This window comes from Lynx canadensis, chromosome X (assembly GCF_007474595.2).
Source record: "Lynx canadensis isolate LIC74 chromosome X, mLynCan4.pri.v2, whole genome shotgun sequence".
NCBI classification, from domain to species: domain Eukaryota; kingdom Metazoa; phylum Chordata; class Mammalia; order Carnivora; family Felidae; genus Lynx; species Lynx canadensis.
The window spans coordinates 92,448,991-92,520,480 of NC_044321.2; the positions used below are offsets into that span (position 1 = coordinate 92,448,991).

Below are 71,490 nucleotides of genomic sequence, written 5' to 3' on the forward strand. Positions count from 1 at the left end.
TTGATTATGGCGATCATTTCTCAGGTGTAACATATGCTGATTTTATACATTGTACACTCTATTTTTTTAAGTTTATTTTATTTTGAGAGGGAGAGAGCTGTCCCACATAAGCGGGGGAGGGGCAGAGAGAGGGAGAGAGAGAATCCTGACGTTGGGCTCAATCTCACGAACCATGAGATCATGACCTGAGCTGAAATCAAGAGTTGGACGCTCAACCAACTGAGCCACCCATAAACTGTACGCCTTAAATGGGGCAGTTTATGTTCTGTCAGTTATATTTCTATTAATAAAGCTTTTTTAAGAAACCCAAAAGTTGTGTGTTTGAGGCAAAGCAATCAGGGAAAAATGTGGTTAAGTAATCAGGGCAAAAAGTATCCCGATCTTGTGTTTTGCTGGCCATCCTTAGAAATTATTATTATGCTAATTCAAATTATGCCTATATGATTTGAATGATGGAAGATACTAGAATCACAGATGAGCAAAATTGGAAGAGACATGGAGCTCCCTAAGTCCAGGTGCTCTTAAGAATGATTTCAAAGTTTTCCTGAAATTTCCTGAAAGATCTGCTAATTTGTGTATGTATGTGCACATTGTGTGTTTAAATTTTTTTACTGAAGTGTAATTGACATATGATATTATATTAGTTTCTGGCACCCAACATATTGGTTGGACAGTTCTATACATTACTCACAGCTCACCATTATAAGTATAGCCACTGTCACTATACAATATTATCGACTACATTTTCTATGCTGTGCTTTATATCTCCATGACTTATTTACTTAGTGACTGGAAGTTTTTTTTTTTAAGTTTATTTATTTTGAGAAAGAGTACCTGCACAGGAGGGGCAGAGAGGGAGAGAGAGAGAATCGCAATTAGGTTCTGCACTTTCAGCCGGGAGCCTGATGAGGGGCTTGAACGCACAAACCGTCAGATTATGACCTAAGCTGAAACCAAGAGTCGAAACTTAACTGACTGAGTCATCCAGGAACCCTTAGTAACTGGAAGGTTTTGCCTTTTCATCCTCTTTATCTTTTTGCCTATCCCTTCACCCACCTCCACTCTAGCAATTGATAGTTTGTTCTCTGTATTTAAGAGTCTATTTTATTGTTTATTCATTTGTTTTTTAGATTCCTTGGGGGTGCCTAGGTGCCTCAGTTGGTTAAGCCTCCAACTCTTGATTTCAGCTCAGTTCATGATCTCATGGTTCATGAGATCGAGCCTGATGTAGGGCTCTGTGCTGACAGCGTGGAGCCTGCTTGGGATTTTCTCTCTCCTCTGTCCCTAGCTCACTCATGTATGTGCGTGCTCTCTCTCTCTCTCTCTCTCAAAATAAATGAATAAACATTTTTAAAAAATCGGGGCACCTGGGTGGCTCAGTCGGTTAAGCGTCCGACTTCAACTCAGGTCATGATCTCGCGGTCCGCGAGTTCGAGCCCCACATCGGGCATCTGGGCTGATGACGGCTCAGAGCCTGGAGCCTGCTTTCGATTCTGTGTCTCCCTCTCTCTCTGCCCCTCCCCTGTTCATGCTCTGTCTCTCTCTGTCTCAAAAATAAATAAACGTTAAAAAAAATTTTTTTAAATAAAAAAAAATAAAAAAATAAAAAATGATTCCACATATAAGTGAAATCCTATGGTATTTGTCTTTCTCTGACTTACTTCACTTAGCATGATACCCTCTAGGTCCATCCATGTTGTTGCAAATGCCAAGATTTCGTTCTTTTTTTATGGCTGAGTAACATTCCAGTGTGTGTGTGTGTGTGTGTGTGTGTGTGTGTGTGTGTGTATACCACATATTCTTTATCTATTCATCCACTGATGGACACTTAGGTTGCTTCCATATCTTAGCTATTGTAAATAATCCTGCAGTAAACATAGAGATGTATATATCTTTTTGAATTAGGGTTTTCATTTTCTTTGGGAATGACTGGATCTTATGGTAGTTGTATTTTTAACTTTTTGAGGACCCTCTATATTGTTTTCCATAGTGGTTGTATCTATTTGCATTTCCAAGTGTACAAGGGTTCCCTTTTCTCCACATCCTTGCCAATACTTGCTATTTGTTGTCTTTTTTATTTTAGCCATTCTGACAGGCATGAGGAGATATTTCATTGTGGTTTTGATTTGCATTTTCCTGATGATTAGTGATGTGGTATAACAAAATAAAAAGCTTTCCTACAGCAAAGAAAATCATCAACAAAACAAAAAGGCAGCCTATTGAATGGGAGAAGATGTTTACAAATAATATGACCAATAAGGGGTAAAACCCAAAATATATAAAGAACTTATACAACTCAACACAGAAAAAATGAATAATCTGATTGAAAATTGGGTAGAGGACCTGAATGGACATTTTTCCAAAGAAGACATACAGATGGCCAAGGGACACATAAAAAGATGCGTAACATGCATGTTTTCTAAATTTAATTTCCACGCTATTCTTCAGCTTCTCCGAAAGGTCCTTGGCCATACGTTTTTAAGACCTTTTCATTTAATTGACCCACATATTAGCTGAAGATCAAAACCCGGAGAAGTAAAGAGATTTGTTCAAAATCAGAGACGGCAGGTTGATGGGATCACAGGGGTTGTTCGGTGCTGCCTATCCTCTCTCCCCACGTGCCCTCCTCTCTCCCCACTCCCACTGCTGACTCACAGAACTTTGGAGCTGACACGGGGCACAGAAAGCCAACGTCTGCTGAACCCTGACCCACTCACCCATGTCAGCAGGAGAGAGAGCGCCAAGGGCATGGCCCAGAAGAGGTCATAAGCCACGACCACCATCAGAAAACGGTCTCTTAGGGCTCCATCATCAAACGTGTATAACGTTCTAAACCACCTACATGTGTATTACTATTAAACTCACAAAAGAATACATCGTGATAATAAGCTAGTCATCTTTCACTATTACTCGGAGCCTGCCCTGTGCTACAGACCAAAAGAACAGCACAGAATTGGCATCCGACAGGTAGAGTTTTCTTCTTCTAAAGAAATGACAAGTGAGTTTATGGTCGATCCTCCCCAACAGAGATTCTGATTATGTATAAATAAAACTGCTGACTAGAAGGCCCCAGAGCAGACTACATTTCACAAGAGAAGTTCCAATGGCATCCTCTAGATCCGGTACAGTACAGGACAGGAGGGTCCTCCTTTCCTTCGCGCTCTAGGGAGACAAACAGGATCGCCTGACATCTTTGCTGGTGCTAGAGGTAATAAATATATCAGGCTACCCTGACAGCTTGAAAAGGTCTCAAGTTACTGAAGTTAACTGCCTTTCTTTGCTCAACCTCGGGCACTAAGCACATAGCTATAATACTCATTGAAACCTAACGTACACAGGATTTCTACAAAACCTCTGTGGCACCGGTATAAGCTGGATGAAAACATTTCAGAAAGTCATGCTTGCAAACATCAAGGAGATAAAACACAAGGCACAACTTATATTCCATCCCTACCACATGCACAACATCAACGCTAGTCAAATAATGGCTTTTGCTGGGCTTTGAGTTTGGAACTCACCAGGTACGTTACTATTTCTAGTTCCCCAGGCAGAACCCTCATAATCATCATCATTATCGCATTATTATCGCTATTACTGACCTTCTTACACCATGTCGGAAGGAGCATCTGTTTCTGAACTACAGTCGTCTGTAACAAACTGTAGAAAATGAAATCATTGATAAAGGGGGGATCACTGTATTTAAAATCACCTGGGGGCACCTGGTTGATTCAGTCAGTGGGGCGTGCAACTCTTGATCTCCGGGTTGTGATCTCCATATGTGGTGTGGAGTTTACTTAAAATTTAAAAAAAAACCTTTTTTTAAAATCATCTGTCTTCAGTCTTAACCGGAAATACAATGAATCACAGATCTGTAAATATAACCATAATCAACTCTTTCAGTTTGGTATTTTATCCATATATCTCAATAACATACGCAAAATATGATTATTTTATCAGTTTTGGTTGGCATAGTTGTTTTGTAGGTCTTGTTAGCTCTGTAACATGGATCAATTCAAACAAAGCAGATGTAACATAACAAAAATTCTGGTTACCAACCAGCTTCAACAAGGACTAATATTTTCCCAATTATTTTTATTTATTTAATTTTTTGCTGGCACATGTCAAAGCATATTCCAGATTTCGTACATCTTCATGCATAAATTCAAGGAAGGTATTTCCTCCACTACTCAACTGTACCATAAACTCTAACAAATAGTTTTTTTATTTTAAATTTTTTCTTAATGTTTATTTTTGAGAAAGAGAGAGAGTTAGAACACGAGCAGGGGAGGGGCAGAGAGAGAGGGAGACACAGAATCCGAAGCAGGCTCCAGGCCCTGTGCTGTCAGCACAGGGCTCCAACACACGAACTGCGGGATCATCACCTGAGCCGAAGTTGGATTCTTAACCAAGTGAGCCACCCAGATGCCCCAAATAGGGCTTTTAAAAACCGTAGCCAAAATACCACCATTACATCTAACAAAAATTACAATTACTCAATCGCTTCTCGGCCTTTTGGCTAAGATCAAGTGTAAAAATTACAATTACTCCCTGATGCCACATGAAAACATCCATGTGCAATGAACCTGTTGGGCCTGAATGTGTGTCTTAAATTTGATTTGTTCTTACTGGTATGCCAACAAGGATCATACACAGCACTGACTGAACTATGACTTTTTATAGTGGACACTTTGCACTCCTATCACACTATATCAGAATGCACATGATATCTGTTGCTCACATTTTTGGTGATGTAAACATTGATCAGTGGATTGCAGAATTCTTACTTTGATTCACCCATACCGCAAAATTTTCCATCAATCTTTTACCTAAATTTTATTACATTGATGTGCTGGCTTACATTTTTTTTTTTTTGGAATGATAGACCATTTACATAGCATGTAACTCACCACATTAAAATGTACCAGTCACTGTTTTTTAGTATACACAGAAAATTGTCCAGCAGTCATCGTAATACATTTTTGACATTGTCATCGCCCCGAAAAGAAAGTCCATACTTACTATCAGTCATTCCCCATTCTCTTGATGGGACTGGTAACCCAACTGAATGGTATAAAGATAGCTTCAAAGTGAAAACATCTGAGATACAAGAGAGCCAGAAGTCTTGTCTGAATTTCTCTTATCGAACTAAAGCAGAGTTTTATAAGCGACAGCTGCCACGACCGGGGTCTCTAATCAGCAGGCCTGATCTTGAGCATCAGAACATTTCAAAAGATTGTGAAAGCAAATCTCATAAGAACTTTCCATCCTTTGAAGTCCGCCCCCCACCTGCCCACCTTGTGAAGTTGGTATATAACTCCTATCTCAAGCTGTTTAGGGAGCCTCTTCATCTAAAAGCTCTCACACAGTAAAGGAAATTTTCTCTTGTTAGTTTTCTGTTACTTAATTCACAGGCCCCCAGGCCCTGAACTAAGATGGTAAAATTTTTCCCCCAACATCTCCTGCCCATGAGCCCTTGGCAACCACTAATGACTTTCCAGCTCTGTAGATTTGCCTGTTCTAGTCATTTCTTGTGAATGAGATCTTACAGTGTGTGTTCTTTGGTGTCTATTTTCTTCGTGTATCATGTTTTCAAGTTTCGTCCATGTTTTAGCATGTGTCAGTACTTTGTTCCACATTATGCCTAAATAATAATCCATGGTATGGATATAGCACCTTGTGTTTAAACATTCGTCAATTGATGGCATTTGGGTGGTTTCCCCCTTTGGGGTTTATGAATAATGTTGCCATAAATATTTATGTACAGTTTTTGTTTGAATATCTATTTTCACTTCTCTGTTACAAATAACTAGGAGTGGAATTGGTGATCATGTGGTCACTCTATGTTTAACTTTCGGTGGAAGTGCTTTCCACAGTCCCTGTACAATTTTATATTCTCACCAGCAGTGTATGAGGGTCTCAATTTCTTCACATCCTTATCACACTTGTTACTTTCCGTTTTTTCATTCTAGCTCTCCTGGTAGGTGAGAAGTGGTGTCTCCTGTGATTTTGATTTTCCCGAATGATGTGGAGAATCTTTTTCGTGTGCTTATTGGCCATTTGCAAGGAGAGAGCAATGGATTTTGCAACTTGCGAGCCCCGTGTGCATGGTTGACAGTAAGAGAGTCATTTAGACCTCGGTTTCCTGGTACAATGAGTAGTTAGTAGTTACTGAATCTGTGTCTGTCCAAGGAATGGGGACAGAAAAAAAAAGGCTTTGACTTGCACATCAGCCTGAGGAAATGACCCTTACTCCCTAATGTGAAGGGAGGAATCCAGAGGCGCAGCCGAGACCCAGAGCCCAGGGGCTGGTCAGGTAATCCCACCAGGGGAGGAGGTGGAAACGCTTTCATTTACCACCCTGCCAGGTGGGGAGAGTGAGGCAGGGAATGAACCCCTCCCTTCACCCCTGGGAGTGGAAGGCAGCTGGGTTTTGTGAGATTTCCGGTGTTGACCTGAAATGCAAAAAGGCCGCCGCCCGGCCAGGACAAAGCCCCTCGGGGTCTTCTTTGTCCTCCTTCCTTCCGCCCTAGAAATTCCCACCCACTTCTACCCAAATAACCTAGGGAATGGGTGAGAAAAAGGGGCTGTGAGTCCCAGCTTGAACCAGGCTGGGAGAGGCGGGACAGCAGGTGGTCTTGAGGGTGGTGGGCAGGTGTGGGCAGGGGTGACTTCAGTTCTCTCTTGAAACAGGTCTGTATTCCCGTATTTGTGAAGATTTTCTTCTTTAAAAATAAGAAAGGATTGCGTTTGTCAATGGAGAGAAAAAGTACACAAACGTATCTTCACAGATATAGATTACAACCTGCTGGGAGGATACACACACCAAATTAACACCCCTCATCTCTTGACTAGTCGCATCACCTGTTAGGTTCCTTCTTCTCTCGTAATCTACACGTGTCTTCCGTTGATGGTAACATTATTTTGCAAGAGGAACGTGGTCCCTTCTCAATAGTTAGGAAAAAATAAATCAAGACACCACTCAGAAGAAACCTGCCAGTCGCTGTGAGATTCCTTCTGACCCAGCACATCCCCATCCACCTGGGCGGTGTGGACACCACCTGCAGCAGCCCCGGAAAGGCCACACAGGGACGCTGGCTTCCTAGCAGGTCCTGGGCAAAGAGCGGGAGGTGATGGGGCGCAAAGAGCGCCTGCTCTTCCGATCCCGACTCTCACCCGGGGAGGGAGCAATTAAAGTTTCCATTACCTCAGGCGTATGAATGATGCAAACGTGTAACCTCGTCTGAAAGTGTACGTATTGAAACTTCTTTCCCCCTAAATAGTTTTGCTACTGCGGAACGGTACATTTTCGGCTTTATTGGATCATTTACTTTCTCGCCGGCAGGGACCCTACGAAGGAGAAGTTGGTTCTCCTTTGCAAATGGCAGTAGGTGGGTTTCCCCTCAGACTTGCTCCCGCCCGCCTCGCCCCGCCCCTTCTTGCACCTGGGATCTTCTGAGGACGTCCCACCCCTCCCTTGGGCGGGGCTGGCAGTTGAGATACTAGATTTCTCCTACTCCTTTGGCTGCCAGATTTCAACCCTCAACCCAGTCTCTGGAACGATGAAGTGAAGCGCAGGTTTGAGGGCAAGTGGTGGCTGCCTATTCCGGATCAGAGGTGCGGCGGCCCCGAGGTGGCCCAAGACTGCACCACGGCGCGCGGCCTCCGCCAGGTGGGTCCCTCGGCTTTCGTCCCTTTGCCGTTCCTTTCCCTTCTCGGGCGCGAGGGGACCGGGGGGCGGGGGGCCGGGCTTGAGCGGCCCTTCCGGGCCCAAGGACCTTCCCTGTCCTCCAGAACGTGGACAGCCTGTTCCCGGCGTGCGACGTAGGCCAGTGGTGGCTGCTGCCCGACCGGCTTGGAGGCACAGGAGGGGACTGGCCGAGGCGGGGCGAGCGCGGGCTCCGGGATTGTACCAGTACCGCCGTCTAAGTTCTGTGCCCAGGCGCGTGTAGGGGGGGGCTCCCAGGAGCGCCTTCTCGGGGCTCCCTGGTCGGTGGGCCTGGGAGTGTTTCCCCAGCGGTGGCTGCGGGGTGGGGGTGGGGGGGCGCGGATTCCTTGTCCCCAATCCCTACTCTGGCCCCTCGCCTTCTTCCCCATTTACGTGGCCCCAAGAGGTTCTGCTCGGTCGGTTTGGATGGAGGGCTCCTCGGAAAGTATCCCTAGAGAAGTGACATTTCCTGTAATGAATTTTTGACCTAAAATAAATTACAGCTCCATTTCCACGTGTGCATTTAACCACGTTGGGGGAAAAGCCCCTAGATTTTCAGGGGGTTCTCCTCAACTGATGGAAGTGCTGGTAGTTCACTGTTTTCATCTAGTTACAGTTTTGTAAAGTTAGAGGAGTTATCTGCAAGGAGGATGCCTTCTATTAATGAAAGAAACAGTGAAGCTTTTTAAAGAAATAGTTTCAGGTTAGTAAAGATAATAAAATTTAATGGTTATACAAACCACGAGTAAGGCGAACAAATTATATGTGCATTTAAAAAGTCCAAAAGTAAAACAACCTAGTTACTTTCAGGCCCCATTGTTAAGGCGGGTGGGGGCGGGGCAGGGTGTGCGTGCGCGCACGCGAGCTGCACGCACATGTGTTTCCGGTTGCGGAGAGTGAGGGGGAAGGAATTTTGGCCATATTTCCAAAATTTAAAAATTCAAATTGTGATGGCAAGAGAGGCCTATCGAGATAGAAAGGTCAGAGATTTTCGTATAAAGGACAGTACTTTGTTTACAGTGGGATTGTTATTTCCTGGGTAAAGGGGACTTTGGGGCCACTTGTAACAATTCAGATCCAAGAGAGGTCCGGGAAATGGCAGATCGGGCAGGACTTGGTTGGGAACTTATTATATGTAAGAAGTTATACGGAAGTTAGGTTTTGTTTGTGTTTCTCTTATATGAGTGTCTGAGGAGTCTTTTTGTGTATTTAAGAGCATTTTATGTTTCTGTTTCCGTGAACTGTTAATATCTTTTTCTATTTGCTAGTTGCTAATCTTTCTCTTAAATGATAGTTGGAAGCTCGCCCTACGTATTAGAAAGACTACTAATGTGAATTGAAATTTTTTTCCTTTTTATCAATGCTTTTCTAACTTTGATTACGGTTTTTCTTCCTTAATATGGCGAATTTTACATGGTCACAATTGTCCATTTTAAAGATTTTTTTAATGTTTATTTTTGAGAGAGAGAGACAGAGTGCAAACGGGGGAGGGACAGAGAGAGAGAGGGAGACAGAATCCGAAGCAGGCTCCAGGCTGTGAGCTGTCAGCACAGAGCCCGCCCCAGGGCCTGACCTCACCAACTGGGGGATTATGACTGAGCCACCCAGGCGCCCTTACCCATTTTTTTTTTTTTTAAAGGATCTTTGACTCAAAAGGCTTTTCCTTCTCCAGGGTTATAAAGGAATCTGCCCATTATTTCTTAAAGGAGTTCTACAGCTTATAGTTCTTTACTCCATGTAGAGTTTATACTGTTTTATTGTAAGGTTTGTGAAACTAAGAGCCTATTATACATGACTACCCCTTTGTCCCAAGGCAGACCACTATTACTGATTTGGGAGGCTGCCTCATTGTGTATGAAATTCTTGTATGACTTCAGGTCTGTTCTTGGATTTTGTGTTCTATATATTTGCACATGTGGTAAGACTACTTCTCACACAACATGGCTGTTAATTGTCACAACTCTCCAAGATATTCCTGCCTATTTATTTTCCTTTGCAAACACTGGAACATAACAAAGCATTCAAAAGTCTTGGATTTTCCTTAGTATTAGAATAGATTGATGAATTAACTGATGCAGAATGGAAATGTTCATGAGGTTAAGTGTCTTTACTGAATAATACAGTATATCCTTACTCTTGTTAAAGTCTACTAGCATTTAGGAATTTTAAAGTTGTCCTTGAGTACATATTCATGTAACTTTTATGCCTAAGCATGTAATATTTGATTATTGGTACCTTAAAATCTTGTATTTTATTTTATTTTTTTAAGTTTCTTGATTTAATTTGAGAGAGACAGAAAGCACAAGAAGGGGAGGGGCAGAGAGGGAGAGAGAATCCCAAGCAGGCTCCATACTGTCAGTGCAGAGCCCAATGTGGGGCTCGAACTCAGGAACTCTGATATCATGACCTGAGCTAAAGTCAGACACTTAATGGACTGAGCCACCAGGGGTCCCTTTTATTTTTAACTGGATGTTGATTGATGAAATTGGCTTCTAAAAATTGGTAATGCCCCTGATTACCAAGAAACTGGTTAACATTTTCAGTATTGGTGAATAGTATATTCTCTATAATCTAACCACCCCTTCGAGAGGTTAAAATGTGTTCACATATCCCTCTGAGTATGGGATTTTTGAGCATTGGCTAGGTAACGTTCTGGGAAAAATAAGTTATAAATCAATGTCTTTCAAATGTTTTGCCTCCTAATACACATTGTTGCATAGTTGAAATATTACTACAGTTTGGGACACCTGGGTGGCTCAGTCCCTTGAGCGTGCAACTCTTGATTTCGGCTCAGGTCTTGGGATTGAGCCTCATGTTAGCCTATGTGCTAAGCATGGAATCTGTTTAAGATTGTCTCTTTGTCCCCATATGCTCCCTCCCCTGCTTGCTGGTGCTCTCTCTCTAAAATAAAAAGAATTAAAATATCACCACATTTTTAAACACCTCATTGGAGGTGTACTGAAAACTTTGAATCTCTCATTTTTCATACCCATCTATGACTGTAAAATTTTGAAAGTTAGGGGCAGTTAAGTGGCTTAGTCGGTTAAGATTCCCAATTCAGCCCAGGTCATGACTTTGAGTTTCAGCCCTGAATCGAGATCTGCCCTGACATTGCAGAACCTGCTTGGGATTCTGTCTCTCTCTCATCCTTTCCTTCTGTCTACCCCTTCCCCAATTGCGCATAAGTGCTCTCTCACAAAATAAATACATAAACTTAAAAAAAAATGTTTTGAATGTTAATATTAAGTGGGAATGATGTTGAGACCTTATTTATTAAGCTAGTGACGAGTTCATCAACCAATTGAACTTGTGGTCCATACCCAGCGCTGTGGCTAGATGTTCTCAAGTGTGTACTTTTCACCAAAATTAACAACAGGGTATTATGAAGATACAGACAGTAGACTACATGCCTGAGGTTCCCAGGTAAATTTCTAAACAGGAGGAAATTGAAATAGACTGGAACCAACGAAATAGGAGCTAAACAAGCCGTTTCGGAAAAGAAAGGTGTTCAACAGACTTTGATTTAAGGACTCCAGAATTGGATTACATAAATTCATAGTGAAAGACAGTACATACTTTTATTAATACCTAACGATGAATTTTAGAACTGTAAACTATGGCCCAGACTGTATTCAAGAGGATCACCAAAAAACAAACTTTAATACACTTCTAACACTGTTCCTTTTCATAACCTAATTAATTATAGAGAGATATTTTCTACTGAAAAAACTTAATCAGTAAAAAACATTCTCTTGTTCATTGTTTTCAAGTAGTATTATTGGCTTTATTGTAAACACGTCACTGGTAAGAGAAAATGTTTACGATTTTTTTCTTTTTTAAGAAACAGATTCTTTTGCCTAAAGAGTAGGGTGTTTTACAGGGAGTAAGAAGTATTTATATTAAATTCCAGAAATAAGTTAAAAAGACAGAGCCTCTCAGCCCATACTGGTCACCTTTGTGTCTATGATAATCTGAACCAGATGATCCCTGAGAGACCACTGTAAACACTTCAAAAGCACACCCATGGACCTACAATGCTCTCCTGAGACGACACACTATCAGAAGGCTTCTGGAGATGACTCCATTATTACCTTACCTATGGCGTGTCTTCCTGGGTCTGAAGACCTTCACGGGACTTGACGGAGACCCAGTTGGGTTGGAAGTGATTTACCAGAGAAAGAACACCGGCCCTGTGCGTTGGCCTTGTTACCGCCGTGCCAGAAAAGGCACGGGTCCTGGAGAGCGTGGGCACACCTGGGTGCTGCCCATGCCTGGCCTTGGCTCTCGTGGGAGCTGTCCAGGAATGGAGCCTGGGGCAAGTGTGAGGCCGCTTTGGCGTCAGTGGTGCGGCTCCAGGCCGCCCTCCCCAGTGACCCGTGGGTGCCACCGTCCGCGCCTGAACCGCGGGGGTGCCCCGGGGGTGAAGGGCCAGCTCCTCGGACCCGTCCGTCCTCTGGCCGCGGGAAGCGGACGCCAGCGTTGACAGCACGGCTCCTGCCCGGGGGCCGGCGCAGACCTTGGCGTCTGGCTGCTAGAGGCTTCGGGGTCACGTCAGGCTGGCCCGTCGGGGAGTCCTGACCGAGGATGCCCGGGTGAGCGTGTGCCCCCGTCGGGCACTGAACGGCTGGACAGGGGTGGCCCAGAGTATGGGTCCATGACCAGTGGATGGTGTGTGTATGCGTGTCTGTGCACGCGTGAGCACGGGTAGGCGCGCACCTGGTTTTTTGCCCTATGACGAGGGATTGGGGGAGGGAGGGGGGGTGTCAGGGTGCCCTTCCTATGACATAGGTCAGGTGTTCACTATAGGAGAGGATGGGAGCCTATTGACAGGAAAGAACACCGTTGGTTGGCCTCGTCCGGCCGTGCCAGAACAGGCACGGATCCCGGAGCACGTGCGCAGAGCTGGGTGTCGCCCGCGCGCTGGCCTTGGCTCCCGTGGGAGCTGTCCAGGGACAGAGCCAGGGGCAGGCACAAGGCCCCTTTGGGGACTGTGGTGCCGCTCCAGGCTGCAGTCCACGCCTGAATCGCAGGGGCGACCCATGGGTGACGGTCCAGGTCCGGGGGACACGTCCGTCGTCTATGCCCGTGAGGTGGACACCAGTGTCGACCCCCACCCCTAGCGCGTGCCCGCCGGCCGCTTCACACCTTCGTGTCGGCCGGCAACTAAAGGCCTCCAGGTGGGAGCTGGCCTGGCGGGGAGTCCTGACTAAGCTCCCTGGGACCATGGGCCCCGTCGGGTTCCGACTGGACAGGTGGGGTGGGCTCGGCTCGGGCTCTGGGTTCCACGACCACTGTGTTTCCTGAGGTCCCCTGCAGACCTACAGGGATCACGACGAAGCCCTGGAGATGATCAGAGACACCGCGGGGAGCCTCGATGCGCCTCGCCCTGGCTTTCCGGTCCCAAAAGCAAGAGCCAGTAAATTGCAGCAGGCAAAGGGGACAAATCAGCTCTCTAAGGAGCCACCAACGAGGGGAGGGGTTGCCACAGACGGGTGGAGCCATGGGCACCACCATGTTGGAGTCCAGTGGACATGGCCTAACTTTTTTCCACCACAAAGGGCGGGGAAAGAGGACCTGGGGGAAGGGCGATTGGCATTCGTGGTGCAATACTGCCATCAAGTGGATACCATTGGCAATACCGTGAGCACCTCTTCTTATCTTCCCTACTAGCAGAAGGGGGAAGTCCCTTGTCACACTGCAGTTGCTCCCTACAAACCTGGTCACACTACAGTTGCTCCCTACAAACCCCCAACTGCCCTGAGGTGCAGAGCTCCCGCAACCAGGCAACCCGGGAGGCTCCAGAGAAGAGTAGCAAGACACAGCGCCAACTCCCACCGCCCTGTGGGTCGGGAAGTGGCAGCCACAGCTCTCCACGCTGGTGGCCGCCATGTCTGGGCGGGACAGGAGGGGAAGAGGCCGCCCCGAGAGGGCCAGGAGCACCAAGCTAACTAACTAGCCAGGAGAACCCACCGGGCCAGGGGCGCTGGGAATCTGGCCTGGGAGAGCATTGGGCCGCGTGACCCTTGCCCTAGCAGCGGGGTCCCTGTGTGGCCCGGCCTGGGGTGGGGGACGGAGAGGAGCCTGGAAACCTTGCCTTAGCCCTGCAGGGGCAGTTGGAGGGGTTGCTGCCACTCGTTGGGGGGCAGAGTCGGGACCCTGTTGTCCTTGTGTTCCATTCTGAGGATCAAGTGTGTGGCCTGGCTGCCCATAGTGCAGGGGCCTTGAGTTCTCGGGGTGCCTGGGGTTGGGGGGGGCCAGTTGTCGGGAGATGTGGAGGTGACTCCCTGGTGCAGCAGAGTCCAGAAGGCACGTGCCCACCATGGGGTGAGTGAAAGTGAAAGTGGAAGCGGAAGGGGGAGGCGGTGGCAGCGGTCTTAGCCCCCTCCACCAGCACAGGCGAAAAACCGAGGCAACCGCCGCCACCAACACCAGCGCCTACTTCTCCTTCTTCCTTCTCCTCCTCCTCCTCCTCCTCCTCCTCCTCCTCCTCCTCCTCCTCCTCCTTCGCCAACCCCCCTCCCCTCAATAGCAGATCTGGGTGCCAGAAGTGGTTGTTTGCCACAGACCCAGCAGCCGCGGTGCTATCCCCCCCGGGGCTTCACCCTCTCTGGCGGAGGCCTGGCCCCACCACGGATCACGCACTCAGGTCTCCGTCCCGCACCCAATTATGGATCGCGCACTCGATCCTCGACAGACCGCCCGCCGAGGACTCTGCGTTGGCACACTTCAGCTTTTCGGGCATCCTGTCCAACATCCCACGGGAGCGTTCAGGGCAACGGGGAGGGGTGGCCATTGACATCTGCGGCCGGATGTCACTCTTGCTTCACAGCTGGTCATCGAGGGACCGGTGTGGACAGCCAGCCCGCCTGCCCGTTCACAGGGCCAGGCACCGTGGGCTAGCGGGCCCGGTCCGGCTTTGGCCACCGGCGCCAGCACTCAGGCACTCGTCTGCCAGTGCCACCGAGGAGGCTGACGCTCGTTCCCTTCCCTACCCTTCTTCCCTTCCCTACCCTTCTTCCCTTCCCTACCCTTCTTCCCTTCTGTACCCTTCCCGCGACCCCCCGCAGCTGTAGCACCCTTCCCGTAGGCCCCGGAAGCGAGCGTGCATGCGTGCGTGTGCCCCTGCCCGGACCCAGCGATCGGACCTCGTCCCACCAGGCGGGGTGCCAAGCTGCTCCGGGAGCGCGCGTCCCTTGGCGGGACGCTTGGCTCCAAGTTCCAACAACAGAGCGCCTGCAGCGTGGGTTCTCTGTCCCCTCCCGCCAGCACCAGCCCTGCTCCAGGCCTGAGTCTCCCACGTGCACAGGGTTTGTGTCCACCGGGGTGTGATTCGCCAGGGTTCCTCGAACTGAAGCGTGGCAAGGGACCGCCAGGGCCTTCCGAGGTGGAGGATGCGTGGCTGGGCACGGGAGGTTGTGGCGAGGGGGCTGGGGGTGCGGGGAGGGGGTGCGACGCGCCTGTGCACAGCTGGGAGCCAATACATCCACCCGCTGGCCTAGGAAGAATGAGGCGCTGGGCCTCTGGGGCCGGACGCTTGGGAGAAGAAGCGGGTCGTGTTTGCAGGGCAGAAAGTGAAAGTGTTCCCCGAGGGCTGAAGTTGGATCAGTCTCGTGCCTTGGGTCCGGGTGGTTGTCAGGAGTCCCTTTCTGCCCTTGGGCACCCAGACTGGGGTAAAAGCACACATCCATCATTGACCTGTAGAGGCACTTGCTGTGGAGTGGGTGGGCCTTCTCCTGAGGAGGAAAAGGATGACCTCCGCCTGTGATCTCCCTTTTTCTCCGCGGGGGGGGGGGGGGGGGGGGGGGGGGGGGCGGAGGGTTTAGGCCATGTGTGTGTGAGTGTGTGTGCTCGCGTGTGCGAGTGTGGGTTTTGGCGATGGGGTTTCAGGGTGTCTGCCGCCGAGTGTGTGTTTGTGTGTAAGTGTGTGTGTGTCTGTGAGTGTGTGTGTGTGTGTGTGTGTGTGTGTGTGATCATGCGTGCTTGTCCGTGTGCGTGCGCAGGCGCGCACCTGGTTCTTCTGCCGTCTAATGCGAGGCGGGCTGGGGCGGTCAGGGTACCCTCGCTATGACACAGGTCAGGTGTTCACCATAGGAGAGGACGGGAGCCGGTTGGCAGGAAAGAAGACCGTTGGTTGGCCTCGTCCGGCCGTGCCAGGAGAGGCGCGGGTCCCGGAGCTTGTGGGCACAGCTGGGTGTCGCCCGCGCGCTGGCCTTGGCTCCCGTGGGAGCTGTCCAGGGACGGAGCCTGGGGCAGGCACGAGGCCGCTTTGGCGACTGTGGTGCGGCTCCAGGCTGCAGTCCACGCCTGAATCGCGGGGGCGCCCCGTGGGTGACGGGCCAGGCCCGCGGGACGCGTCCGTCATCGATCCGCGGGAGGTGGACGCCAGTGTCGACCCCCAGCCCCCGGCCCGTGCCCGCCGGCCGCCTCACGCCTTCGTGTCGGCCGGCCGCTAGAGGCCTCCCGCTGGGGGCTGGCCCGGCGGGGAGTCCTGACGGACGATGCTCCCGGGGAGCACGGGCCCCGTCGGGCTCCGACTGGCCAGGTGGGGTGGGCTCGGCCCGGGCTCTGGGTCCACGACCAGTGTGTCTCCTGAGGTCTGCTGCAGACCTGCAGGGGTCCCGACGCCGGAGCCCCGGAGAGGTTCAGGGCCACCGCGGGGAGCCTCGATGCCCCTCGCCCTGGCTTTCCGGTCCCGAGAGCGGAGAGCCGAGAGCCGAGAGCCGAGAGCCGAGAGCCGGGAGCCGGCCAAGTGCAGCAGCCAGAGGGGACGAGGCTGCGCTTGCTCCACGGAGCGTCCGACGCGGGGAGGGGCCCCCCCGCGCAGAGTGGCGGAGCCGTGGGCGCCGCCATGTTGGAGCCCGGGTGGACTGGGCCCGGCCTTTTTTTCTTCCGCAAAGGGCGGAGGGAGAGGCCCTGGGGGGGAAGGGCGCGTGGGCATACGTGGTGCAACACTGCCATCAAGCGGAACTCGTTCGCTTTCCCGCGAGCCCCGCGCCGTGGCTTCCCTGCGAGCGAAGTGGGGAGTCCCAGGCGGCAGAGAACGGGGTCCTCCCTCCAACCCCCCGACTGCCCTGAGGTGCCGAGCTCCCGCAGGCAGGCGACCCGGGAGGCTCCAGAGACGGGTAGCGGGACAGAGCGCCAGGTCCCGCTGCCCTGTGGGTCGGGCACGGGCAGCCACGGCTCCTGACGCTGGTGGCCGCCATGTCTGGGCGGGACTGGAGGGGAAGAGGCCGCCCCGAAAGGGCCAGGAGCACCAAGCGAACGGGCCAGGAGAAGCCACCGGGCCAGGGGCGCTGGGACTCTGGCCTGGGAGAGCATTGGGCCGCGTGACCCTTGCCCTAGCAGCGGGGTCCCTGTGTGGCCCGGCCTGGGGTGGGGGGCGGAGAGGAGCCTGGAAACCGTGCCTTAGACCTGCAGGGGCAGTTGGAGGGGTGCTGCCACTCGGTGGGGGGCAGAGTCGGGACCCTGCTGTCCTTGTGTTCCATTCTGAGGATCAGGTGTGGGGCCCGGCCACCCATTGTCCAGGGGCTTTGAGTCGTTCTCGGGGTGCCTGGGGTTGGGGGGGGGCGGTTGTCGGGAGATGTGGAGGCGGCTCCCTGGTGCAGCAGAGTCCAGAAGGGACGTGCCCACCATGGGGTGAGTGAAAGTGAAAGTGGAAGTGGAAGTGGAAGCGGAAGGGGGAGGCGGTGGAGGCGGTCTTAGCCGCCGCCGCCGCCGCCGCCGAAGCAGCCGCGGCAACCACCGCCACCAACACCAGCGCCTCCTTCTCCTTCTCCGCCAACCCCCTCCCCCGCCCCTCGATAGCAGATCTGGGCGCGAGAAGCGGTTGTCTGGCACAGACCCGGCAGCCGCGGTGCCATCCCCCCCCCCCCCCCGGGGCTTCCCCCTCTCTGGCGGAGGCCTGGCCCCACCACCGATCACGCACTCAGGTCTCGGTCCCGCACCCAATTCTGGATCGCGCCCTCGAACCTCGGCAGAGCCGTCCGCCGAGGACTCTGCGTTGGCGCACTTCAGCTCTCCGGGCCACCCTGTCCAACGTCCCACGGGAGCGTTCAGGGCAACGGGGAGGAATGGCCGTTGACATCTGCGGCCGGATGTCACTCTTGCTTCACAGCTGGTCATCGAGGGACCGGTGTGGACAGCCAGCCCGCCTGCCCGTTCACAGGGCCAGGCACCGTGGGCTAGCGGGCCCGGTCCGGCTTTGGCCACCGGCGCCAGCACTCAGGCACTCGTCTGCCAGTGCCACCGAGGAGGCTGACGCTCTGGATCCCGAGGGGCAGACCTTACGTGGAGACCTCTGCTGTCCCCACAAGCCCTGACCGGGGCGGGTCGTGCCTTCCCCTCCACACTCGTCCACAGGCATCCACGCGCGTCTTACCACACCCCTCACGCCCCCCCCCCCCACACCCTGCTGTCCATCCTCCCGCCGGGCACTGCCCCCTGCGAATGCTGAAGGCAGCCTGTTGCCCCTTGTCCTCACACGTGTCGCCTTCCAGAATGCGTTGTGGGGGGGGGGGGGGGGCGGGGTGAGGCCCGGGAGGGGCGGGACGTGGTGTCTGCTCGCCCGCTTACGTACACCGGGAGGGTGTGCCGGCTCACGCGTTCCTGGAACCCCAACCCCAGGGGCACGGTGTGGAGCTCCCGGACCTCCCAGCCCTCCGTGTCCCCCGCACCTTGCCCGAGAGCGCCGGAGGTGTCCGCGTGCCCTCCGGGCCCCGGCGCCACCTGGTGCGCCTGCAGAGGTTTGGGTCTCCGGACCCGCGGAGCGCCCTGCTTGCCGTCTGGGGTACCCACCCCGAGGACAGGAAGTGGGTCACGCTGGCCCCGAGGCCGACGAGCAGGGTTTCGCTGGCCTGCCGTCGCCAGCCAGGGGGGAAAGGGGGCCTGGATGGGGTGACTCCCGAGGACGATGTCCTTGTGGGCCGAGCGGACCCGGGCGCGTGTACACACCCTGTGTCAGAGTTGCCGGGGTGGGCGCCCTGAAGGTACCGGGGGCGTGCGTGGGGGGCGGGGCGGGGCGGGGGGGGGGATGTGGAGGGACGGTGGGGGGTGTGTCTCTGTTTGGGGGAGCTGTCCACGCGCCCGAGCCCGACCCACCCGAGTCAGGGGGCACCCGGGTACCCTCCCTTGACGTGGACCCAACCCCGACGTTCAGGGCGGCTCGCCTCTCTGGGAACCGGGTCCTTCCTTCCCCTTGCGGCTCATCTCTCTGTGTCCTTTGGGGTCTTGCGTGGCTCCTGCCTGTGCGTGTCTTTGCTTTGTGGTCAGAACGGAAGCCCTCGGCAGGGGGGGTAGGAGATGGTGGAGAATGGAGACGCTGGGTGTCCAGCCGGTGTGCAGGGCCAGCTAAGTGTCTGTGAGCCTGCTCGGAAGTCCGGGCAGCCCAGCGTGTCCGGAATGTCCGTTTGGACTTGAGGACCGCGCAGGGTGCGTGCAGGGGTGTCGCCGCGCGCGCGCGTCAGGTGAGACCGTGCGGGCACGGGCCCCTTCGGGAGGGGCGGTGGGCACCCCTTCCCTACCCTACCCTACCCTACCCTTCTTCCCTACCCTACCCTACCCTACCCTTCTTCCCTACCCTTCTTCCCTACCCTTCTTCCCTACCCTTCTTCCCTACCCTACCCTACCCTTCTTCCCTACCCTTCTTCCCTACCCTTCTTGCCTACCCTACCCTACCCTTCTTCCCTTCCCTACCCTTCTTCCCTTCCCTACCCTTCTTCCCTTCTGTACCCTTCCCGCGACCCCCCGCAGCTGTAGCACCCTTCGCGTAGGCCCCGGAGGCGAGCGTGCATGCGTGCGTGTGCCCCTGCCCGGACCCAGCGATCGGACCTCGTCCCACCAGGCGGGGTGCCAAGCTGGCTCCGGGAGCGCGCGTCCCTTGGCGGGACGCTTGGCTCCAAGTTCCAACAACAGAGCGCCTGCAGCGTGGGTTCTCTGTCCCCTCCCGCCAGCACCAGCCCTGCTCCAGGCCTGAGTCTCCCACGTGCACAGGGTTTGTGTCCACCGGGGTGTGATTCGCCAGGGTTCCTCGAACTGAAGCGTGGCAAGGGACCGCCAGGGCCCTTCCGAGGTGGAGGATGCGTGGCTGGGCACGGGAGGTTGTGGCGAGGGGGCTGGGGGTGCGGGGAGGGGGTGCGACGCGCCTGTGCACAGCTGGGACCCAATACATCCACCCGCTGGCCTAGGAAGAATGAGGCGCTGGGCCTCTGGGGCCGGACGCTTGGGAGAAGAAGCGGGTCGTGTTTGCAGGGCAGAAAGTGAAAGTGTTCCCCGAGGGCTGAAGTTGGATCAGTCTCGTGCCTTGGGTCCGGGTGGTTGTCAGGAGTCCCTTTCTGCCCTTGGGCACCCAGACTGGGGTAAAAGCACACATCCATCATTGACCTGTAGAGGCACTTGCTGTGGAGTGGGTGGGCCTTCTCCTGAGGAGGAAAAGGATGACCTCCGCCTGTGATCTCCCTTTTTCTCCGCGGGGGGGAGGGGGGGGGGGGGGCGGAGGGTTTAGGCCATGTGTGTGTGAGTGTGTGTGCTCGCGTGTGCGAGTGTGGGTTTTGGCGATGGGGTTTCAGGGTGTCTGCCGCCGAGTGTGTGTTTGTGTGTAAGTGTGTGTGTGTGTGTGTGTGTGTGTGTGTGTGTGTGTGTGTGTGTGTGTGATCATGCGTGCTTGTCCGTGTGCGTGCGCAGGCGCGCACCTGGTTCTTCTGCCGTCTAATGCGAGGCGGGCTGGGGCGGTCAGGGTACCCTCGCTATGACACAGGTCAGGTGTTCACCATAGGAGAGGACGGGAGCCGGTTGGCAGGAAAGAAGACCGTTGGTTGGCCTCGTCCGGCCGTGCCAGGAGAGGCGCGGGTCCCGGAGCTTGTGGGCACAGCTGGGTGTCGCCCGCGCGCTGGCCTTGGCTCCCGTGGGAGCTGTCCAGGGACGGAGCCTGGGGCAGGCACGAGGCCGCTTTGGCGACTGTGGTGCGGCTCCAGGCTGCAGTCCACGCCTGAATCGCGGGGGCGCCCCGTGGGTGACGGGCCAGGCCCGCGGGACGCGTCCGTCGTCGATCCGCGGGAGGTGGACGCCAGTGTCGACCCCCAGCCCCCGGCCCGTGCCCGCCGGCCGCCTCACGCCTTCGTGTCGGCCGGCCGCTAGAGGCCTCCCGCTGGGGGCTGGCCCGGCGGGGAGTCCTGACGGACGATGCTCCCGGGGAGCACGGGCCCCGTCGGGCTCCGACTGGCCAGGTGGGGTGGGCTCGGCCCGGGCTCTGGGTCCACGACCAGTGTGTCTCCTGAGGTCTGCTGCAGACCTGCAGGGGTCCCGACGCCGGAGCCCCGGAGAGGTTCAGGGCCACCGCGGGGAGCCTCGATGCCCCTCGCCCTGGCTTTCCGGTCCCGAGAGCCGAGAGCCGAGAGCCAAGAGCCGAGAGCCGGGAGCCGGCCAAGTGCAGCAGCCAGAGGGGACGAGGCTGCGCTTGCTCCACGGAGCGTCCGACGCGGGGAGGGGCCCCCCCGCGCAGAGTGGCGGAGCCGTGGGCGCCGCCATGTTGGAGCCCGGGTGGACTGGGCCCGGCCTTTTTTTCTTCCGCAAAGGGCGGAGGGAGAGGCCCTGGGGGGAAGGGCGCGTGGGCATACGTGGTGCAACACTGCCATCAAGCGGAACTCGTTCGCTTTCCCGCGAGCCCCGCGCCGTGGCTTCCCTGCGAGCGAAGTGGGGAGTCCCAGGCGGCAGAGAACGGGGTCCTCCCTCCAACCCCCCGACTGCCCTGAGGTGCCGAGCTCCCGCAGGCAGGCGACCCGGGAGGCTCCAGAGACGGGTAGCGGGACAGAGCGCCAGGTCCCGCTGCCCTGTGGGTCGGGCACGGGCAGCCACGGCTCCTGACGCTGGTGGCCGCCATGTCTGGGCGGGACTGGAGGGGAAGAGGCCGCCCCGAAAGGGCCAGGAGCACCAAGCGAACGGGCCAGGAGAAGCCACCGGGCCAGGGGCGCTGGGACTCTGGCCTGGGAGAGCATTGGGCCGCGTGACCCTTGCCCTAGCAGCGGGGTCCCTGTGTGGCCCGGCCTGGGGTGGGGGGCGGAGAGGAGCCTGGAAACCGTGCCTTAGACCTGCAGGGGCAGTTGGAGGGGTGCTGCCACTCGGTGGGGGGCAGAGTCGGGACCCTGCTGTCCTTGTGTTCCATTCTGAGGATCAGGTGTGGGGCCCGGCCACCCATTGTCCAGGGGCTTTGAGTCGTTCTCGGGGTGCCTGGGGTTGGGGGGGGGCGGTTGTCGGGAGATGTGGAGGCGGCTCCCTGGTGCAGCAGAGTCCAGAAGGGACGTGCCCACCATGGGGTGAGTGAAAGTGAAAGTGGAAGTGGAAGTGGAAGCGGAAGGGGGAGGCGGTGGAGGCGGTCTTAGCCGCCGCCGCCGCCGCCGCCGAAGCAGCCGCGGCAACCACCGCCACCAACACCAGCGCCTCCTTCTCCTTCTCCGCCAACCCCCTCCCCCGCCCCTCGATAGCAGATCTGGGCGCGAGAAGCGGTTGTCTGGCACAGACCCGGCAGCCGCGGTGCCATCCCCCCCCCCCCCCCGGGGCTTCCCCCTCTCTGGCGGAGGCCTGGCCCCACCACCGATCACGCACTCAGGTCTCGGTCCCGCACCCAATTCTGGATCGCGCCCTCGAACCTCGGCAGAGCCGTCCGCCGAGGACTCTGCGTTGGCGCACTTCAGCTTTCCGGGCCACCCTGTCCAACGTCCCACGGGAGCGTTCAGGGCAACGGGGAGCAATGGCCGTTGACATCTGCGGCCGGATGTCACTCTTGCTTCACAGCTGGTCATCGAGGGACCGGTGTGGACAGCCAGCCCGCCTGCCCGTTCACAGGGCCAGGCACCGTGGGCTAGCGGGCCCGGTCCGGCTTTGGCCACCGGCGCCAGCACTCAGGCACTCGTCTGCCAGTGCCACCGAGGAGGCTGACGCTCTGGATCCCGAGGGGCAGACCTTACGTGGAGACCTCTGCTGTCCCCACAAGCCCTGACCGGGGCGGGTCGTGCCTTCCCCTCCACACTCGTCCACAGGCATCCACGCGCGTCTTACCACACCCCTCACGCCCCCCCCCCCCACACCCTGCTGTCCATCCTCCCGCCGGGCACTGCCCCCTGCGAATGCTGAAGGCAGCCTGTTGCCCCTTGTCCTCACACGTGTCGCCTTCCAGAATGCGTTGTGGGGGGGGGGGGGGGGGGGGGTGAGGCCCGGGAGGGGCGGGACGTGGTGTCTGCTCGCCCGCTTACGTACACCGGGAGGGTGTGCCGGCTCACGCGTTCCTGGAACCCCAACCCCAGGGGCACGGTGTGGAGCTCCCGGACCTCCCAGCCCTCCGTGTCCCCCGCACCTTGCCCGAGAGCGCCGGAGGTGTCCGCGTGCCCTCCGGGCCCCGGCGCCACCTGGTGCGCCTGCAGAGGTTTGGGTCTCCGGACCCGCGGAGCGCCCTGCTTGCCGTCTGGGGTACCCACCCCGAGGACAGGAAGTGGGTCACGCTGGCCCCGAGGCCGACGAGCAGGGTTTCGCTGGCCTGCCGTCGCCAGCCAGGGGGGAAAGGGGGCCTGGATGGGGTGACTCCCGAGGACGATGTCCTTGTGGGCCGAGCGGACCCGGGCGCGTGTACACACCCTGTGTCAGAGTTGCCGGGGTGGGCGCCCTGAAGGTACCGGGGGCGTGCGTGGGGGGCGGGGCGGGGCGGGGGGGGGGGGGGTGGAGGGACGGTGGGGGGTGTGTCTCTGTTTGGGGGAGCTGTCCACGCGCCCGAGCCCGACCCACCCGAGTCAGGGGGCACCCGGGTACCCTCCCTTGACGTGGACCCAACCCCGACGTTCAGGGCGGCTCACCTCTCTGGGAACCGGGTCCTTCCTTCCCCTTGCGGCTCATCTCTCTGTGTCCTTTGGGGTCTTGCGTGGCTCCTGCCTGTGCGTGTCTTTGCTTTGTGGTCAGAACGGAAGCCCTCGGCAGGGGGGGTAGGAGATGGTGGAGAATGGAGACGCTGGGTGTCCAGCCGGTGTGCAGGGCCAGCTAAGTGTCTGTGAGCCTGCTCGGAAGTCCGGGCAGCCCAGCGTGTCCGGAATGTCCGTTTGGACTTGAGGACCGCGCAGGGTGCGTGCAGGGGTGTCGCCGCGCGCGCGCGTCAGGTGAGACCGTGCGGGCACGGGCCCCTTCGGGAGGGGCGGTGGGCACCCCTTCCCTACCCTACCCTACCCTACCCTACCCTTCTTCCCTACCCTTCTTCCCTACCCTTCTTCCCTACCCTTCTTCCCTACCCTTCTTCCCTACCCTTCTTCCCTACCCTACCCTACCCTTCTTCCCTACCCTTCTTCCCTACCCTTCTTGCCTACCCTACCCTACCCTTCTTCCCTTCCCTACCCTTCTTCCCTTCCCTACCCTTCTTCCCTTCTGTACCCTTCCCGCGACCCCCCGCAGCTGTAGCACCCTTCGCGTAGGCCCCGGAGGCGAGCGTGCATGCGTGCGTGTGCCCCTGCCCGGACCCAGCGATCGGACCTCGTCCCACCAGGCGGGGTGCCAAGCTGGCTCCGGGAGCGCGCGTCCCTTGGCGGGACGCTTGGCTCCAAGTTCCAACAACAGAGCGCCTGCAGCGTGGGTTCTCTGTCCCCTCCCGCCAGCACCAGCCCTGCTCCAGGCCTGAGTCTCCCACGTGCACAGGGTTTGTGTCCACCGGGGTGTGATTCGCCAGGGTTCCTCGAACTGAAGCGTGGCAAGGGACCGCCAGGGCCCTTCCGAGGTGGAGGATGCGTGGCTGGGCACGGGAGGTTGTGGCGAGGGGGCTGGGGGTGCGGGGAGGGGGTGCGACGCGCCTGTGCACAGCTGGGACCCAATACATCCACCCGCTGGCCTAGGAAGAATGAGGCGCTGGGCCTCTGGGGCCGGACGCTTGGGAGAAGAAGCGGGTCGTGTTTGCAGGGCAGAAAGTGAAAGTGTTCCCCGAGGGCTGAAGTTGGATCAGTCTCGTGCCTTGGGTCCGGGTGGTTGTCAGGAGTCCCTTTCTGCCCTTGGGCACCCAGACTGGGGTAAAAGCACACATCCATCATTGACCTGTAGAGGCACTTGCTGTGGAGTGGGTGGGCCTTCTCCTGAGGAGGAAAAGGATGACCTCCGCCTGTGATCTCCCTTTTTCTCCGCGGGGGGGAGGGGGGGGGGGGGGCGGAGGGTTTAGGCCATGTGTGTGTGAGTGTGTGTGCTCGCGTGTGCGAGTGTGGGTTTTGGCGATGGGGTTTCAGGGTGTCTGCCGCCGAGTGTGTGTTTGTGTGTAAGTGTGTGTGTGTGTGTGTGTGTGTGTGTGTGTGTGTGTGTGTGTGTGTGTGATCATGCGTGCTTGTCCGTGTGCGTGCGCAGGCGCGCACCTGGTTCTTCTGCCGTCTAATGCGAGGCGGGCTGGGGCGGTCAGGGTACCCTCGCTATGACACAGGTCAGGTGTTCACCATAGGAGAGGACGGGAGCCGGTTGGCAGGAAAGAAGACCGTTGGTTGGCCTCGTCCGGCCGTGCCAGGAGAGGCGCGGGTCCCGGAGCTTGTGGGCACAGCTGGGTGTCGCCCGCGCGCTGGCCTTGGCTCCCGTGGGAGCTGTCCAGGGACGGAGCCTGGGGCAGGCACGAGGCCGCTTTGGCGACTGTGGTGCGGCTCCAGGCTGCAGTCCACGCCTGAATCGCGGGGGCGCCCCGTGGGTGACGGGCCAGGCCCGCGGGACGCGTCCGTCGTCGATCCGCGGGAGGTGGACGCCAGTGTCGACCCCCAGCCCCCGGCCCGTGCCCGCCGGCCGCCTCACGCCTTCGTGTCGGCCGGCCGCTAGAGGCCTCCCGCTGGGGGCTGGCCCGGCGGGGAGTCCTGACGGACGATGCTCCCGGGGAGCACGGGCCCCGTCGGGCTCCGACTGGCCAGGTGGGGTGGGCTCGGCCCGGGCTCTGGGTCCACGACCAGTGTGTCTCCTGAGGTCTGCTGCAGACCTGCAGGGGTCCCGACGCCGGAGCCCCGGAGAGGTTCAGGGCCACCGCGGGGAGCCTCGATGCCCCTCGCCCTGGCTTTCCGGTCCCGAGAGCGGAGAGCCGAGAGCCGAGAGCCGGGAGCCGGCCAAGTGCAGCAGCCAGAGGGGACGAGGCTGCGCTTGCTCCACGGAGCGTCCGACGCGGGGAGGGGCCCCCCCGCGCAGAGTGGCGGAGCCGTGGGCGCCGCCATGTTGGAGCCCGGGTGGACTGGGCCCGGCCTTTTTTTCTTCCGCAAAGGGCGGAGGGAGAGGCCCTGGGGGGGGGAAGGGCGCGTGGGCATACGTGGTGCAACACTGCCATCAAGCGGAACTCGTTCGCTTTCCCGCGAGCCCCGCGCCGTGGCTTCCCTGCGAGCGAAGTGGGGAGTCCCAGGCGGCAGAGAACGGGGTCCTCCCTCCAACCCCCCGACTGCCCTGAGGTGCCGAGCTCCCGCAGGCAGGCGACCCGGGAGGCTCCAGAGACGGGTAGCGGGACAGAGCGCCAGGTCCCGCTGCCCTGTGGGTCGGGCACGGGCAGCCACGGCTCCTGACGCTGGTGGCCGCCATGTCTGGGCGGGACTGGAGGGGAAGAGGCCGCCCCGAAAGGGCCAGGAGCACCAAGCGAACGGGCCAGGAGAAGCCACCGGGCCAGGGGCGCTGGGACTCTGGCCTGGGAGAGCATTGGGCCGCGTGACCCTTGCCCTAGCAGCGGGGTCCCTGTGTGGCCCGGCCTGGGGTGGGGGGCGGAGAGGAGCCTGGAAACCGTGCCTTAGACCTGCAGGGGCAGTTGGAGGGGTGCTGCCACTCGGTGGGGGGCAGAGTCGGGACCCTGCTGTCCTTGTGTTCCATTCTGAGGATCAGGTGTGGGGCCCGGCCACCCATTGTCCAGGGGCTTTGAGTCGTTCTCGGGGTGCCTGGGGTTGGGGGGGGGCGGTTGTCGGGAGATGTGGAGGCGGCTCCCTGGTGCAGCAGACTCCAGAAGGGACGTGCCCACCATGGGGTGAGTGAAAGTGAAAGTGAAAGTGGAAGTGGAAGCGGAAGGGGGAGGCGGTGGAGGCGGTCTTAGCCGCCGCCGCCGCTGAAGCAGCCGCGGCAACCACCGCCACCAACACCAGCGCTTCCTTCTCCTTCTCCGACAACCCCCTCCCCCGCCCCTCGATAGCAGATCTGGGCGCGAGAAGCGGTTGTCTGGCACAGACCCGGCAGCCGCGGTGCCATCCCCCCCCCCCCCCGGGGCTTCCCCCTCTCTGGCGGAGGCCTGGCCCCACCACCGATCACGCACTCAGGTCTCGGTCCCGCACCCAATTCTGGATCGCGCCCTCGAACCTCGGCAGAGCCGTCCGCCGAGGACTCTGCGTTGGCGCACTTCAGCTCTCCGGGCCACCCTGTCCAACGTCCCACGGGAGCGTTCAGGGCAACGGGGAGCAATGGCCGTTGACATCTGCGGCCGGATGTCACTCTTGCTTCACAGCTGGTCATCGAGGGACCGGTGTGGACAGCCAGCCCGCCTGCCCGTTCACAGGGCCAGGCACCGTGGGCTAGCGGGCCCGGTCCGGCTTTGGCCACCGGCGCCAGCACTCAGGCACTCGTCTGCCAGTGCCACCGAGGAGGCTGACGCTCTGGATCCCGAGGGGCAGACCTTACGTGGAGACCTCTGCTGTCCCCACAAGCCCTGACCGGGGCGGGTCGTGCCTTCCCCTCCACACTCGTCCACAGGCATCCACGCGCGTCTTACCACACCCCTCACGCCCCCCCCCCCCCACACCCTGCTGTCCATCCTCCCGCCGGGCACTGCCCCCTGCGAATGCTGAAGGCAGCCTGTTGCCCCTTGTCCTCACACGTGTCGCCTTCCAGAATGCGTTGTGGGGGGGGGGGGCGCGGGGTGAGGCCCGGGAGGGGCGGGACGTGGTGTCTGCTCGCCCGCTTACGTACACCGGGAGGGTGTGCCGGCTCACGCGTTCCTGGAACCCCAACCCCAGGGGCACGGTGTGGAGCTCCCGGACCTCCCAGCCCTCCGTGTCCCCCGCACCTTGCCCGAGAGCGCCGGAGGTGTCCGCGTGCCCTCCGGGCCCCGGCGCCACCTGGTGCGCCTGCAGAGGTTTGGGTCTCCGGACCCGCGGAGCGCCCTGCTTGCCGTCTGGGGTACCCACCCCGAGGACAGGAAGTGGGTCACGCTGGCCCCGAGGCCGACGAGCAGGGTTTCGCTGGCCTGCCGTCGCCAGCCAGGGGGGAAAGGGGGCCTGGATGGGGTGACTCCCGAGGACGATGTCCTTGTGGGCCGAGCGGACCCGGGCGTGTGTGCACACCCTCTGTCAGGGCACACCCTGTGCAGGGCGCCGTGGGGGTACCGGGGCCGTGCGTGCGGGACGGGGCGAATGTGGAGGGACGGTGGATAATGTGTCTCTGGGACGTGGTTTCTGCTCGCTCGCCTACGTACACCTGGAGGGTGTGCCCGCTGAGTTGTTTCTCGAAGGCCCAAACCCAGTGGCACAGTGTGGACCTCTTGGATCTCTTCTTACCTGCCTCTTGCTGTTGAGTCGTTTTTGTGTCCGTATGTCCTTTGTAGTTAGGAGTTCTGGTGAACCCCTAGACGTTCGGGTTCACTAGTTAGAGGTAACTTGGATTTTGTAAGGGAAATGTTTCTCTCCAACGGGCATTTCCCGGTGTCCCCGAGTGGCTCAGTTGTTTAAGCATGAGAATTCCGCTCACGTGATTGAGTTGTGGTTCATGGTTCGGAGCAAAGTCCGGCTCTTTGGTGACCGCTCAGTGCCTCGAGCCTGCTTCAGATTCTGTCTTCCTCTCTCTCTCTCTGCTTGTCTCTCTCTCTCTCACAAATAAAGATGAAAAACATTTTTTTTTTCTTCAAGGGAATTTTTATTAATAGAAATCAGTACCTGAACTACGTGTCTGAACTACGAAGGCACTACTAGTGATTTGTGAAACTCTTGTTCTTCTCTCTTCGTAATAAAATGTTTTTTCTTGTGTTATTTTTTTTTTCTGTGAGAGAGAGATAGAAGGTGCAAGTGACCAAGGGGTAAAGAGGGAGAGAGCAAAGCTGGGCTCACCCGAAGTGGGGTTCAAAGTGAAGAACTGTGAGATTCCGTCCTGAGAAGTCTGATGCTCAACCGAGTGCGTCACCCAAGTGTTGTCTGATATTCTTATTCCAATTTACTTTGTACTCCAGTTTCAGAAATTGGAAGGATAGAAGGAAGCTTTTTCGTCCCTTATCATGGGTAAATGGAGTCTCAGTTTCGTTCTTCTATTTGAGTTGCTGAAAAATATCCATATTAATGAGGAAACAAGAATTACAAGAACAGCTATGCCAGCCTAAACAGATACATCATTCCAGTACGTTCTGGCTTGCAAAGTTTCTGCTGAAAAATCAGATGATAGCCTTGTGAAGGTTCTTCTGTATGTAGGTAGGTGCTTTTGTTTGCTGCTTTTAAGATTCTAAGTTCTGATATTTTCGTGATCATCTCTTGGTGTGGTCCACTCTGATTTCATCCCGTTCGGGGCCTTCTGTGCCTCCCAGACCGGTTTCTTTCCCAAGGAAGGGAAGTTGTAAGCAGTATTTCTTTAACTACCTTTTCTGTTCTTTTCTCTCTTTTTCAGGGACCCCCTGCAATAAATGTGAATGTCAATATGTTTGATGTCCCAGAGGTCTAACGTGGTCATTAAAATTTTTTTGTTGTTGCTCAACTTTGATGATTTCTAGCTATCCTATCTTCCAGATTACTGTGCGTTTTTACATATTCTATTCTTCTTTGGTTTCATATTTCTCTTTGTTGAAGTTTGAGTTCATCCACTCTTCCCTCACTTCTAGCAAGCATCTTTATGAGCATTATTTTGAACATATAGGCAGATTGCTTATGTCCATTTTTAGTTCTCCTGACGTGTCTTATTCTTTCATTTAGAACATATTCCTCTGTGTCATTTTTCTGGACTCTCCCATTTCATTTTTTTTAAAGTAATCGTCATCCCCAGCGTGGGGCTCGAACTCACAACCCTGAGGCCAACAGTCACATGCTCCACCGACTGAGCTGAGCAGGTGCCCCTGTCCTGTTTGTTTTTAAGTATTAGGAAGACCGTGTCTCTTGGTCTTCAAGGAGTGGTTTTACGTAGAAAGCATCCTTGGGGGCCCAGAAGCACGATGTTACCTGAACACTAGAATGGGGTGTCCCACGTAGGCAGAATGCACACACTCTGGCCGGGCCATGACTGCCAGGGGTGGGCTGGTGGGTGGGATTAGACCCCAGTGTGGTGGCTGTGAGGTCCAGCCACGACTGTTACGGGTACACTGGTAGGGAGTGTCGTCCCCCATTGTCCTGGGTAGGAGGGGCTTTAGAGGGCTGCCGGTCCCAGCCAAGGCTGCCCACCAGCCATGTCAGAGTGGCAGCTGCACTGGGGTCTTCCAGCCCCGGCCATGGCTACCGACGTGTGCGTTGGGGAAGGGACTGCTTTGGAGGGGCTGCTTTTGGGGCAAGGTGAGTGGTTCTCATAAGGCAGACGGAGAGTGTCCGAACTGGGGCCCTCCCTTGTTGGCCCAGCTAGGCAGGAGGGCAAGAAACATGGCCCAGAAATTCATCAATCTCCCTTAGCTGTGGCCCAGGTACTTTTCAAAGTGCTGCCTGTGTGCTGAGTCTGTGAGCAAGTGAGTTTGTACAGGAGCCCTTGAAAAGCAGAGTCTCCTTTCCTATTGTCCTCTGGCTCTCCCAGTGTGAAGGCCCAGTCTCGGAGTTAAGCCCTGCTGATCTCAAAGACAGACGTGATGGGGGCGCATCTTTTTGGTGCAAGTACCCAGCTTGGCGGGGATGGGGGGGTGGCTGATGTGGACTTTGACACTCTTCCTCCTCAGGGAGGACATGTGCATCGGTGATAGCCGTCTTGGTGGATACTGGGAGTGTGCGTCCTGAACAGACTTCTTGACGTGGCTTCTTTAGATCTTTAAGGGGTGAATAGTTCTGCTAGTGTTCGGGTTCTTCTCAGAGTTGCTGTATACGTAGTTGTAGCCTTGGTGCGTCAATGGGAAGAGGGAAATGCAGGGGCCTCCTAGCCTGCCATCTTAATCAAGATTCCCAACCGAAATTGACAAGGAAGTCACGGTTTGAGTATTTATCTGAGAAATACGGGAAAATAAAAAACTAAGAGTTGATTATGGTTATATTTACAGAGCTTTGTTTCTCTCTTTAGTTCAGAGTAGAGACTGGTGATATTTAACATACTGAAGAAATACTCAAGAGCTTAAGTGAACTGAGCCGTATCCATTTTTAATGGGCTTTTGTATGAGAATGTAAGCATATGGTAGGAGATCCTGAAGGACGCCCACTATACAATTACAGTGTCAGCTACGGGAATGGCATGAACATGAAGGCTGATGGCCAAGAGAACTCATTATTTGCTGACCTAATGTGTGCCAGACGCTCTTCTTAATAATGGAAATATAGCCATTAAAGAGACAAAAAATGTCCCTTCTCACATGAGGCTCACATTCCAGTGGGGGAGAATGAAAAAGTAAGATTGATGAGACGTGTATATACCATGATGGATGATGACCCATCCTATGCAGCACACTTAGGCAGGGGAGGGGAGCAGGACCTGGGGAGGCTGGGGGGATTTGCACCTTCAGGTAGGTTGTTCAGGGAAGGCATCACTGAGGGGACAGAGATCCCGAAGGAAGGTAGGGGGAGAGCCCTGTGGAGATCTGGGGATGAAAGACGCAACGAGAGCGAACACCCAGTACCTCTTCCTGCCGTTAACCTGTTTAAATCTTTCAGCCACTGACCAGCGGTCACCTTCCCTCCCAAGTTGACACCAACAGGTGCCGTGTTGGATTTTGGCAATATGCAAGTGGTCAGGTAGGGCCAGAAGTACCGGGACGGTTTATGTGATGAGGATACGGTTTAAGGCCTTTTCCACTTTGAATAAACTGAGGCTCTAGCTACACACACTAAGCGTGTATGCTTCCGTAAAATGGATCACTTCAGAAGACACGTATAGATTGTTCCTTGCTTAGCGTCTTGGCAATTCTGTTTCTTCAGTAAGCTCTAGGCCCAACGTGGGCCTTCAACACACGACCCTGAGATGGAGTCGTATGCTCTGCCGACTGAGCCAGCCAGGGCCCCCCCCCCCCCTTGCTTAGCATCTTACGCGGCTCGGTCCAGTTTTGTAAGGTGTTTACAGGTAGCTGAGTAACAGAGCTGTACAAAACACAAGGTGTCCCTTGCCCCCTAGTGCTGGGACGGACGCTCATCTCTCATTAGAATCATTAAGTTACAAGTGGGAAAAAATTTCCATATCCGTGGATGCAGGGCTGACAGGTTATTTCATTAACCTCAGGGGCAGTAGCTCAGGGACATCAGCAAAAAGGCAGATGGGTATCTTTGGCCACAAGCCTGAATCCCAGCAAGTTACAAACTGAAGTCACTAAATGGTCACAGTTGGTGACATCACAATGGATTTATAGCATATAAGACCCAGACCAACTTTAGGTTTAGGCTGATTTCTCCTAAGGGTGTGTGGTGGCTGGAAGAGTTTCTCTTACAGAGGAAGTAAAAGATTGATACATTTTTCTCTTTCATGTAGAATCTTTACTTAGAGAAATTGATTTGTGTCTGTGACCAGGGTAATCAAAAATGCTTTCTTTCCTTTTTGGGTCCTAGGTTTATAAGAAAAGTGAGAGAGCGTGATCTTAAGTGTGTGCTGCACGAGCAGTGGTGTGGACCCAGAGTTCAGGCATAGGCGAAGAACGGACACGGATTTCACACTCCTGATAGGTGTGTAAGTGAACTCTGAGTTGCACTTTGATTCTGTGTTAGCCCTTCTGTACACAGGCTCCTTTTTCAAAGTAGGCCTCTCACTGAACTTCCTCTGGTAACATCTGGTTGGCACCGTGTCCACGCATGCTCAGTCGCTCTAATGATGCGATCATGATGCGATAATGATGGTGATTATGAGGGTTCTGCCTGGGGAACTGGAAATAGTAACGTACCTGGTGAGTTCCAAACTCAAAGCCCAGCAGAGGCCATTATTTGACTAGCGTTGATGTTGTGCATGTGGTAGGGATGGAATAGAAGTGCCTTGTGTTTTATCTCCTTGATGTTTGCAAGCATGACTTTCTGAAATGTTTTAATCCAGCTTATACCGGTGCCACAGAGGTTTTGTAGAAATCCTGTGTACGTTAGGTTTCAATGAGTATTATAGCTATGTGCTTAGTGCCCGAGGTTGAGCAAAGAAAGGCAGTTAACTTCAGTAACTTGAGACCTTTTCAAGCTGTCAGGGTAGCCTGATATATTTATTACCTCTAGCACCAGCAAAGATGTCAGGCGATCCTGCTTGTCTCCCTAGAGCGCGAAGGAAAGGAGGACCCTCCTGTCCTGTACCGGATCTGGAGGATGCCATTGGAACTTCCCTTGTGAAATGTAGTCTGCTCTGGGGCCTTCTAGTCAGCAGTTTTATTTATACATAATCAGAATCTCTGTTGGGGAGGATCGACCATAAACTCACTTGTCATTTCTTTAGAAGAAGAAAACTCTACCTGTCGGATGCCAATTCTGTGCTGTTCTTTTGGTCTGTAGCACAGGGCAGGCTCCGAGTAATAGTGAAAGATGACTAGCTTATTATCACGATGTATTCTTTTGTGAGTTTAATAGTAATACACAAGTAGGTGGTTTAGAACGTTATACACGTTTGATGATGGAGCCCTAAGAGACCGTTTTCTGATGGTGGTCGTGGCTTATGACCTCTTCTGGGCCATGCCCTTGGCGCTCTCTCTCCTGCTGACATGGGTGAGTGGGTCAGGGTTCAGCAGACGTTGGCTTTCTGTGCCCCGTGTCAGCTCCGAAGTTCTGTGAGTCAGCAGTGGGAGTGGGGAGAGAGGAGGGCACGTGGGGAGAGAGGATAGGCAGCACCGAACAACCCCTGTGATCCCATCAGCCTGCCGTCTCTGATTTTGAACAAATCTCTTTACTTCTCCGGGTTTTGATCTTCAGCTAATATGTGGGTCAATTAAATGAAAAGGTCTTTTTTTTTTTTTTTTTTTTTTTTTTAATGTTTATTTATTTTTGGGACAGAGAGAGACAGAGCATGAACGGGGGAGGGGCAGAGAGAGAGGGAGACACAGAATCGGAAACCGGCTCCAGGCTCTGAGCCATCAGCCCAGAGCCCGACGCGGGGCTCGAACTCACGGACCGCGAGATCGTGACCTGGCTGAAGTCGGACGCTTAACCGACTGCACCACCCAGGCGCCCCTGAAAAGGTCTTAAAAACGTATGATCGAGGACCTTTCGGAGATGCCGATTAATAGTATGAAAAATAAATTTTAAAAACGGACATGTGCACAAATTAGCAGATACCTAAGTATAAGGAAAAGTCTAGACCTCTCTTTTCAAAGCTTTTTATTGAAGAATAATCAAAATAGTGTTTACGTCAGGTACATAGTATAATAATTCCTGTCAACAAATGTTAGACTCTTAGTGACTACATTTCCTATGCTGTATTTTCATCTCCATGACTTAATTACTTTGTAACTGTAAGTTTATCCCTCTTCAAAAAAAATTAAAAAAAATTTTTTTTAATGTTTATTTTTGAGAGGGTGAGAGTGGGGGTGAGAGTGGGGGTGTGTCTCTCGGTGCACAGAGAGACACAGAATTTGAAGCAGGCTCCAGGCTCTGGGCTGTCAACACAGAGCCCGACATGGGTCTCAAACCCACGAACTGTGAGATCATGACCTGAGCCGAAGTCGGACGCTCAACAACTGAGCCGCCCAAGCGCCCCTAATGTTTATTTTTGAGAGCGCAAGTAGGGGAATGGCAGAGACAGGGGGACATAGGATCTGAAGAGGGCTCTGCACTGACAGCAAGAGAGCCCGACAAGGGGCTCAAACTGGGACGTTTAACTGACTGAGCCACGCAGGCGCCATTAGAAGTTTATCCCTCTTAATCCCCTTTATCTGTTTCTCCCACTCCCTATCAACTCCCTTCTGGCAACCACCGGTTTGTTCTCTGTACTGAAGAGTCTGGTTTTCTTGTTCTTCTTGGTTCATTTATGTTTCTTAAATTCCACATATGACTAAAATCATATGGTATTTGTCTTTCTCTGGCTTCTCCCACTTAGCATAACACGCTCTAGGTCCATCAATGTCGCTGCAAATGGGAAGATTCCTTTTTTTTTTTTTTTTTGGATGTTTATTTCTGAGAGACAGAGCATGAGTGGGGGAGGGGCACAGAGAGGGGTACACAGAATCCGACGTAGGGTCCAGGCTCTGAGCTGTCAGCACAGAGCCCCGATGTGGGGCTTGAACTCATGAACTGCGAGATCATGACCTGAGCCAAAGTTGAACGCTTCACCGACCGACCCACCCAGGTGCCCCAACCACATTTAAACAAATCTAACAAACGTCCTAGAAGCTTGCAACCGTACAAAAAGGACAGAGATACCTGTAGTTGAATTACTTGTGCTTGATTAGAGGAAGTAAGTATTAGGAGCAGGGAAGAACTATTCCCTCAGAATACTGTGAACTGCCTGTTTATATCCTTTGCTCTTTTTTTTTTTTCATTTTGCTGTTTCTTTCTTATTTTTCTTAATTTTCTAACGTTTATTCATTATTGAGAGACAGAGGGAGACAGAACATGAGCACGGGAGGGGAAGAGAGTCAGTTGCGCATATGTAGCTGCCGTCTCGGTGTGTCCACCGGATGAGGGGAGATCAGGATCCTCCTACTCTGCCATCTCCCCGACCTCCTTTGCGTCTCGGATCTCTCTCTGAAGAGCACCTCTACTTCGGGTGCTTGATTTCACTTCCGACTTTACAGCTCTGTCATTCTAGTGCTTTCTATCACTCAAGTCACACAGGCCCCTACCTGAAACCCTCCAACCATTTCCCACTGAAATTAGAATAACAGGGGCACCTCAGTGACTCAGTCGGTTGAGCATCTGACTTCGGCTCAGGTCATGATCTCACTGTCCATGAGTTGGAGCCCCATGTCAGGCTCTGTGCTGACAGCTCAGAGCCTGCTTCGGATTCTGTGTCTCCCTCTGTCTCTCAAAAATAAACATTAAAAAATCAGAATAACAGAAATTCCCAAACATGGTTACATGAATAAAATCTAGCTACTCTTTGCCCCTCACACGGAGCTTTTGGCTATGCCAACTGAAGTTTCACTTGTCATTGTCAGTGAGTAGGTCTGATGAATATTTTCAAGTCTTTGAGCAACCATTATTTTGACATTTTGAATACTACAGCAATGGGAAATGCATAACATAATTTGAAGATAATAAGTAGGGTACAAATGAAAAACAAGAATACAATTTGTAGACCTGTTCTACAACGTGATGTCATGTTTGACGCTACAACCCCCAGACAGGAAAAGAAACCTCAAAGGAGATGGTCACTGGTAATTGACAGAAAAGCCTGCAGGGGATCACATTCCTGGGTACGTCCACAGCTATTATCTTCATAATCAGAAGGATCTTCATCAGATACTCTATTATGGAGAAGTCCCTTGTGATAGGAGATCAGTTGTGATCTGAGAACTGTGAGGGGGGGGGGGGGGAAATAAGGTGACCTGAAAAGCCTTGGCCAGTAATTCTCCAGCTGTCCAAACAACTGGAGGTGCACAGAATGCACAGGTCTTATTTTTGTAAAGGAGAAGGGGGCTAGCATCTAGCTAGGGATAGTGGTTTGGTTAAATGAACATATTTCTCATAAAAGAGCACCACTGAGTTGTTGAAAGATTGTATCAGAAGGTTTGGTGCAGAATGGGCTGGTACATTCAAGTAGGAATATCCAAAAGTCTTGGCATAATGGAGATGGGACAGTTGAAAAGATTTCTATTAGAACAGGTGGAAGATACACAATTTGTAAAGAGGAAATCATATAAAGGGAAGGGGTGGGTTTCCATTTTTTGCTAACCCATTGACCCAGGAGGTAGGTGGTCAGCATAAAACATGGAAGGTTTTCTTTTTTCTATTTTTATTATTTTCTGAGAGAGAGAGACAGGGAGTGAGCAGGGGAGGGGCAGAGAGAGGGAAACAGAATCTGAAGCAGGCTCCGAGCTGTCAGCACACAGCCCAATGCAGGGCTTGAACCCATGACCCACAAGATCATAAACTGAGTGGAAGTCGGACGCTTAACCGACTGAACCACCCAGGCGCCCCAACATGGAAGGTTTTCTTAAGGCAAGAACATCCTTACGTTGAAAGTGATGGGAGGGATGTGTTTTGCTGTAACTAATGGAAATATTTGGAGGTATAAACTATTTATAGGTTAACATTACAGGGTATTATTACCAATAAAAGACCTGGTAGGAGTGTGGTGACAAATCCAACAGTCAGAAAGGTTTCCAGAAGCAACAAGGGATTGTGACACTTGAATTATAGCATTGTTTTCCCAATCAAAAGTGGAAATGGAAGAGAAAGAAGCCTCATGAGGATTGGTATGATGAATCTTGTGAACATAATACTGGCCTGCTCCCGAGTCTTGTGAGAGGAGTCTCTGAAGATGTCATCTGCTTCACTTTCCAAGAAAGGGTTAGTTTGAGGTCTCCTGTTGGTTTGGTGGTCCAGTCAGATGTTGAAGCCTCTTTAAAATGAAAAACATGAACCCGTGAGCCTGTGCCTTTTAATTTAGCAGCACTATGATTGGTCAATAGTACCTGGTAAGATCCCCTCTCGCAAGGCTGGAGGGAATCTTTATGGAGAGCTTTCCGATAAACCATGTCTCCAGGCTGAAGGTCATGATGTTTGATGTCTTTATCTCCTAGGAGTGCACTGTGAAGACTGTTCTACCAATTTCTCACTTCTTTGAAGGGGCTATATCAACCCCTTAGAAGTCATCATCTTACCTTTAAGTAAAAGTTTGGTTCATATGCATCTTGATCTAATCTCATCAGTCTTCCAATATTCTTTCAAAGGGTGAGAGTTAGATCTACTCCCAGTGGGAGACACAAAGATTCAGTAGTACCAAGGGAAAGGCTTTTGGCCATGGCAAGTGGGAAAAATCCCAAAGTTTCGCTAGTTAGGTTTTTATAATGCCATTGGTTCACTATAAAAGGCTGCATGATGGAGGATGGATAGGCACCGTAGAAATGGTGCATAATTGGCTAAAGGTGGCAAATGGCCTATACTATCTATCCAGTGAAATGGGTCTCTCAGTTACTATGAAGTTCCAAGGGTATTTTCCCCAATTGGGAATAATCTTTTCCAACAGGATTTTTCCTATTGCTTCAACTGTAGCTCTGTGTCAAGGAAAGGCTTCTATCCACTGAGCATACAAACCGTTACTAAAACATATTTCTACCTTTGCGATGGCACCAGCTAGATGAAATCCAATTGCCATATCTCAAAAGGGCCCAGAGGGTAAGGGAAAATGTCCCTTTGAACTATGAAGGGGCTTCCAGAGTTATGTTTGGGGCAAATCCGACATTCTTTATAACACTGGGGGGCTATTTCTAGAGATGGTTTCCAAAAATATTGTTTTCCCAAAGGACGATCTTGCCAATATTTCAATGGGGTAAGTTCATGAATCCAATTAAGAATGGAATGGGTTCCTGGATGGGGCACCCAGGACTCAGCACTCCTACTGGGTGTTTATCTGAAGGAAATAAAGTCACTATCTTGAAGAGATATTTGCACACCCATCTTCAGTGGAGCCTTATTCACAATAGCCAAAGCTTGGAAACAACCTAGGTGTCCAATGGTAGAGGAATGGATAAAGAAAATGTGATACACAAACAATGGAATATCATTCTGTCCTAGAAAAGAAGAAAATCTGATCATTTACAACAACATGGATGAAATTTGAGGGCACTGTGCCAAGTGAAATAAAATCAAACAGGGAAAGAGCAATACAATATGATCTCACTTATGTGGAATCTAAAAACTAATTCAAAGAACAGTAGACTAGTGATGGGCGGGGCGGGGGAAGGGAGTAAAGGTGGTCCAAGGGTGCAAACTTCCAGTTATAAAATGAGTAAGTTCTGGGGATCTAATGTACTGCATGGTGACTATAATTAACAATACTGTACTGTATACATGAAAGTTGCTGAGAGATATTTATTTTTTAATGTTTACCCATTTTTGAGAGACACAGATAAGCATAAGTGGGGGAGGGGCAGAGAGGGAGACACAGAATCTAAAACAGGCTCCAGGCTCCGAGCTGTCAGCACAGAGCGCGACGCAGGGCTCGAACCCACGGACCGTGAGATCATGATCTGAGCTGAAGTCAGACACTCAACCGACTGAGCCACCCAGGCGCCCCTGAAAGTTGCTGAGAGATCTTAAAAGTTCACACCACACACACAAAAGGTTACTGTGTAATGGTGATGGATATGTTAACTAACCTTATTGTAATTATTTCATGAGCTATACATATACCAAAGATATACACATATCAAATCACGTGGTACACCTTAAATGTACCCCCATGTTATATGTCAATTATAGCTCAATAAAGCTGGGGAAAAAATAGATCGTAATAGCCCTCCTCTTTCTGGTGAGGGAGAGAGAGACACTTTTTACCGATGGAAATTTCCTTTACAAAAGAAAGCTTGTGCTGTTTTAGAAGCATTTCCTATGTTGGCTGGTTCTCAATGGCCTTGAGCTTAAAATAGTCCCTATTCCAAAGAAGCCTACTTTGGGGTGTTTCATGATGATTTGAAAAATTGGGTCCATGGTATTTCCTTTGAAAAAGCAAAGCCCCAATAATTTTAGTAATTCCAGAAGCTCTGTATACCTCTTTAAATCTAAACTACTATCTGTAGGTGGTCATGTAAAGTTATGTATGATGAAAGATCCCATTATACTTAAAATCATTATTAGGAAGTCTAAGCTCCAAGACATTTGATCAGTCACTTAAACTTTTGGAGTTTGGTAACTCTTCTGTAAATAGTGAGATGAAAGTACTCATCCTATCTACATTAAGTTCAAGTGTTTTTAGGTTTATTTATTTACTTTGAGAGAGAGAGGGAGGGAGCATGGGTGGGAGGAGCAGAGAGAGAGGGAGAGAGAAAACTGGAGCAGATTCTACGGTGTCGGCGCAGACGCCGATGCAGGGCTCAATCCCACAAACTGAGATCATGACCTGAGCCGAAATCAAGAGTCAGACACTTAACTGACTGAGCCACCCAGGTGCCCCTCTACGTTACAGGGTCCTAATGAGGATCAAAAGTAAGGCAAAAATTTTGATAAGCATTGTCCCTTTGCAAATGGATGTTACTTATCATTAGTTATTGGTATTAGAAAATAGCTCAGTCATCAATGTTGTAAGACGGACTCTTGGTGCTCCCTTAGGGATCAACCCATGACCTTGTATTGTCCATATTTGAACCAACTAGTCTAACAGCCCATACCAGATAGACTAATTCTCCTTTGCATATGTTTGTCACGAAATCTAGGTTTTCATTATTTTGGAACACTATTTCACAAGGCCTTTGATGAGGAGGCCAACTCTCCTAGTATGAAAGTATTAGCAGTAGTCACTATGGCGGTGCCTGGGTGGCTCAGTTGGTTAATTGTCTGGACTCTTGATTTCAGCCCAGGTCATGATCTCAGTTGTGTGATCGAGCCCCACGTCAGGCTCTATACTGACACTGTGGAGCCTGCTTGGGATTTTATACCTCTCTGCCCTTCCCCTACTTGCTCGCCTTCTCTCTCTAAAGAAGCAGTCATTATGTAGTTTAGAATGATCACCATGGGGCGCCCGGGGTGGCTCAGTCAGTTTAGCGCCTGACTTTGGCTCAGATTATGATCTCACGGTTTGGGAGTTCGAGCCCTGCGACGGGCTCTGTGCTGACAGCCTGGAAACTGGAGCCTGCTTGGATTCTGGGTCTCATTCTCTCTCTGCCCCTCCCCCACTTGTGCTCTGTCTCTCAAAAAATAAAAAAAAAAATGCTCATCAGATATCTATACAAGTCCTTTGCACGTAGTGTTATATCACTGAATGCTGATAAATTAATAAGTGGTATATAATCTATATGTCTTATAATCTATGTCTTAAGTGTCTATTACTATGCATTCTGGGCTGCATATTCTATGACAAGTATTGGAAGAGTGGCTTATTTATATCGTAGGAACATGGACTTGGAGGTTGCTCGTGAATCCCAGGACCTCCACCGCATCTACAGGCAAGAGGGGCATCCCCACCACCAGCTCTACCAGCACCACCTCTAACTGCAGGAATTGCTCCTCCAAGTCCTTGGCCTCTACTACATGGTATCCACCGCCATTGCCTTTGTTGGGGGATCGGTGATCCATAGTCACACCACCCGCTCTGAATTATGAAATGGAAGTACAAATAAATGTATAAACCTGCACCCCATGTGTATTTCGCAATCTTTATTTATTTTGAGAGAGAGAGAAAGAGCCTGTGTGAGTGGGGGAGGGACAGAGACGCCTGGGGGGGACAGAGGATCCAAAGCGGGCCCTGCACTGTTGCATATTCGTCTTCTGCCACTTTGCCAAATCCATTTAACAACCCGTGTGCGTGCCTGCATGTGTGTGCGTGTGTATTCTTTGGGATACTCCACGTATTGGAAATCCTGTCATGTGCAGAAAGACTTGCCGATTTGGGTGGCTTTTATTTCATTTTCTGGCCTCATTTTGCTATAGCTAAAACTTCTAGCAAAATCTTGAAGTGGCAATAACAAGCAACCTTCTGTTTCTCATGGGAAAGATTCCGGTCTTTCACTACTAAGTATGATACTGGCTGTGGGCTTTTCACATGAGGAAGTTCCTATTTTATTGAATGTTATAAATGGGTATTTTGTCAAGTGGTTATTCTGCATCATTTGAGATGACCATGTGGCTTTTCACCTCCATTCTATTTATGTGTACATTACATTGATTAATTTCCTTACATTCCCGGATAAATCCTGGTGTATAATCTTTAAATACGCTTGGGGGGCGCCTGGGTGGCGCAGTCAGTTAAGCGTCCGACTTCAGCCAGGTCACGATCTCGCGGTCCGTGAGTTCGAGCCCCGCGTCAGGCTCTGGGCTGATGGCTCAGAGCCTGGAGCCTGTTTCCGATTCTGTGTCTCCCTCTCTCTCTGCCCCTCCCCCGTTCATGCTCTGTCTCTCTCTGTCCCAAAAAAATAAATAAACGTTGAAAAAAAAATTAAATAAAAAAAAATAATAAATACGCTTGGATTGTCTGCCAGTATTTTCTTGAGGATTTTTATGTGTACAGTCATACAAGATATTAGTCTGTACTTTACTTGTGTTATTTTTGCCTGGCTTTGGTATTGGGGTAATGCTGGTCCCAAACAATGACCTAGGATGTTATGACAGTTCATCTTATGTGTCAACATGGCTAAGCCATGGCACCTAGATATCTGTTGAATATCTAAGTCTGAATGTTGAAATGCGGGGCGGGGCGCCTGGGTGGCTCAGTCAGTTGAGCGTCCAACTTCAGCTCAGGTCATGATCTCACGATTCCTGAGTTCGAGCCCCGAGTCGGCTGGGCTCTGTGCTGACAGCTCGGGGCCTGGAGCCTGCTTCGGATTCTGTGTCTCCCTCTCTCTCTGCTCCACCCCTGCTCACACTCTGTCTCTCTCTCAAAAATAAATAAAGAGTAAAAAAAAAATGTAAACGTTGAAGTGCAAGTATTTTTAGAGGAGACTGACGTTTCAGTAATTAAAGCAGATTACGATCTACAATACAGGTGGGTTTCATCCAATCAGTTGAAAGCCATACGAGAAAAACGATGGAAGTCCCGCAAGGAAGAGGGAATTCTACCCCCACACTGCTGTGACACTCCATCTGCAACATGAACTTTCTCAGGCATCTCAAGCATGCCAGCCTACCATGCAGATTTCATACTTCTCAACCTCTACTATCACATAAGCCAATTTCATAAAATAAACCTCTCCTCTTCTATATATGGCTCCATTTCTCCGGAGAACCCTAACTAATACAGATGCATTCCAAATTTATGAGAAGATTTGAGGATTAGTGTTAATTGTCTTTAAGTGGTAAAATTTACTGGTAAGGACATCTTGTCCTGGAATTGTATTTGACAGGAGATTTTGACTACTTATTCAAAATATTTAATAGCTACAGGTCTGTTAAGATCATCTATATCCTCTTGAGTCAATTTGGTAACGTGTATTTCTAGTAATTTCACCTGTTTAATTGTTGGGTACAGTTGTTCATAATACAGTCCAATCACCCATCTCATTTCTGTAACATAGGCCATAATGTCTGCCTCATCCTCACATTTTTAACTTCAATTATTTCTATTTTCTCCATTCAGTGTGGCCAAAGATACAGAACTTTTAGTTTTCTTCATTATCTTCTGTTCTGCATTTCATTTATCCCTGCCTTAATTATTTTCTTCTTTCTGCTTGCTTTGTAGTAGTTTGCTGATCTTTTTCTGACTTCTAAGTGAAAGGTTAGGTTGTTGATTTAAGGTCTCCTCTTTTTTAACCTACACGTTTAGGGGTGCCTGGGTGGCTCAGTCAGTTATGGATCCGACTTTGGCTAGGACCATGATCTCATGGCTCCTGAGTTCGAGCCCCACATAGGGTTCTCTGCTTTCAGCAGGAAGCCAGAGCCTGCTTAGGATCCTGTCTCCCCTCTCTCTCTGCCCCTCCCCTGCTTGTGTACGTGCTCTCCCTCTCTCAAAAATAAACATTTTTTAAAAATTGAAAAAACTACGTTTATATAATTATAATTCCCTCTGAGTGCTGCTTTCACTGCAATATATACAACTCATTTCTTTAACGTGAAAAATTCAGGAGCACCTGAGTGGCTCAGTCAGTTAAGTGTCTGAATCTTGGTTTCAGCTCAGGTCATGATGTTGCAGTTTTGTGGGTTTGAGCCCCGGGTCTGGCTCCGCACTGACAGGGTGGGACTTGCTTCGGATTCTCTGTCTCCCCCACCCCCCCTTCCCCTTCCCCACTCACTGTCTCTCAAATAGACTTTAAAAAAAAAAAAGAGCCTCTCAGAAAAGGCTGCTGAACAAATGACCCTCACCAAGGTCGTAACTGTATAGATGGAGACACCGGGCCACCGTCCCGTGGACTCACCACCCCCCACCTACCCAGAAGCATCATGGGGCACAATGGCAGAGTGACTGCCTGAGACTCCTGGAGGTGAGCTGGGCCATCCGCTTCCCTGTCTCCTAAACTTAACGTGACCCTATCAGTTCCTCTTGCTACCACAGTGGCCTGCTCCCGAGCTCTTACGCTAGATGTAGTACCTGGCTGAGCACAGGAGGGAGGCAATACCTCAAGGAGAATGGGGGACATCCAGGTCATCGTGATACCTACTGCTACAAATCAATGTCCTTGGAAAACTAGGATTCTGCCCCCGAAGACCCATATGGATTTCCATCCACAAGAATGCAGAGAAAACAGGGTCCCTGTTACCAGGAAATGCAGACTTCAAACAGAGATGTGGTGATGGGTCCACAGATGCATGTATTCCTTGGATGTCTATATGTATATTCCCACTGCCAGCAAGAAACCCAAAAGAAAGAACCATGACGTGCCCCAACAGCCCAGCAGAGCCAACCCCACTTGAAGCGCCTGGATGACTTTTAAGCCTCCTTGGGCCTTTCGTGATTCTCAAAAGGCTGAGAGGCTGCCCTTTGCAAACCTGCGCTGACATTTCAGGAGCAACAGTGCCATCAAGTGGAAGCTTTTTAAAAATTTAACATTTATTTATTTTTGAGAGAGAGAGACAGAGAGCACAAACAGGCGAGGAAGAGAGAGAGAGGGAGACACAGAATCCAAAGCAGGCTCCAGGCAATGAGCTGTCAGCACAGAGCCCGATGCGGGGCTCGAACCCACAAACTGTGACATCGTGACCTGAGCCGAAGTCGGACGCTTAACCGACTGAGCCACCCAGGCACCTCTAGTGAAAGCTTTTTGAGCAAGGCCTGCAGATGCTATCTGTGGATCCCCTGAGGAAGCCCTATGATGGGAGGAAGGGTGGGACTGGAACACCCAAAACATTCTGGAGAAGACCCAGCAGCCTGGCAACCTCCAGTATCAGTGAGGAAACCACAGAGGATGGATAGAGCCCAGCTCCAGCTGAAAGAATGCTAGCTTGGCCAGGCTGTGGGGGCAGGTGGCCTCGGCAGCGCCATGTTAAGAACCAAGGAGCCAAAGCTCCTACTCCAGGTCATCTGGCCTGTGGATTAGCACCTTCAGTCCAAAGCAAGTTCGGCCAGTGGGGCTTCTAGGGTCTCAGGGCAACAAGAAACCCAGGACTGGAGTGTCTAGTCCAAGATGCCACAGAAAGAAGAAAAAAAGGAGAGGACAGCCATCTTGTCAGGGCAGCGTTTTGCAGACAGAATAAAGAATCTCCTGATTACGTAATACTAGACCCAGACAAGGAAGAGCAATGTGGTGTACCGCAAATTAGAGCTAGGGTTGTTTACCTTTGGTTCCCACAAAAACAAAATCCGTCTCTCAGGCTTCACAGTATCCTAGACAACCCAAATTTGTCCCATATGACAGAGGGTGTGGATATCCACTAAGGATGGGAGGGAACAGAAACAGACATGACCAGGATCAGTACCTTGAGGTGGACGTCATCCCCCAGAGTGAGAGAATCCAGGTGTACTTTCCTCACATGCCTCACGGCAACCTCCTAGTGTATGGGTGTATGAAATGGCTCCTCATCTTTGTGGGGACACCTGGGATTTTCCACATGGGGTATATGTTCTGTGGTACAGCCATCGGCCTGGGCAGAGGCCACTTTAAATTAGGGACAAATCAGACCATATATGTCAGGACCTGGACCCAAGGCGATGAGAAAAGGTTGAGCACAAAAGGTTCAACCCACATAAAGTTACATGGCAAAATTCAAGGTGACTCACAAGCATGAAACGCAGAGCAGGGAGCTGGTTTCAGCACCCTTACAGGGAAGATGAAAGCAAGAGGTGTGTGAAGAGGGAGAAGCTCAACCTGGAGATTTGCTCCCTGCTGACACCCAACAGGTAAGAGGCAGGCAAAGGGCACGAACCACCCCAAAGGTTCTTCCAGAAGTGGGCTATAGGGACAGTCAGGGTCTGGAAGAAAAGGCTGTGTGCCTGGGAGTATGTCCTGTCCTTGGCTGATATGCTTGATCTGTGATCAACTCGGGGGAGAGAAGGGTTGGGTTCCCGCAGCCCAACAGCCCTGAGTTGCAGGCAGTGTTTTCACACCTCTTGTTGATTCTCCAGCTGCAGGGGGGTGGGTGGGGGGCTGGGGGGTTGTGGGGTGGAGCATGGGGCTGACACCTGCGAAGCCAGGCTTGAATGGAATCCAGGGCCATTCCTTCTCTTGGCTATAGTGAATCTCAAGCTTTTGGGAAAGCCGGAGGTATGCAAATGAACGGCCAGGGTGTGGGCACTGCTCTGCTCAATTCTGCACGTGGGGAGGCAGGCCCAACAGAATGCATGGAGCCCCCAGGAGAAGGCAGTAGAGCTAAGTGATTCCATTTTAGGCTCAGAAAGTATCCCTCAACTGGATTCCTCTGTTGTGGTGAGGGCCATTCCTCTTCTAGACTCGGCTTGTGCGTTCTTGTTGGGCCTCAGGCCCCTTGGCACTGGGAGCCGGGCTTTACATCTCATTTCTGAGCTGGTCAGGGAAACATCATTCACCCTCTTCCATGGCCACTAATGGCAGCGGGTCTCCGGCTGTGGTCTTTGGCTGGGCTTCACCATGCCCAGAGAGGCTTCCAGGGCTCTGGGCCTACCCAGTCCAAATGTGCTCTCTCTCCTAAGGGAAGGGGCACGTGGCCAAATGACCAGAGCCCCCTGGCCTGGGCTCCTTTGGAGCCAATGCTTCTAGTCCCATCCAGACATGGCAGCCACCAGGGTCCCAGACCTTGGCTCCCTGTGTTAGACCTCCAGGCTCCGAGACCAAGATCCTGTCCCTGTCTCTGATGCTTCCACGGCCTGACTCGGCCTTGCGCCGTGCTCACCCCCGTGCCTACTGGACCTCTTCACCTCCTGGGGTCACTGTCCTTCTCCCACACTTCACTCCTTTGTCACTCTTCCCCAGGAAGTGACGGTACAGAGTTTGCGAGATTTACAAGGCATTTCCTCCTGATGGCGGTATTGTACCAGAAAAGCAAACCTACCCCTCCAACCCAAGCCTCCTCCCTCCACCCTTTGCTAACAGGGAAAAAAAAAAAAAAAAAAAGGCAACGTGTATAGCCTGGCTAACACAATGTGGCTCGCCATCTTGGCCACTTTGGGGTAAAGGGAATATAAGCCTCAAAGTCTGGCGCCCCATTCTGCATGGCCTCCTCTCTCTAGCATCCTCTTGGCCTACCTTCATGACAAAAAAGCAAGGACTCCCCACCTAGGTACCCTAGCAGCAGACCTGAAGGTATCCATGGCTATTTCTTTAGCACTCCACATTTGTCTCAAACATCCAGAAACACAATCACGGTAAGGAAGAGAGACACAGCCAGCGCCCAGCAGAGCACACACTTCCAGAACCTTCCCCGACCACTGAGAGCAGCCTAAATGGGAGACACCTGGCAGCCAAACACTAAGGGCTGCAGCAGAGCCCACTCACTGGCAGTGGAGTCAAGAGAAAGACAAATCGCCCCACCAAGAGAGACAATGGATGGGGCCTCAGGACCTAGCTCTTCTCCAGTGATGGCCCCCAGGTTCTGGAGTAGACGGTGACACACACAGGTCAGATGGGAGGGCAGACTAACACCGTACTACAGATGCCCAAGCCCCAGGTTGAAGAGAGAAGAGAAGAAAGAAAGAAAAGAGAACCTAGTTCCACAGAGAAAGGGCAACTGAAATAACCTAGGCCTCTGGACCCAGGAAGAACCCACAGCACCTGACACTGGCTATTGTTACAAAAGAAATATAAAAAAGATCAAGTGTAACAAGACATTTATTTTGTACAGGTGTGTGGAGGCCAGGGGACTTGGGCTGTGAGGCAGTCAAATGCAAGAGAGTGTTATTACTACAGAGCCTCATGGGGTCAGAGCAGAGAAAATGGAGAATGCCCTCTGTGTCTGTTGGCCTTCACTTTCATTGAACCCCCAAACAATTCATGAAAAAATTACATATGGTCCCCACTGTGGGGAGAAAGATGAAAGTCAGAGAGACAATTTGGGAGTAGCCATCACACAAGGGTAAGGATTTTTGCTTTGATTTGGAGAAATTTCTTTCCCCACTGGCATCTCCAAGGCAGTTACAAGGAAAAGTACAGAAGGGAAATTTTAAATCCAGTTGACCACTGAATAACGTGCGGGTTGGAAGCTGACAAGCGCCCCTGCCCAGTTGAAAATCCACATACAACTTTTCACTCCCCCCAGAAACCTAACTACTAGTAACAACTGCTGACCAGAAGCCTTTCCGATTATGTAAACAATTAACACGTATTTTGTAGTTATCTGTGTCACTTCTACATTCTTATAAGAAAGCTAGAGAAAAATGTTTTAAGAAAAGCATAAGGAAAATACATTTACAGCACTGTATTCCATTTATTTAAAAATATGTGCATATTTAAGTGCCTTATGCAATTCAGATCAATGTGGTTCAAACCCATGTTCTTCAAGGGTCAACTGTACATCTAACACACACACACACGCTTCTGTGTGTATGTATTTACAAGCGAATGAATGGTGAATGAATATAGATTTTGCAGGTGGAATACAGACACACTCCGACGGATGGCTTCCCAGAAGGGGCTACTGAACAATGGCCTTCACCCAGGTCATCTGACTATGTGTTGGAGCCACTGGGCTCTCCACCTGTCCCGTGGACCCTAACACCGAGCACCCACCCACAATCATCCCGGGACACACAATGGCAGGGTGACTGCCTGAGGCTCCTGGAGGTGAGCCTGGGCAGTCCACCTCTCTTCTTTTAATTTTTTTATTTTTGAGAGAAAGAGAGCGAGTGAGCATATGAAAGCGTGCGTTCAGGGGATGGGCAGAGAGGGAGACACAGAATCCAAAGGAGGCTCCAGGCTCTGAGCTGTCAGCACAGAGCCCGTTCTGGGGCTTGAACCAACGAACCATGAGATCAGTGACCTGAGCCGAACTCAGACACTTAACCGACTGAGCCACCCAGGTGCCACCCCCCACTTCCCTTCTTTTAACCAGACCTGGATCCTGTCATTTCTTCCTGCTGCCATCATGGCCTGCTCTGAGCCCTTAAGCTGGAGGAGCACAGAAGACAGGCAGTACCTCAGGTAGAAAAGGGACATCAAGAACTCGTGCCACCTGTTGCTATGAATCAGTATCTGAAAACAAGGATTCTGCCCAAATAGACCTATTTGGACGTCCATCCACAAGTATACCGAAAAAAACAGGATCCCCATGCCCAGGAAATGTGCACTTAAAACTCCTAGAGAGATGTGGAATTGGATCTACACATGCACATATTCCTCTGCAGGTTATTGTAAGTATATTCCTACTGCCAACAAGAAGCCCAAAAGGAAGAGATACCACCTCCACCAACACCCCAGTATAGCCAACCCCACTTGGGGGATCAGAAGGCTCTTAGGCCTTCATTAGCCTTTTTTCATCCACAAAGGCCCCAAAAGCATGGTTGGCATTTCTGGAGCAAGAAACAGTGCCGTCAAAAGGAACCTCTTTGAGCAAAGCCTGCAGCGCCCGTCTGTGTTCTGAGGAAGGCCTGTGAGGGGAGGAAGGGTGGGTTTGGGGACACCCGCAAGATTATAGGCGGAACAAAGCGATGGCGCGCGCCTCCAGAATTGGTGGGGAAGCAACACAGGGTGGATGGAGCAGGGCTCTGCCAACCAGCAGCGCTGGGCTGCCAGGACTCAGGCCTCCCCAGGCTGGGGGGGCGTGGCCTCGGCAGCCTCCATGTTACAAAACAAGGAGCTGAAGCTCCAACTCCAGGGCAGCTGGCCTGTGGATCCTTACCCTCGGTGCAGAGGCAAGTTTGGTCAGTGGGGTCCCTGGGGCCTCAGGGCCACCAGGAACCCAGAACCAGAGGCTCCAAGCCCTGCCACCACAGAAACAGGGGGAAAGAGGAGGTGGTGGCCACCCTCTCAGGGGCAGCATTCTGCAGGCAGGATGGAGAACTTCCAGATTATTTGGTATTAGACCCAGACCAGGAAGAGCAATTCAGGTGCACTGCAGGTTAGAGCTAGAGTTCTAGGTTTTGTACTTTGGCTCCTGCTTAAAAGAGCCTGTATGCCAGGTCCCAGGTTAACCTAAATAGCCCTACATGTCCCATATGACAGAGGGTGTGATGACCCACTCGGGATAGGACAGGAGAAGACGGGACAGGGACCAGTATGTGGAGATGAACATCTTCCAGACTGAAGGGATACAGGTCAGCTTTCCTCACTACTTGTCGGGAACACTCCAGCCCAGAAACATGCTAATTCCTTGGCCACCCTCCCAGTGTAGGGGTGTATGACCTGGGTCCTCTTCCTTGGGAAATCTCTGTGAGTGCAGCCATTGGCCCTGGCCAGAGGGTAGGCCTAGACCCTCTTAAACTGGGGACTAGTCAGATGACATAAGTCAGGACCTTGACCTTGGGCTTGACAAAGACAGGTGACCACAAAGGGTGAGCCCACAGAGGGCAGCCTGACAAACTTTCAGGCAACTCATGAGTATGAAATTAAGGGGAAGGGAGTGGGTTTCAGTGTGCTTCCAAGAGGGGTGTGTGAGGAGGGAGAAGCTGAGCCTGGAGACCTGCTCCCCTACTGACACCCTGCAGGTAAGAGCTAGGCAAAGGGCATGAGCCACTCCAGGGGTACTTCCAGAAGTGGGATAGTCAGGGTCTGGAAGAAAAGGCTGTGTGCCTGGGAGTATGTGCCTTGATACTGTCCTTGGGAGATAACCTTGATCTGTGACCAATTTGGGGAGAGAAGGGTTGGGTTCCCTCAGCTCCCAAGCTCTGAGTTTTAGGCAGTGACTTCAGACCTCTTGATTCCCAGCTGTGGGGTAAGAACAGGGCTGAGATCTGCAGCACCAGGCTTGAACGGAAGCCAGGGCCATTCCTTCTCATTGCAGAAGTCAGCCTCAGGGCCTCTTGGGGAAAGTGGTCAAGAAAGCCGAAATATGCAAATGAACGGCCAGGGTATCTGCATTGTTCTACTCAGCTCTGCTCCTGTCTGCTGCTGGTGAGGTACGTTCAGGAGCCCTGGAGACAGGCCTGTGCCAGAGTCCTTTGGGAACCCAGGGAATGGCCCTGCAGCTGCTGGTTCCATTTTAGGCTCCGGAGAAGGTCTCCTTCAACCCTGACTCCGTCGTCCGAGTGAAGGCAGTTCTCTTCTGGACTCTGCGCTCTCACTGGGCCTCATCACTGCTCCCCTCTCCCACCCGGGCACAGATAGCCAGGTTCTACATCCTATTTCTGAGCTGGTCAGATGAATGTCATTCAACCAGTCTCTATGGCTGCCAATGGCAGTGGGACTCCAGTGGTGGTCTTTGGTTGTGCTTCATCATGCCCAAGAAGGCTTCCAGGACCCCGGGCCCAAGCAGAACAAACCTGATCTCTCTAGGAGAGGTTGGGACACGTGGCCAAATGCCCACAGCCTCCTGGCCTAGGCTCCTTTATAGTAAATTCCTCTAGTCCTGCTCAGACATGGTGGCCATCAGAGTCCCAAACTTTGGCTTCCTGTGCTAGACCCACTAGACTCTCAGACCATAATCCCTGAATTGGTACGCCTATCTCTGGAGCTTCCATGGCCCCATTCAGCCCTGTGCCATGCTCACCCCATGACCAGTGAATCTCTTGATCTCTCAGGGACACTCTCCCTTCTTGTACAATTCACTTCCTTGTCACTCTTCTTCAGGAAGTGATGGTGCAAGGTTCGTGGAATCTGCAAAGTGATCCCTCTTTTTTTTTTTCTTTTTCTTTAAGTAGGCTCCACACCCAGCATGGAGCCCAATGCAGAGCTTGAACTCAGGATCCTGAGATCAAGACCTGAACTGAGATCAGGAGTCACTTAACTAACTGAGCCATCCAGGTGCCCCAAAGTATTTCCTCTTGATGGCAGTATTGCACCAGGAATGTCAACCTGCCCCCACCCCTCCACCCTTTCCTGAAGAAAAAACACCAATCTCTGTCTAGCCTGGCTTACAGTAGTTAAACATCTTGACCAAATGGGATTGGAACCACACCTCAAAGTCTAGTGCTCCAACCTGCAGAGCCTGGTCTCTCTAGCAACCTCTTAGCCTATCTTTATGACCAAAAAGCAATGACTGCGCCTCTACTAGGCACCCTAGCAGAGGACCTGAAAGTACCCCTGGCTGTTACTTTAGCACTCCATGATTGCCTTAGACTTTGGGAAACACACTGAGCATGGGCGCAGAGGCAGAGCCATTCCCTACCTGTGTCCAGCAGGGCCTGCACTTCCTGGACATCCTTCCTAGTCACTGAGAGGTAACTCTGAATGCAGGACCTCAGCAGGCAGACACAAAGGTCTGTGGCTATCTACTGGTACTGGCGGTGGAGTCGAGAGAGGTGAACCACCTACACTGAGACAGATGATATACAGAGCGTGAGGACCCAGTTCTTCTCCAGTGATAGACTCCAGTTCAGGCGTAGACAGAGGTCCACATGGAAGACTGGAGGGCAGCGGGGCCTTCTACCACAGACGTCAAAATCCCAAGTTGAATAGAAAAGAGGAGAGGAAGGGGTGCCTGGGTGGCTCAGTCAGTTAAGCATGCAACTTTGGCTCAGGTCACGATGTCACAGTTTGTGGCTTCGAGCCCCGCATTGTGCTCTGTGCTGACAGTTCAGAGCCTGGAGCTTGCTTTGGATTCTGTGTCTCCCTTTCTGCCCTTTCCCCACTTGCATTCTGTCTCTTACTCTCAAAAATGAATAAACATCCGGGGTGCCTGGATGGCTCAATTGGTTAAGTGTCTTACCTCTGCTCAGGTCATGATCTCCCCGCTCGTGAGTTTGAGCCCCGCATCGGGCTCTGTGCTGACATCTCAGAGCCTGGAGCCTGCTTCGAATTCTGTGTCTCCCTCTCTCTGCACCTTCCCTCCCCTTAAAAATAAATAAACATAAAAAATTGTTTAAAAAATGAATAAACATTTAAAAGTTAAAAAAAAAAAAAGAAGAAGAAGAAAGAGAGCCTCGTGTCCAAAGAGAAGGGATAAGCGAAATAACCTAGGCCTGTACCCCCAGGAAGAAACCAGGGAACCCTACACTGGGTATTTGCCAGAAACAAATAGAGAAGATGAAACAGAACACATTTACTCTGCAGAGATGTGTCAAAGCCAGGGAATTTATGGGCTCTGAGAACAGCCAAATGCAAAAGATTGGAGTGCCTAGGTGGCTCAGTCAAGTTAAGTATCTGACACTTGATCTCAGCTCAGGTTTTTATCTCAGTGTTGTGAGTTTGAACCTAGCATTGGGCTCTACGCTGAGCTTGAAGCCTACTTGGAAAAAAAAAGTATTATTACTACAGGAGCTTTATGGGAGAGCCGGGGAAATGTAAAATGCCACATGGGTCTGCTGGATTTCATTTGCATTCAACTCCAAAACCACACATGACAAATATTACATGTGGTTCCCACTGTGGGGAGGAATCTGGAAGGCAGAGAGACAAACCGGAGTGGTCATCATTCAACGGTAAGAACTTCTGGTTCGACGGGGAGACATTTCCTTCTGCAGTGGCAAAGCGATTAGAGGGTGAAGTACAGGAGGAGGAGATTTTTATATACAGTTCACCTTTGAATAACTCCAGGATTAGGGGTGCAGACCCAGCCACCCCTAACTACTGGAGTTGAAAACCCAAAAAGGACTTTTCACTTCCTCAAAAACCTAACTATTAATAACCAATGTTGACCAGAAATCTCTCCTATTACATAAACAATGAATTACCACATATTTTGTACATGTGTTACTTATAACAGAAAAAAAATTTTTTTAGAAGAAATGTTTTAAGACAATCATAAGAGATTGACACAAATGCAACGATATCCCATGCTCATGGGAGAATATTGTTAAAATGTTGATACTACCCAAAGCAATTTACATATTTAATGCAACCCCTATCATAACACCAACAATATTTTTCACAAAACTAGAAACAAATAATCCTAAAATTTGTATGGAACCACAAAAGACCCCAAATAGGCAAAGCAATCTTGGAAAAAAAGAAAAAAAAAATGAACAAAACTGGAAGTATCAAAATCCCAGATTTCAAGATATACTACAAAGCTGTAGTAATCAAACAAGTATGGTACTGACATAAAAACAGACACATAGATCACTAGAACAGAATAGAGCCCAGAAATAAACCACTGTATGGTCAATTGATTTTCGACAAAAAGAGGCAAGAACATGCAATGAGAAAAAGACATTCCCTTCAACAAATGGTGTTAGGAAAACTGGACAGCCAGGTACAAATGAATGAAACTGGACCACTGTCTTATACCGTACACAAAAATAAAGTAAAAATGGATTAACAACCTAAATGTGAGATGAGAAACCAGAAATGTCTCTGACATCCACGGTAGCAACATATTTTTAGCTATGTCTCTGGAGGCAAAGGAAACAAAAGCAAAATTAAACTATTGGGACTATATAAAAATAAAAAGCTTCTGCACAGCACAGTAAACAATCAACAACACTAAAAGACAACCTACTGAATGGAAGAAAAGATTTGCAAATGACACATCCAATGAAGGGTTAGTATTTAAATATGTAAAAAACTTACACAACACAAAAACCTCAAATAATCCAATTTAAAAATGGCCAAAAGACCTCAAGAAAGTCGGGATAGAAGGAACATACCTTAACATCATAAAAGTCATATATGAAAGGGCCACAGCTAACATCCTCCTCGATGGGGAAAAACTGAGAGCTTTTCCCTGAGATCACAAAGACAACACGGATGTCCACTCTCACCACTGTTATTTAACAAAGTGTTGGAAGTCCTAGCCTCAGCAATCAGACAACAAAATGAAATAAAAGGCATCCAAATGGGCAGAGAAGCAGCCAAACTTTTACTTTTCACAGATGACATGATACTCTACATGGAAAACCCAAAACTCCACCAAAAAACTGCTAGAACTGATATACATGAATTCAGCAAAGTCACAGTACATAAAACCAATGTACAAAAATCAGCTGCATTTCTATACACCAATCATGAAGCAACAGAAAGGAATTCAAGGAATCGATCCCCATTTACAACTGCAAAATAACTACGAATAAACCTAACCAAAGAGGTAAAAGATCTGTACAATGAAACCATAGAAAACTTATGAAAGAAATTGAAGAAGACACAAAGAAATGGAAAAACATTCCATGCTGTGGATTCAATGAATATTGTTAAAATGTCAACACTACCCAAAGCAATTTACACATTCAACGCAATTCCAATCAAAATACTATCAGAATTCTTCTCAGAGCTACAACAAAGAATTCTAAAATTTGTATAGAACCACAAAAGACCCCAAATAGCCAAAGTAATGTTGAAAAAGAAAACCAAACGTGGAGGCATCACAATCTCGGACTTTAGCCTGTACTACAAAGCTATCTATCAAGACAGTATTGGCATAAAAACAGATACATAGACTGAAGGAATATAATAGAGAACCCAGAATTGGACTCACAAATGTATGGCCAACTAATCTTTTTTTTTTTTAATGTTTATTTTTGAGGTGGGGGGAGACAGAGCACTAGTGGGGGAGGAGTAGAGAGAGAGGGAGACACAGAATCTGAAGCAGGCTCCAGACTCTGAGCTGTCAGCACAGGGCCTGACACGGGGCTCAAACTCATGAGCCATGGGATCATGACCTGAGCACAAGTCGGATGCTTAACCTGACTGAGCCACCCAGGTGCCCTGGCCAACTAATCTTTGACAAAGCAGGAAAGAGTATCCAATGGAAAAAAGTCTCTTTAGCAAATGGTGCTGGGAACACTGGACAGCAACATGCAGAAGAATGAAACTGGACTACTTTCTTACACCAAACACAATAATAAACTCAAAATGGATGAAAGACCTAAATGTGAGACAGGAACCCATCAAAATCCTAGAGGAAAAAACAGGCAACAACCTCTCTGACCTAAGCTGCAGCAACTTCTTACTTGACACATCTCCGAAGGCAAGGGAAATAAAAGCAAAAATGAACTACTGGGACCTCATCAAGATAAAAAGCTTCTGCACAGAAAAGGAAACAATCAACAAGACTAAAAGGCAACCAATGGAATGGGAGAAGATATTTGCAAATGACATATCGGAAAAAGGGTTAGTATCCAAAATCTATAAAGAACTTACCAAACTCAACACCTGAGAAACAAATAATCCATTGAAGAAATAGGCAGAAGACATGAACACTTTCCCAAAGAAGCCATCCAGATGGCCAACAGATACATGAAAAGATGTTCAACAATGCTCATCATCAGGGAAATACAAATCAAAACCACACTGATACCACCTCACACCAGTCAGAGTGGCGAAAATGAACAACTCAGGAAACAACAGATGTTGGCAAGGATGTGGAGAAAGGGAACCCTCCTGTACTGTTGGTAGAATGCAAACTGGTGCAGTCACTGTGGAAAACTGTGTGGAGGTTCCTCAAAAAATTAAAAGTAGAATTACCCTGCGACCCAGCAATAGCACTACTAGGAATTTATCCAAAGGATATAGGAGTGCTGATTCATAGGGGCACATGCACCCTAATGTTTATAACAGTGCTTTCAACAATAGCCAAATTATGGAAAGAGCCCAAATGTCCATCAACTGACGAATGGATAAAGAAGATGTGGTATATACATATATACAATGGAATACTACTTGGCAATGAAAAAGAATGAAATCTTGCCATTTGCAAAAACATGGATGGAACTGGAAGGTATTATGCTACGTGAAATAAGTCAGAGAAAGACAGGTATCCTATGTTTTCACTTGTATGTGGAATTTGAGAAACTGAACAGAAGACCTTGGGGGAAGGGAAGGAAAGAAATAGTTACAGAGAGAGAGGCAAACCATAAGAGACTCTTAAATACAGAGAAAAAACTGAGGGTTGATGGGAGTGGGAGATTGGGGGATCAAGGAAAATGGGTGATGGGCACTGAGGAGGACACCTGGTGGGGTGAGCACTGGACGTTTTATGTAAGTGATGAATCACAGGGGAATCTACTCCCGAAGCCAAGAGTACACTGTATACTCTTATATTGTATGCTAGCTAACGTGACAATAAATTATATAAAACATAAAAAATAGGGGCACTTGGGTGGCTCAGTTGGTTGACTGTCCAACTTTGGTTTGGGTCATGATCTCACGGTTCATGAGTTCAGGCCCCACACTGGGCTTGCTGCTGTCAAGCCTGTCAGCACAGAGCCCGCTTGGGATCCTCTGTCCCCTTCCCACTTGCACTCTCCCCAAAATAACTAAATATTTTTTTAAAAACATAAAAAATAAAAATAAAGACGGCCAGAAGACATGAACAGAGGTTTCTCCAAAGAAGACATACAGATGTCCAACAGATATATGAAAAGATGCTCAATGTGACTCATCAACAGGAAAATACAAATCAAACCCACAACGAGATATCACCTCTCATCTGTCAGAATAGCTAAAATCAAAAACACAGGCAATAATAAGTGTTGATGAGGTTGTGAAGGAAAAGGAACCCTCATGCACTGTTGGTGGGAATGTAACCAGGTGTAGCCACTGTGGAAAACAGTATGGAAGTTCCCCCAAATTTAAAAAATAGAATTAGCATATAATCTAGTAATTCCACTGCTGGGTATTTAACCAAAAATATATGTTTACTGCAGCATTATTTATAACAGCCAAATTATGGAAGCAGCTTAAGCGTCCATTGGGATAATGAAAATGTGGGACGGACACACACACACACACACACACACACACACACAGTGGAATAGTATTCAGTCATAAAAAAACCAAATCTTGCCATTTCCAACAACACGGATGGATCTAGAAGTATCATGCTAACTGAAACAGGTAAGAGAAAGACAATACGATTTCACTTATATGTGAAATTTAAAAAACAAAAGAAAACAAAGAAAAAAACAGAAACAAAAAAACAAACTATGGTTACCAGATGGGAAGTGGGTGGGGGGATGGGTAAAATAGGTGATAGGGGATTAAGAGTACACTCATCTTGATGAGCACTAAATAATATACAGAATTATTCAATCACTATATTACACACCTACAACTAATATAATGCTATAAGCTAATTATATTAGAATTAACAATTTAAAAATAACAATAAATTTAAAAAAGAAAATCGTAAGGAAAACACATTTACAATACTGTACCATACTCATTTAAAACAATCTGCATATTTAAGTAGAGTCCTGCAATTCAGGATCAATGCAGTTCAAACCCACGTTCTTCAAGGGTCAGATGTATAGGTATATACACACACAAACACACATTTATGTATATATATGTATTTATGAATGAATGGTGAATGAACATGGATATTGAGGGTAGAATACCCACTACAAAGGATGGCTTCCCAGAAGGATTCCCTGAAAAATGGCCCTCACCCAGGTCATCTGACTATGTGGATGGAATCACTGGGCTCTACGCCTGTCCCATGGACCCCAACGCCCTGCACCCACCCACAATCATCCTGGGACACGATGGAAGAATGACTGCCTGAGACTCCTTGAGTGAGCCTAGGTAATCCACTTCTCTGTCTTCTAACCTGAACTTGACCCTATCAGTTCCTCTTGCTACCACAGTGGCCTGCTCCCAAGCACTTAAGCTAGATGTAGTACCTGGCTGAGCACAGGAGAGAGGCAATACCTCAAGGAGAATGGGGGACATCCAGGTCATCGTGACACCTACTGCTACAAATCAGTGTCCTTGGAAAGTGAGAATTCCACCTATATTTGCCCATTTGGACATCAACGCACAAGTGTACAGAGAAAAATCGGTCCTTGCTCCCAAGAAATGTGCACATAAAACTCCTAGAGAGATGTGGAACTGGATCTACACATGCACATATTCCTGTGGATGTCATTAGAGGTGTATTCCTACCACCACCAAGAAACCCCCAAAAGAGAGACAGCAGTACCTCCCAACACCCCAGTACAGCCAACCCGACTTGGGGTTAGATAACTCTTGAGCCTCCTTGAGCCCTTTTTGACACACTAAGTGGGGGAGGGAAGGCCCCAGAGCAACCAGGGAAGGCATTCCTGGAACAAGAGTGCCATCAAGTGGAATCTTTTTGAGCAGAGTCTGCAGCGCCTGTCTGTGCTTCTCAGGAAGGCCTGTGAGGGGAGGAAGGGTGGGTTTGAGACACCCACAAGATTCTGGGCTGGACAAAGCAAATGGGTGCACTTCCAGAATCACTGGAGAAGTGACACAGGGTGGATGGAACTGGGCTCACCCAACAAGGAGCCCCCGTGTACCAGGCTGCCTACCTCAGGCCTCTCGTCTCCCCAGGCTGAGGGGGCGTGGCCTCGAGAGCCACCATGTTAACAAAACAAATTACTAAGCCTCCCACTCCAGGATGTCTGGCCAGTCAATCCTTGCCTTTAATGCAGAGGCCAGTGTGTTCCCTGGGGTCTCAGGGACATGGGGAACCCTGGACCAGAAGCTCTAGGCTCAAAAACCACATAAACAGGGGAAAGGGTAGGAAGTGGCCACCCTCTCAGGGGCAGCATTTTGCAGACAGGATGGAGAATTTGATTATCTGGTACTAGACTCAGATAAGGAAGAGCAACTCAAGTTGTAGGTTGGAGCAGGAGTTATGACTTTTGTATTTTGTCTCCCATGTAAAAGAGGCTGGGTGCCATGCCCCACAGTATCCAAGAAGGCCTAACTTCTCACATATGACACAGGGTGTGGATACCCACTCAGGATATAATGGGATGGAACAGGAGAAGATAGGACAAAGTTCAGTACATCTTTCTCCTGACTGGGTGGATGCAGGTCTGTTTCCTGCAGTACTTGTCAGAAATGTTGCAGCCCAGAAACACCCTGGGCTCGCTCTCTCAGTGTAGGGGTGCATGACCTGGGCCCTCTTCTATGAGGAGACGCCTGAGATTTCCCACACAGGGTCCATGTTCTATGGGTGCAGACATTGGCCCTGGCCAGAGGAGCACACTAAGACCATTTTATTTTTCTGTTTTGTTGCTTTGTTTAAGTATGCCCAATGTGAGGCTCGAACTTACAACCCCCAGATCAAAAGTTGCATGCTCTACCAACTGAGCCAATCAGGTGCCTCAAGTGTTATATTTTATTGGTTTTGTTTTTAAAGTAATCTCCATGTCCAATGTGGGGCTCGAACTGATGACCTCGAGATCAAGAGTCACATGTTCTACTGAGCCAGCCAGTCACCCCAAAACCACTTTAAATTGGGGACCAATCAGATCATAAGTCGGGACCTGGACCCAAGGCTTGGGAAAGAAAGTTGACCCCAGAAGGGTCAGCCCACATAGGGCAGCTAGCCACTTTCAGGTGGCTCACAGGTATGAAATGAAAGTCAAGGAGCAGGTTTCAGAATTTTTCCAGTAAGGGTGAAAACAGAGGGTGTGTGTGCAGAGAAAAGTAGAGCCTGGACACTTGCTCCCCTACTGACAGCCAACAGGTAAGAGCTAAGCAAAGGGCAAGAGCCACCCCAGATGTTCTTCCAGAAGTGGGCTATATGTAAGGACAGTCAGGGTCTAGAGGAAAAGGCTGTGTGCCTGGGAGTATGTGTCTCGATCCTGTCTTTGGTAGACATGCTTGATCTGTGGCACATCTAGGGAAGAGGAGGGTTGGGTTCCTTCAACCCAACAGCTCTGAGTTTTTGGGCAATGTCTTCAGACCTTTTGATTCCTCAGCTGCATAGGGGAGCATGGGGTTGAGACCTGGACAGCCAGGCTTGAATGGACGCCAGGGCCATTCCTTCTCATTCCGGATGGGAGTCACAGTGCTTCTTGGGGAAGGTGGCTAAGAAAGCTAAGGAATGCAAATGAATGGCCAAGGGTGTCCTCATTACTCTGTTCCTCTCCTGTCCTCTGCTCTTGGGGAGGTGGCTCCAGGAGCTCTGGAGACAGTCCTGTGCCAGAATCCTTGGAGACCCCAGGTGATGGCACCTCAGCTGCTGATTCCATTTTAGGGTCAGAAGGTCTCCATCAAGCCTGACTCCTTTGCCCTGGTGAAGGTAGTTCTCTTCTGGACTCATGGGACTCTTACTCTGTGTCAGGCCTCTTTGGTACTGTGAAGTCAGGCTCCACCTCTACTCCTGAGTTCAACAGAGGTTCATCACTTGGCCTATCTATAGCTGCGATGGAAGCCTGACACTAGAGCTCTCGCTAGTCTTTGGCTTGGCCCTCAGGTGCCACTAGAGGCTTCCAAAGCACTGGGCCCACACAGGCCAAAGTTGCTTATGCACTAAGGGTAAGGTAAATGTGGCCAAATGCCCCCAAAACCCTGGCCAGGACTCCTTCAGAGAGAATTGCTCTAGACTGGCACAGACATGGCTGCTTCAAGGTTTTGAAGCTTGGCTTCTCATAAAAGGCCAACCAAGAAGCCACGCTCTGTGATTTTGCTTCTGCCTGTCTCTGGAGCTTCCAAGGCCTCACCTGATCTTGGGCTTCACTTTCCCCAGGGCCTACTGGGGCATTTGACATCCTGGGGACCCACTTCCGTGGCCTACACTTCACTCTTGTCACTCCTCCTCAGGAGCAACGTGACTGTGAGCTCTAACTCTCTATTTATTATCAGTAGCAGTATGGCACCAGAAATGCCAGACTATTCTTCCATGCAAATTGCTCTCACTCTACCCTTAGCTAACAAGGAAAACAAACAAACAAACAAAAACAACAACAACAACAAATGCCACCTGGGTCCATTCTGGCTAACACAAGAAGTCACCATCATGGTGACTTTGGGCTGGTGAATGTTTGCCTCAAAGTCTGGTGCTCCACCACATAGGACCTGACCTCTGTAGTATTCACGTAGACTGCCTTCATGAAACAAAAAAAAAAAACATACAGTGACACTCCATTGAGACACCACAGTGACCGTCAAGAATACATTTGTGGATAGTTCATTGCCTGTCTAGGGTTTTCTAAGGCCTCAAGAAACATGATGAGTGTAAGCACAGTATTCTGGCCACCACCAAACAATGGGGAGCAGGGCACTATCACAACAGAAATTATAAGAAGTCACTGGAAGGCCAGTCTGACCAAGAGGATTCAAGCAGGCAGACACAAAGGTCTGTGATGAACAATGGAAACCAATACGAAAATCGAAAGGTCTGACAAGCCTACAAGAAGACTGTAGGACCCAAAACATATACTTCTATTCTCATGGAGCTCTCAAGGTTCAAAAATAGACAGGGACCGAAAGAGTTCATCTGGAGGTCAGAAAGGAGCCGCAACATAGGTAACCAGCCAACTACATGACTATGCCAAACTAAACCTCTAGACCCATAGAAGAGGAAATTCAAGAATGGGAAACATCCACATGTGCAAATGTATCTAAGTATCTAATGGTTTTACAGGTCCTGCCTCCATGCTGCCCAAAAGGGAGCCATGCTGCGAGTGCCCATGACAACCTTTAAAATGGTTGTAGCATATCCAAGAGTGAGGATTCCAGAGAGGTCTATACCCCCCAGGCCTTTCATGCTCTTACTCCTATGGAAAGGGGAATGTGCCAAAAACACAGAGAGAAAAGGGGAATGCCCCCGGTCAAAAGTCTTTCCTCCATTCCCATTACTACAGCCACTCTAGTACTGCCGTCTAGAAGTAGGAGAAACAAGGGTCTCAACCCTTGAATTTCTGGGATTGGCTTATAGGGCAATAAGGCTTCTTCCTCAGTCTGATAAAATGACTAAAACCACAGGGGGAGCCCAGGAAAAACTACCTACCTTCAGGCAGATGAGGGAAGGCAAGAAGTCCAAATTTATGTCCAATCTGAGAACACAACGTGAAATCCAATCACTCCTGCAGAAACAGCCAACACGGAATAATGAAAACACCAGCGGAATCAGGTTGATGGCAGTACTGCACTACATATGTCCAAGAACCCTTACCCAGATCACTTCACTTATCTCACTGCTAAAAACAAACAAACAAACAAACAAACAAACAAACAAAGGGCAGGCATTGTCAACCCTACTTCCAATATGGCCATGCAGACATATCAGTAACTATACAGGAGCAGCTCCCCTTTCTGAGGCTCCAGCAAGCACAGCGTCGTCCCCACTGACAACGCGTGGCCAGATTTTCAACTTAGTTGCCTGTCCCTAAATACAAAGGCTAGCGGTCCGGGTAGGCCAAGAACGTCCACCGCCCCTCCCGAGGCGGCCTGTGCCCGCACATTCTCTCCTGGCACCCCCACACGAACCCTTGGCCGGCCTCAAGTCCAAAAGGGTCATTCCGGGCACTTTGGGCTGCCGGGACATCCAAGCAGGCTCCCGGACAGTTAGTTGCCCCTCCAGTCCGGCTGGAAACCCAGCATCTCCATTCTCCACCGGCTGCCACCCTCCCGAAGGATTTCGTTCTGACCACAAACAAAGGCCCCGAGGACCCTCAAAGCGCAAGCAGGAGCCACGCAAGGCCAGGAAAGAGACAGAGACACGCAGAGAGACACAGGGAGGGAGGAACGACCCGCACGGGGAAGGAAGGGTCCGGTCCCAAGAGACGCGACCCGCCCCGACCCATCGTCGGGGACGGGGCCGCACCAAGGGAGGCTCACCCAGGTGCCCCCCAACCCGGGTGTTTGCTGTCAGGTCACCAAACAGAGTCCCCGGCACGGGCCCCCACGGCGCCCATCTCGGGAACCCTGACCGAGGGGGAGGGTGTGCGTGTGCGCCCGGGACCGCTCCGCCCACAAGGACCCCACCCACCACAGTCACCCCATCGAGGCCCACCTTTCCCCACTGGGTATCAACGGTAGCCCAGCGAAGCCCAGCGCAGCCCTGCTCCTCGGCCTCGGGGCCCGCGTGACCCAGTTCCCGTCCTCTGGGTAGGCACCCGAGAGCGCACGCAGGGCGCTCTGCGGTTCCGTGGACCCAACGTCTGCGGGTGCACCTGCTGGACCCGGGGCCCAAAGGACACCCGCCGGGACTCTCGGGCAAGGGGCGGGGGAACAAGGAGATCTCCAGGATGTCAACACCGTGCCCCTGGGGTTTGGCCAAAAAGGAGGTGAGGGGGCACAGCTTCTCGCTCCCCACCGCCAACCTCCACCCCCACCCCCACCCCCACCCCGCGCCCAAAGAGCCTTGCTGAAGTTGACCTGTGGGAGGAGAAGGGGACACAGGCTGCCTTCGGCCCTCGGTGGGTGTTGGCCGGAGTTGGGGGGGGGAGGGGAGGCGGGGGGGGGGAGGGAGGAACGGGGACGTGGGACCCGGACGCGTGTGGATGCTTGGGGACTCCCGGGGCTGGATGTGGCTACGTGTGGAGGGGAAGGCACGACCCAGCCCGCACCTTCTTCCACACGTGGGCTATTGGCACGGCCGGGGTCTCCACGTAAGGGCGGGCACTGTGATCCACAGCGTGAGCCTCCACCGCGGCCTAGGCGGACGGTTGCCTGAGTGGGCATCTGGGCCTAGGGGCCCGGGCCTTGCTGCCGAGGGGACCAGGCTCGGCTGCACGGAGCCACCACACAAACGGAGCGGTTGCCACAAAGTGGCCCAGACGAGGGCGCCGCCATGTTGGAGCCAGAGTGGACAGGGCCCGGCCTTTTTTCTTCCGCAAAGGGCGGAGGGAGAGGACCTGGGGGAAGGGCGCGTGGGCATTCGTGGTGCAACACTGCCATCAAGCGAAAGTCGTTGGCCATCCCGTGAGCCCCGCGCTGTGGCTTCCCTGTGAGTGAAGTCCCAGGCGGGAGACGAGATGGGTCCTCCCTCCAACCGCCCCCCCCCCCACCCACTCCCAGGCGCAGAGTTCCGGCGGGGGACCCGGGAGGCTCCAGAGACGGGTGGCGCGACAGAGCGCCAGAACCGGCTCCCCTGCGGGTCGGGCACGGGAAGCCAGGGCCAGGGACCCTGGTGGCCGCCATGTCTGGGCGGGACTGGAGGAGTCCTGGAAGCCGCCCCGAAGCGGCCAGGAGCACCCCGGGCCGGCCGGGGCAAGGGGCGCTGGGCCCTTGGCCCGTGAGCCCTTGGCCGCGTGTCCCTTCCGTTGGGAGCAAGAGCAGGATCGGCCCCGGCGGGGCCGGGGTGGGGAGGGCAGGTGGGGGCTAGAAGCCCTGCACGAGACAGGCACGGCACGGGCACTGGGAGGGCTGCTGCCACTTGGCCTTGGGGGAGGAGGCGACACCCTGATGTCCCTGTGCCCCACCGTGAGGCTCAGGTGTGGGGCTCCGCCTAGCCGGTGTCCAGGGACCTCGAGCTGGTCTTGGGGGGTGGGGGGTGGGGGGCGAGGAACGTGCAGGTGGCTCCCGCGGGGTGTGGGGAGGAACGGAGTCCAGAAGCCAGGGCTAGCCAAAGTAGAAGTGGCGGCAGCCCCCCTCCTCCTTCGCTCCGCTGCTGCACCCCTCCCCCCCCCAACGACCCGCCACGGCCCCCCAAACCCTGGCCCCCCAAGCCCAGGAAGCGGCCGCCCGACACACACACACACACACACACACACACACACACACACACACGGGGCAGCTGCGGTGCGAACGCCCGGGGATAACACGGTCTCCGGCGGGGCCGCGCACCACCGATCTCGATCTGGCACTCAACTGTCTGTCCAAGTGTCTCTCTGGGGAGTGGTCTACTCCCTACCCCACCCCCCACCCGCCCCCCGCCAGGCATCTGCATTGACACGGGTCACTCTCTGGGCCACCTGGTTCCAACGTCCCATGAGAGTGTTGAGGGCAATGGCAAGGAGTGGCCTTTGTGTCTGCGTCCGGATGCCACGCTTGCTTCGCAGCCGGTCACCAAAGGACCAGGGTGGAGAGCCTGCCAAAAGGACCGGGCACCTTTGGACCGCGGGCCCCTTCTGTCCCGCCCGGGACTCCCCACTTCACTCCCACGCCTCTCCTCCAGAGGAAGCCTGGATGGCCAACGAGTTCCGCTTGATGGCAGTATTGCACCACCAATGTCCACGCGCCCTTCCCCCAGGTCCTCTCCCTCCGCCCTTTGCCGAGGAAAAAAGGCCGGGCCCTGTCCACCCCGGGCTCCAACATGGCGGCTCTCAGGTCTCTGCCACCTGGGGGAGCACTCCGGCTCCTGAGGCTCCGGGGAGCGGAGCCTTGTCCCCTCTGGCTCCATGTAGCCCGCTTTCAGACCCAAAAGCAAACGCGAGGCCGGCGCATCGAGGCTCCCCGAGGCTCCCGGCGCTGGCCCTGACCCTTTCCGGGGCGCCACTGCGACCCCTGGAGGCCTGCAGGAGGAGACCTCAGGAGACCCACTGGTCGTGGACCCAGCGCCCGGGCCACCCCTATCCAGCCAGTCGGTGCCCGACGGGGGCACACGCTCACCCGGGCATCCTCGGTCAGGACTCCCCGACGGGCCAGCCTGACGTGACCCCGGAGCCTCTAGCAGCCAGACGCCAAGGTCTGCGCCGGCCCCCGGGCAGGAGCCGTGCTGTCAACGCTGGCGTCCGCTTCCCGCGGCCAGAGGACGGACGGGTCCGAGGACCTGGCCCTTCACCCCCGGGGCACCCCCGCGGTTCAGGCGCGGACGGTGGCACCCACGGGTCACTGGGGAGGGCGGCCTGGAGCCGCACCACTGACGCCAAAGCGGCCTCACGCTTGCCCCAGGCTCCATCCCTGGACAGCTCCCACGGGAGCCCAGGCCAGGCATGGGCAGCACCCAGGTGTGCCCACGCTCTCCAGGACCCGTGCCTTTTCTGGCACGGCGGTAACAAGGCCAACGCACAGGGCCGGTGGTCTTCTCTCCCGTTCATCGGTCCATAACCTAGGACCAACACCTGACCGCAGACCTCTCAAGGGCACCCTGACAACCCGCCTCTCGTGCCTGGGGCACATTCCAACCAGGTAGAACCACACACACTCCCTCCCTCCCTCGCTTGCTCATACACACACACACACACACACCCTCAACTCACACCACAAGCAGGCTTGGACACATCTCCCCCAGACAGACGCGCGCGCGCGCGCGCGCACACACACACACACACACACACACACAAACACACACGCAGACTGACACGCCCACACCGTCCCGCAGTAAAAGGGGAGTTCGGCACAGTTGGACGTCGTGCTTTTCGCCCTCAGGAGGTGGCCCACACACCCCGCAGCAAGAGCTCATAAAGGTGTACGGCGGATGTCTGTTTCTACCCCGGTCCGTGTGCCCAAGGGCATAAAGGGACTCCTGACAACCGCACGGACCCAGGTCACTTGCTCTCCTCCGGCGAGACACTTGTCCATCCTCAACCCTCGGGGAACGTTTTCGCTTTCTGCCCTGCAGACGGGAGCCGCCTGTTCTCCCAAGCCTGTGGCCCAGCACCTCGTTCTTCCTAGGCCAGCCAGTGGATGTAAGATTCCATCCCACCTGTGGAAAGCGGCCAGCCTCCTTCCCGCTCCCCCCACCGCGCCATATTCGTCTCCACGTCCCCAGAGTCCTTCCGGTCCCTTCCCGCGCGTCAGTTCTACCAACCCTGGCCGAACGACACCCGGTTGGACACAGACCCTGCTCGCTGGGGAGACTCATGCCCCCGAGGGCGAGGGCGAGGGCGAGGGCGAGGGCTGGGGCCTGGGGCCTGGGGCCTGGGGCTGGTGGGAGGGGAGAAAGAACACGCACCAGAGGGGCTCTGTTCTTTGACCTTGGAGCCAAGCGTTCCCGCAAAGGGACGCGTCGTCCCCAAGACAGCCCGGCACTGGCACTGGCGAGTCCGTGGTGCGATCGCACCGTCCAGGCACGCGGGCACGGACACGGGCCCACGCGAAGGGACCTACAGCGGCAGCGGCGGCGGCGGCGGCGGCGGGCGGTCCGGGAAGGCCACGAACGTCCACCGCCCCTCCCGAGGCGGCCTGTGCCCGCACATTCTCTCCTGGCACCCCCACACGAACCCTTGGCCGGCCTCAAGTCCAAAAGGGTCATTCCGGGCACTTTGGGCTGCCGGGACATCCAAGCAGGCTCCCGGACAGTTAGTTGCCCCTCCAGTCCGGCTGGAAACCCAGCATCTCCATTCTCCACCGGCTGCCACCCTCCCGAGGGATTTCGTTCTGACCACAAACAAAGGCCCCGAGGACCCTCAAAGCGCAAGCAGGAGCCACGCAAGGCCAGGAAAGAGACAGAGACACGCAGAGAGACACAGGGAGGGAGGAACGACCCGCACGGGGAAGGAAGGGTCCGGTCCCAAGAGACGCGACCCGCCCCGACCCATCGTCGGGGACGGGGCCGCACCAAGGGAGGCTCACCCAGGTGCCCCCCAACCCGGGTGTTTGCTGTCAGGTCACCAAACAGAGTCCCCGGCACGGGCCCCCACGGCGCCCATCTCGGGAACCCTGACCGAGGGGGAGGGTGTGCGTGTGCGCCCGGGACCGCTCCGCCCACAAGGACCCCACCCACCACAGTCACCCCATCGAGGCCCACCTTTCCCCACTGGGTATCAACGGTAGCCCAGCGAAGCCCAGCGCAGCCCTGCTCCTCGGCCTCGGGGCCCGCGTGACCCAGTTCCCGTCCTCTGGGTAGGCACCCGAGAGCGCACGCAGGGCGCTCTGCGGTTCCGTGGACCCAACGTCTGCGGGTGCACCTGCTGGACCCGGGGCCCAAAGGACACCCGCCGGGACTCTCGGGCAAGGGGCGGGGGAACAAGGAGATCTCCAGGATGTCAACACCGTGCCCCTGGGGTTTGGCCAAAAAGGAGGTGAGGGGGCACAGCTTCTCGCTCCCCACCGCCAACCTCCACCCCCACCCCCACCCCCACCCCGCGCCCAAAGAGCCTTGCTGAAGTTGACCTGTGGGAGGAGAAGGGGACACAGGCTGCCTTCGGCCCTCGGTGGGTGTTGGCCGGAGTTGGGGGGGGGAGGGGAGGCGGGGGGGAGGAGGGAGGAACGGGGACGTGGGACCCGGACGCGTGTGGATGCTTGGGGACTCCCGGGGCTGGATGTGGCTACGTGTGGAGGGGAAGGCACGACCCAGCCCGCACCTTCTTCCACACGTGGGCTATTGGCACGGCCGGGGTCTCCACGTAAGGGCGGGCACTGTGATCCACAGCGTGAGCCTCCACCGCGGCCTAGGCGGACGGTTGCCTGAGTGGGCATCTGGGCCTAGGGGCCCGGGCCTTGCTGCCGAGGGGACCAGGCTCGGCTGCACGGAGCCACCACACAAACGGAGCGGTTGCCACAAAGTGGCCCAGACGAGGGCGCCGCCATGTTGGAGCCAGAGTGGACAGGGCCCGGCCTTTTTTCTTCCGCAAAGGGCGGAGGGAGAGGACCTGGGGGAAGGGCGCGTGGGCATTCGTGGTGCAACACTGCCATCAAGCGAAAGTCGTTGGCCATCCCGTGAGCCCCGCGCTGTGGCTTCCCTGTGAGTGAAGTCCCAGGCGGGAGACGAGATGGGTCCTCCCTCCAACCGCCCCCCCCCCCCCCCCCCTCCCAGGCGCAGAGTTCCGGCGGGGGACCCGGGAGGCTCCAGAGACGGGTGGCGCGACAGAGCGCCAGAACCGGCTCCCCTGCGGGTCGGGCACGGGAAGCCAGGGCCAGGGACCCTGGTGGCCGCCATGTCTGGGCGGGACTGGAGGAGTCCTGGAAGCCGCCCCGAAGCGGCCAGGAGCACCCCGGGCCGGCCGGGGCAAGGGGCGCTGGGCCCTTGGCCCGTGAGCCCTTGGCCGCGTGTCCCTTCCGTTGGGAGCAAGAGCAGGATCGGCCCCGGCGGGGCCGGGGTGGGGAGGGCAGGTGGGGGCTAGAAGCCCTGCACGAGACAGGCACGGCACGGGCACTGGGAGGGCTGCTGCCACTTGGCCTTGGGGGAGGAGGCGACACCCTGATGTCCCTGTGCCCCACCGTGAGGCTCAGGTGTGGGGCTCCGCCTAGCCGGTGTCCAGGGACCTCGAGCTGGTCTTGGGGGGTGGGGGGTGGGGGGCGAGGAACGTGCAGGTGGCTCCCGCGGGGTGTGGGGAGGAACGGAGTCCAGAAGCCAGGGCTAGCCAAAGTAGAAGTGGCGGCAGCCCCCCTCCTCCTTCGCTCCGCTGCTGCACCCCTCCCCCCCCCAACGACCCGCCACGGCCCCCCAAACCCTGGCCCCCCAAGCCCAGGAAGCGGCCGCCCGACACACACACACACACACACACACACACACACACACACACACACACGGGGCAGCTGCGGTGCGAACGCCCGGGGATAACACGGTCTCCGGCGGGGCCGCGCACCACCGATCTCGATCTGGCACTCAACTGTCTGTCCAAGTGTCTCTCTGGGGAGTGGTCTACTCCCTACCCCACCCCCCACCCGCCCCCCGCCAGGCATCTGCATTGACACGGGTCACTCTCTGGGCCACCTGGTTCCAACGTCCCATGAGAGTGTTGAGGGCAATGGCAAGGAGTGGCCTTTGTGTCTGCGTCCGGATGCCACGCTTGCTTCGCAGCCGGTCACCAAAGGACCAGGGTGGAGAGCCTGCCAAAAGGACCGGGCACCTTTGGACCGCGGGCCCCTTCTGTCCCGCCCGGGACTCCCCACTTCACTCCCACGCCTCTCCTCCAGAGGAAGCCTGGATGGCCAACGAGTTCCGCTTGATGGCAGTATTGCACCACCAATGTCCACGCGCCCTTCCCCCAGGTCCTCTCCCTCCGCCCTTTGCCGAGGAAAAAAGGCCGGGCCCTGTCCACCCCGGGCTCCAACATGGCGGCTCTCAGGTCTCTGCCACCTGGGGGAGCACTCCGGCTCCTGAGGCTCCGGGGAGCGGAGCCTTGTCCCCTCTGGCTCCATGTAGCCCGCTTTCAGACCCAAAAGCAAACGCGAGGCCGGCGCATCGAGGCTCCCCGAGGCTCCCGGCGCTGGCCCTGACCCTTTCCGGGGCGCCACTGCGACCCCTGGAGGCCTGCAGGAGGAGACCTCAGGAGACCCACTGGTCGTGGACCCAGCGCCCGGGCCACCCCTATCCAGCCAGTCGGTGCCCGACGGGGGCACACGCTCACCCGGGCATCCTCGGTCAGGACTCCCCGACGGGCCAGCCTGACGTGACCCCGGAGCCTCTAGCAGCCAGACGCCAAGGTCTGCGCCGGCCCCCGGGCAGGAGCCGTGCTGTCAACGCTGGCGTCCGCTTCCCGCGGCCAGAGGACGGACGGGTCCGAGGACCTGGCCCTTCACCCCCGGGGCACCCCCGCGGTTCAGGCGCGGACGGTGGCACCCACGGGTCACTGGGGAGGGCGGCCTGGAGCCGCACCACTGACGCCAAAGCGGCCTCACGCTTGCCCCAGGCTCCATCCCTGGACAGCTCCCACGGGAGCCCAGGCCAGGCATGGGCAGCACCCAGGTGTGCCCACGCTCTCCAGGACCCGTGCCTTTTCTGGCACGGCGGTAACAAGGCCAACGCACAGGGCCGGTGGTCTTCTCTCCCGTTCATCGGTCCATAACCTAGGACCAACACCTGACCGCAGACCTCTCAAGGGCACCCTGACAACCCGCCTCTCGTGCCTGGGGCACATTCCAACCAGGAAGAACCACACACACTCCCTCCCTCCCTCGCTTGCTCACACACACACACACACACACCCTCAACTCACACCACAAGCAGGCTTGGACACATCTCCCCCAGACAGACGCGCGCGCGCGCGCGCGCACACACACACACACACACACACACAAACACACACGCAGACTGACACGCCCACACCGTCCCGCAGTAAAAGGGGAGTTCGGCACAGTTGGACGTCGTGCTTTTCGCCCTCAGGAGGTGGCCCACACACCCCGCAGCAAGAGCTCATAAAGGTGTACGGCGGATGTCTGTTTCTACCCCGGTCCGTGTGCCCAAGGGCATAAAGGGACTCCTGACAACCGCACGGACCCAGGTCACTTGCTCTCCTCCGGC

The 71,490-nt window shown here is 53.1% G+C and overlaps 1 long non-coding RNA gene across 1 annotated transcript; it reads left to right on the forward strand.

The window, feature by feature from the left end:
• The first annotated feature begins 7,482 nt into the window (after positions 1–7,482).
• LOC115507453 lies at positions 7,483–41,006 on the forward strand. The gene is made up of 3 exons (XR_003966655.1): positions 7,483–7,669; positions 32,341–32,454; positions 40,746–41,006. It is a non-coding gene; the product is annotated as an uncharacterized LOC115507453 (long non-coding RNA).
• The last annotated feature ends 30,484 nt before the right edge of the window (positions 41,007–71,490 follow it).